This window comes from Biomphalaria glabrata, chromosome 16 (genome assembly GCF_947242115.1).
Source record: "Biomphalaria glabrata chromosome 16, xgBioGlab47.1, whole genome shotgun sequence".
Classification (NCBI taxonomy): Eukaryota; Metazoa; Mollusca; class Gastropoda; family Planorbidae; genus Biomphalaria; species Biomphalaria glabrata.
In genome coordinates, this window is record NC_074726.1 from 2,515,152 (window position 1) to 2,587,240 (window position 72,089).

Consider the following 72,089-nt stretch of genomic DNA (forward strand, 5'->3'; position numbering starts at 1 on the left):
GGAAAAAAATGTAAGTACGAGTACAACTGAAGAACAAATTGAAATAAAAAAATCTGTGGAAATAAAAAAAAACAACACAAATATAATGCCTTTGGTAAAGACTGACTCTCAAACTAAATGGCAGAAGAAGATTATATGTACCCGTAGCAAATATATAGATCAAAAGACTTAAAGCTGGGTGGACTCTTAAAATGAATTCTTTATGATCGCTTTCCTACACATTTGAACTTCAGACACTTCGGTTGAAAAACTAAATGCTTTACAAGTTAACCAGCAGACCAGTGATATGTGGCCAACGGTTACTGGTCACTTCGTCCTCGGTCATTTCGTCATCTGATCTTTTTACCTAACAAATAATAATTGTAAAACATATTCAGTCAGCACAATTTAAAATATTTTGTGTTTATTTAGATGACAAATAGTTACTTTAAACAGATAAAAAGATACTACCTCCTTTGCACAACTTATAGGGCGGTTGTTGTTGTTTTTTTTCTAAGTAACTAATGAATGTGAGATTATAAAATAATGCAACATTTTTACCCCGCCCTATTTCTCCACCCCTGTCCCTGGTAAAGAGAATGTATAGATCTACTACACTTTATAATATTCCAACGATATGCCTTTATATCTATACTTAGATGAGCACAACTTTTCCTAAACGTTAATTATTATTAGATTCCTCGAAAAGAATGAAGAGAGTATGAGGTACACTCTAAAAACTTGTCCGAAATACCAACAAGCATTACAAATAAACATATTTTTTTTTTTATAAATTAGATGAAATCATTGCTTAAAGTTAAAGCCTTAAGATAATAATTGACAAATAGTATTTAAGTTGGGGATAATGACCAAGGATGAAATGGCCGGATGCTCTGTTTCCCCAGATTAAGGTCCCAGAGCAATAACTTGACGAGATAAGTCGTTCTTCGACTTTCTGAATAAGTGGAACACAGCAATAAAAAAATCTACCACATTAATTATTCTACCTTTTTATACTCACCTTATAAATATTTCTAAAATACCTTTAGGAAAAAAACCTAAAATAAGATGAAAATGATATTCATGATTACTCCCATTAAAATTATATTCTCAAACTAAAAGTAATAATTGTGCGTTGATAAAATCTACTTGCCTAATTTTTCCGTCAGCTTTTTTATCTCACTCTCTTTTATTAATAACCTTGCTTGATATTTGGCTATTTTAGAAAATAAGGATGATTTAAAATTTGTTCAGCTTACATTTGTAAAAGATATTTTGGAAAAAGCAAAGTTTATTTAATAATTTTCACTGCCTTTTATCAAAATATCTATTATGACACTCTGTAAAGCAATTATATAATAAAATGTAATTTATTTAATGATGATTAGAATGAATTAGTAAACTTCCCCTTTCAGACATTACGATCAAGTACCAGGTGACCGATCCTCGCTCGGTTGAGGAAAGATATTTACTAATTTTGAAAACATTTTGTAATGGAAAAAATGTGCGATCAGGTAAAGACCCTCAATCCGAAGAGTTGCTTTCATGTTCTTTTAGTTCTAAATGTTGTATAGGGCCTACAGAATACGCGTAGGACATAATCATCATCTGTTTTTAAGTAACTTCTTTATTTCATAAGATAAGATATAGTATAGAATATCGAAGCTGAAGTCGAATAGTTTACATTGCATCTTTTGCCTAAAAGTATTTGGCTATTATTGGTTTGGAAGAAAGTCTTCACATCTCAAATGGTTACGTTCAGACATTAATATTACAATTAGTATATTCATTAAGTCTTTAGTACGAAACATCAATTGATGCGATTTCACTAGGGTAAAACATGAACATTCTAACAAAATAAAAACGGCAGAAATACTTAGAAACATTGCCTTAGTACTCAACATTCTAACAAAATAAAAACGGCAGAAATACTTAGAAACATTGCCTTAGTACTCAACATTCTAACAAAATAAAAACGGCAGAAATACTTAGAAACATTGCCTTAGTACTCAACATTCTAACAAAATAAAAACGGCAGAAATACTTAGAAACATTGCCTTAGTACTCAACATTCTAACAAAATAAAAACGGCAGAAATACTTAGAAACATTGCCTTAGTACTCAACATTCTAACAAAATAAAAACGGCAGAAATACTTAGAAACATTGCCTTAGTACTCTAAAGAATGATTCATCAAATATATTTTTGGACAAAAAAGTCGAAGTTATTCAATTTCTTTCGTTTTATCTATAAACATTAAAAACAACAAAACTCAAGTTCCAGAAATCACCCAATAAAACCCACTCAGACCCAAAGATCTCCGTAAATGGAGTTCTCCTTATCGTGGTATGCCTTTTCACATGTCTAGGAAGCATGCCTACAAAACTCAGTATCTACCAAGCAGTTGTTCTCTCAACCCTTCTTTATGGATCTGAGACATGGGTACTATACAGAAAGCAACTAAGACTTCTTGAGCGCTTTCACCAAAGATGTTTTCGCTCAATCATGTGCATACGGTGGCAAGACCGCACTACAAACAGCGATGTAAAAGCGAACGCGTTAAGGACTGTATAGAGGGACTCCTTATGGTCCAACAGTTACGCTGGAGAAAGCATTATCCCGTATGGAGGACGAACGTTAGCAGCCTTTTTTAAAGCTGAAAGGGGATAGACGTAACCTCGAGTTTTCTCCTTGTGGCCAAGGAGTTAAAAATTGTGTTCTCATCTATATACATATACCTCGGAGGAATTCATTTTCCGTCGCCTCAGCGTGGCACCTCCGTGGAAACGTCCGCCCGAGGAAGTGAGTAGGCCAAGAACGGAAACCAAACACGGCTCCCAGTGATCTACCACAGCTATGCTCTAGCGAGTGTACTTGCACGTGGTGGGGATGTGAAAAAGGTTTGCTAACCAGTCCGAAACCCCCACCGCTTCGTTCCCCAACGGGGGCCATACGGGTCCCCTGACGGGTGCGGTGGCACATTATAGGTATATGGAGGGTCCCCCGTCAGCGCGGCCTCCGGCCTCCGGCTTCGCACGAGTTGGGGGAACCCGTGTCGTTGGCTTAAGGGACCATGATCGTCTAGTCGCTGGGGGACAGAGGGGTTGGTGAAGAGCCAATTTATCCTGGCCAAGGGATAAAAGCCTTTCCCTGGTCATGTGGTTCTTGAAAGGATGTGGGAATCTTGAACCACAAAGGACATCTGTTTCAGATTCAGATATGCATATAACTTGAACTCTTAAATTTTAAAGAAAATCTTTACATACAAGAATTTCTCGCTTAAGAATATAGGATATAATATATAGGGCCTACAAGAATTGCTCGTTTTAGAGTATAGGATATGGCAGATAATGTAGATGTCATCATGTAATTAAATTTGTTATAAGCCTTTAACGACAATTTATAAAAGATACTAATTCAGCTTATACCACCACTTCAGTACTATTTCTTTCTTTTGTTTTAGATACAAAACAAAGTATTTTATTACCAATAGTTAATTAACTTATAGGTAAAATTTTATATTGATTCTTGTGTTGTCGGGAAAAAAGAAATTTTAGTTTGATCAGAGATTGGATGTCTGAGAAATGAGGTGTACAAATGTTTGGCCAGATAGACAGACAGAAAGGCGGAGGGACAGATAGGCAGACAGAAAGACAGAGGCACAGATATGCAGACAGAAAGAGGCACAGATAGAAAGGCAGAGTTAGTTGATATACATTAAATGCATGACGCGTAGGACGTAATCATCTTCTTTTTTGAAGTAAAGTCTGTATTATATAAGATATAACCTTTTTAAAAAACTACTTACCATTTTCTTCTTTTAACCTTACAATACTTTCTTTTGCGTTGTCCAATTGTCGCTTGAGCTTAGCTAAAAGATCGAAGAAACTAAAGTGTTAAATTAAGTTTATGGACGTTATTGATAGTTTTGATTTCATAAAAATTAAAACTGATTTATTGAATAGAATTGAAAAGAATAGGGTTTTGAGCACTTTTATTCAGACCCCCAAAAAGAAAAAGCAATAGCTTGTTTAGTGCAATATGTCTATTACGCTTATAGTTTAGAAACTATTTCAGTCTAAGGCATAGCCTTCAATTCCTAGGATTACGATTCGAACTATATGTTTTGCCACCTTTGATGAAGTAAAAGTAAAAAGTCCCCTTTGAGACCTTGTGATCTATTGGGCAGATTATGTAAAGGGCATCTGCTTTTGTGGCATACGGTTAACAAGACTACCATGTGCCAGCACAACGATCAACCACCTTTTACTTTTCCCCAACTAATGCTACTGGATTCGAGCCTGGGACCCCCGGTTCACGAAGAGAGAATCGCACTTCGCTGGAGGTCAATTTAAGTTGTCTTTTTTTCGTTGTCTGCACCTGTCTTCAGTAAAAGCTTCCGTTTGGGTCTCAATTGTTTGTTCCGTGACATTCTAAGTTTTTCATTTTAGAAGCCATCTGCTGCCAGCTGCTTTCCTCTAGGTCTGTAAGGGCAAAATTATGCCTGAGTTGATCTATATACAGCCTACCCATTCTTCGTTAAGCTTGCTAAAAAATGACCTTTGTTATGTGGTCGTCCTGTCCCATAAAGAGCAGCTGACGAACAGGATGTAGTTGACCAGCTTTAAAATACGTGTTTCCAGCAGACCATGGATATTTATAATACTAAATTAATACAATTTTGTCATGTGAATTCGAACCAATTTGTTTTTCAAAATATAGTTGTTTTTTTTTCATTTCAAACACTATTTTTAAAACAAGTTTTGAAAAGTCGTGTACAGCATGCAACAGAGATTTACCAATTATCAAATACATTCACCCCTTGAATAGGACTAGCAAGAGACATAGAGTAAGCATAACGCATGCGTCAACCATTATCCTGTTATCTAAGTTCTAGGAACATGTTGAGTATCAATAAAGAAGAAGCAGTAATTTCTTGTTGGAAAGTATTTTGATAACAGCTGGTCTAAGTAGTTATAGAATCTGTTTCCGTACCGAAGGGTCTCGAGTTCATTATGATTTTGAGCTTCAAGAAGTAAAGGTGGTTGGTCTTTGTGTTATTCACTAGACACTTTCGCCATCTGTCGGGTATAGAAATAGATGAGCTTTACAGCTTCTACCTCCATAGATTTACACGAGTTTGAATCTTTCCATGATCTACTTTATAAATAGCTTTAAATAATACCCGTGCTACGCTACGGTTTGAATAGTTGGTATGTATGTTTCTTTGGGACACTCTTAACCCCCTTTATAAAACGGCCCGCATTACAACGTTGTGAACCCCAAACACATTTTTCTAGTCCTCAAATTCTCTGTGATCTCTTTTATCCTACAAATGAAGGACTAACATCCTCCCTATTATAGAGTATGCTCAAACACCTCTTGGGCCATCAGATTGGCCATTGTATATTCTAATGAAACGGCTGTTCTTGAATTCTAAAAGCACATAGCCTTATCTTCTGATATTAAATACTTTTTAGAGTGACCTACCAGAGTCGTCAGTAAGTTTTTGGATTTGTTTTCTAAGTTCATCTAAATAGTGTTTGTCTTTGGCTGAAACAAAAATATACAAGATGATTATAAACATTCAAGATGTACTATAATTACTCGAAAGAACCAATTTAATAATTATATATAAGGATCATGTGTTTCAATCAATATGAAAAGTACCCAAAGTTAATGTGTGTGGGTAATATTTATGTATGATATTAGTTCCTTAAATTTATTGCAGTTAATAATTGTAATAACTTTCTCTGTCCATTCCCTCTGCTTTGAGTTGGCTTTGGGTCTTTGCAGTTGCAGTCGTGGTCTGCTTCTCGCTAACATGTATTGATAAAATAAAGATTTAGAAACGACAGCAAAGTTCCTCTTTCAGTCCTTGTGATCTATAGTGCATATGATGTAAAGGTCATGTGTTTATGTGGCTCACGGATAACGAGAGTGTCATGCGCCAGCACAACGGCCATTACTTTTCCCAAACTGATGTCAGGTACCTATTAGAGCTGGGTGGACGCCCAAAGATCCCGAAATTCAAAATGCGAGTCTTCACCAGGATTCGAACCATCAGTTCGGAAGCCAAGCGCTTTACCACTCCTATTAAATATAGATAGTCTATGCATGGAACTATACTAATGGAACGACAGCTTCGACATTTTATTATCCGAGTGCCGTCGCTCATTTTTTTCGCGCATCGTAGCTTTTTGAGAAATCAATGATGATGTCAAAGAAGAAATTTACTTGGCGAGCCACTTGTATCGACCTGCATTGAGTGTAAAACTTCCTCCATTTTCTGACTAACTGATATGATAGATGGTTGTCTTTACAATAAAAGCTTTTGATTTACAGGCTATAAATCGATACTTTAATTTATTTTTAGCCAATAGGTCAAATTGCGTTATAAAGTTCAGTAAAATATTTTTGTTATTAAAACAAAAGAGCCGATGGAGACTTAAGAATTTCAAAATATCTAAATCCCATGTTTTTACAATGCATACAAATATCAAAACCTAGATCTATTTTTAGATACTAAAAATATTAAAATCTATATGTATTAGCTGTCTCCGAAAGAGAAAAAGTCGCTATTAGTTTTGAGTCGTATGATTGTCCGTTCGTCTGTCCGTCCGTAAGTCAGTCCATCCCTTTTAGATCTTATAAACTAGAAAGATATTGAAAATCCAATATCATTTTGTTTTGAAGTTCACAAAGTTCTTATGCATTTTTTTTTAAATTAACCCTTTTTACAACTATTCACAATAAGGAGACTACATTAATAAAGGAGAAATTGTTTCGGAATAAATTTTTTTTTATATATATGCAAAATGTTTTACACGAGAGGACCGCTACGATTTTAGTTTGTAGTTTGTGTTTCTACATACTATTTTTGTAACCTAACTTTACCTAATATTTGGAATTTAATTTAATGACAACAATGTTATATCAAATGCACGCTTAGTTAACACAGGGGCGCCCCAGTGGGCTGTGATATCTCCATTGTGGTTCATTTTGTACACCAATAATTTTCAATCCGATAGTTCTTTTTGCTCCTTCACAAAATTCGCTGATGATGCGTCTCTTCTTGCCTTGCTCTCAGAGAGCTCAGACGTAAATGAGTATTTCATAGAAATAAAACACATTGAAAAATACTGTAAAGATAATTTTTTATTACGTAAAAAAACAACAACAAAGAAATGATAATTGATTTTCGTAGGGAAAAGAAGGAAAATGAAAATTGTTTCTGTCGTTGGAGGGACTATTGAAATAGTGCAAACTTTTAAATACCTTGGTACTATCCTAGACAATAAATTAAATTTTACTGCTAATACTTATTATATCAGCAAAAAAAGGACAGCAAAGATTACGATTACTAAGAAAACTGTCCTCGTTTAATGTTAGCGAAAAGGCCTTGGCTATGCTTTATCACGCTCACATCTGCACTATTTTAAGTTTCAATATCACTGCCTGGTTCCCCTGGCAATCAAATCTTTACATAGCAATAACCTGATATAAAGTTTCCCCTGAAAATTACGAGTGAGTCTGATTTGAATGTACATCTTGGTTTTTATAGTTATAATGCACAAATTGTAAGATAAATTTCCTTACGGACAATAAAGATTATTATGTTAGAAATGAACGAGTAGTCATTCTTTGGCGCTGCCAGGGTCGAGTTTCGCTAACGAGAAACAAAACTCATCGTAGTCCCTTTAACAGTTTCCACTGAGGAATTTTCTGGTGATGTGGCAGGTCTGCAGCAGTACCGCCCTCTGACAGGCAACAAAGATGTTCCTAGGAATGTTAAGGGCCTTGAAGGTGTCTGTGAGGTCAGTTGTTATTATCCCCTCGGTTGATATAACAATGGGGTATATTGTTATTTTGGACAATTTCCATAGAGATTATTATTATTATTATTATTATTATTTAGTTAAGAATGAAGTCATTATAAACAAAAAAGGTACACCAGCGTGCACTGGATTACCCTAATAATTAATTAGTTTAGTTATATATTCTTGATATGCTGTTTTAACTTTTCGTTCTTCTTGTAATGGGGGGGGGGAGGGGAAGGGTGGGGGGTCATTCTTGAAAAATACGAAGGTATATTCTTATTGCAGACATCACCGTTTTTGTTTTGTATTAACGAAGGGAGAAAACAACGCGTCTAATAGTAACGTAGCATTTGTTGAGTTATCCCCTTTTTTCTAACGTGTCAAAAAAAATAAATTTAAAAAGAGTCTTGTTTGGGACTTATCAAATAACGAAACAATGTATTCGTTTATACGACAAATTTAGTTTATACCAAACTCAGAGACTATTCCTTTGCAGACTTTATCCGAGACATCCTCAATCTAAAAAAAAACATAAAAAAACACCATAGAATGATTTTATGAGCCTTTTGGTTATTTCGGTGTTGAATTAAAAAAATCATTCTAATTTACTATCCTGGAAGTTTAGATATTTCAACTTACCTTTTTATTGTGTTCTGCCAATTCTGTGCTTAGTTTTATGTTCTCATCCTTTAAGTTTGACATGAACCTACTAGCTACTGACAATTCTTCCATTATTTCTTTGTAATGTTCTTCACAGATTTGTTCTCTAACTTGGTTTTGTTTCGACAACTTTTTGGTAGCTTTTTCAAGACTCGTTTGTTTTTCTTCCAAGATTGTGGTAATATCGGATTGTTTTTTTACACATACAGTAACCTCTTGTAGTTTCTCATTTGCTAGTAATTCGTTTCTTTCTTGCAAGATATCAATCATTTCTGATTGGGATTCGACACTTGCAGTAATCTCTTTTAGTTTCTCGTCTAATCTTTTGTAATCAAAGCTTCCTGCGTTATAAAAGGAATAGAATGACCCCAAGAAGTTCACAAAGAATATATAGATAATCTTGGCTAACAGTGGCGTAGTTATGAATTAAAGGACCCGGGGGTCTTGACCTCTTAAGGGTCCCCTGCATTTTGACATTCGACATCATGACATGAGATAGTGACGTAATATTGAATATAAAAACAAATTTCGAACAATTTTTGTGTGGAAACCCCTCAAGTGGAGGCCCGGAGGGATTTTAAAATTTGAACCCACCTCCCCTACCCCAACTACCACACGTAGCCAAAACTTATATTAATAGAAGCCAAGTGAGTAACAGTATACAAGAAATGTACTGGTTAATGTATACCATGTGACATATTCCTCTTATGTGACATCCTTTCATAGTTTTAATTTAAAAACATTTACACCTGAAAAATGTTTGATACTTTTATACATTTTTACATATTAAAAAGTTCAATACAACCTTTCATATCGGAGTTAACAGTTTCCATTTGAGAAATTGTTTTCATTTGTTCTTCAGTTATAGCAGATTCAGAAAGCGTATTGTTTCTCTCACCTGTGTATAAAATAAATATATAACCCAATAATTTACATTAATAGTTGTAAGATTATTGAAAGAAAATATTTGCTATAATTTTACAGGAGTTATGCGACAACACATGTACCAGAAGCTCAAAATTGGAACCAGTGAAATCTGCCCATGTGGAGTATCACCAGAGAATGCCGACCACGTCCTCCAAAACTGTTTTCTTTACCAAGAGGCCCGTATAAGACACTGGCCCCAAAACACCTCAATAGAAAGAAAACTATATGGAGAGCTACCTGATTTGGAAACCACTGCGCAGTTCATCTCATGTATTGGTCTAGTCATCTGAACGTTCCAACATAACAATGAGAACGAAGAAGAAGAAGAAGAAACAGGAGTTATTTTTTGCTTTCAATATTTATGAGTTTATTCTAGTAGATCTATATTGTAGATCTATATTGCTAACACATTTACATATTATTTAACTCTTGAGCTGTGTGGTTAGCACTACGATCAATAGCGTTTCCTTATTTTCCCTTACGAAACAAAGACTAGAGGATGTCACGGTAACGTAAGTAGAAGTCACCGCCTCCAAAAGTGATGAAACTCTAGACATTCATATTTCCTTGCGAATATCCAGTTAGTCATCACCAGTGTGTTATCAACAGTCAGTCATCGCCAGTAAGTATTTACCAGTAAATATTTACCAGTAAGTATTTACCAGTAAGTATTTACCAGTAAGTCATGGCCAGTAAGTATTTACCAGTAAGTCATGGCCAGTAAGTATTTACCAGTAAGTATTTACCAGTAAGTATTTCCCAGTAAGTCATGGCCAGTAAGTATTTACCAGTAAGTATTTTCCAATAAGTCATGGCATGTATTTACCAGTAAGTCATGGCCAGTAAGTATTTACCAGTAAGTCATGGCCAGTAAGTATTTACCAGTAAGTAATTACCAATAAGTATTTACCAGTAAGTATTTACCAGTAAGTATTTACCAGTAAGTCATGGCCAGTAAGTATTTACCAGTAAGTATTTACCAGTAAGACATGGCCAGTAAGTATTTACCGGTAAGTATTTACCAGTAAGTATTTACCAGTAAGTCATGGCCTGTAAGTATTTACCGGTAAGTATTTACCAGTAAGTATTTACCAGTAAGTCATGGCCAGTAAGTATTTACCAGTAAGTCATGGCCAGTAAGTATTTACCAGTAAGTATTTACCAGTAAGTCATGGCCAGTAAGTATTTACCAGTAAGTATTTACCAGTCAGTCATCGCCAGTAAGTATTTACCAGTAAGTATTTACCAGTAAGTCATGGCCAGTAAGTATTTACCAGTAAGTCATGGCCAGTAAGTATTTACCAGTAAGTCATTGCCAGTAAGTATTTACCAGTAAGTATTTACCAGTAAGTATTTACCAGTAAGTATTTACTAGTAAGTCATGGCCAGTAAGTATTTACCAGTAAGTATTTACCAGTAAGTATTTACCAGTAAGACATGGCCAGTAAGTATTTACCGGTAAGTATTTACCAGTACGTATTTACCAGTAAGTCATGGCCAGTAAGTATTTACCGGTAAGTATTTACCAGTAAGTATTTACCAGTAAGTCATGGCCAGTAAGTATTTACCAGTAAGTCATGGCCAGTAAGTATTTACCAGTAAGTCATGGCCAGTAAGTATTTACCAGTAAGTATTTACCAGTAAGTATTTACCAGTAAGACATGGCCAGTAAGTATTTACCGGTAAGTATTTACCAGTAAGTATTTACCAGTAAGTATTAATCAGTAAGTCATGGCCAGTAAGTATTTACCAGTAAATATTTACCAGTAGGTCATGGCCATTAAGTATTTACCAGTGAGTATTTACCAGTCAGTCATCGCCAGTAAGTATTTACCAGTAAGTATTTACCAGTAAGTATTTACCAGTAAGTATTTACCAGTAAGTATTTACCAGTAAGTATTTACCAGTAAGTCATGGCCAGTAAGTATTTACCAGTAAGTATTTACCAGTAAGTATTTACCAGTAAGTCATGACCAGTAAGTATTTACCAGTAAGTATTTACCAGTAATTATTTACCAGTAAGACATGGCCAGTAAGTATTTACCGGTAAGTATTTACCAGTAAGTATTTACCAGTAAGTCATGGCCTGTAAGTATTTACCGGTAAGTATTTACCAGTAAGTATTTACCAGTAAGTCATGGCCAGTAAGTATTTACCAGTTAGTCATGGCCAGTAAGTATTTACCAGTAAGTATTTACCAGTAAGTCATGGCCAGTAAGTATTTACCAGTAAGTATTTACCAGCCAGTCATCGCCAGTAAGTATTTACCAGTAAGTATTTACCAGTAAGTCATGGCCAGTAAGTATTTACCAGTAAGTCATGGCCAGTAAGTATTTACCAGTAAGTCATTGCCAGTAAGTATTTACCAGTAAGTATTTACCAGTAAGTATTTACCAGTAAGTATTTACCAGTAAGTCATGGCCAGTAAGTATTTACCAGTAAGTATTTACCAGTAAGTATTTACCAGTAAGACATGGCCAGTAAGTATTTACCGGTAAGTATTTACCAGTACGTATTTACCAGTAAGTCATGGCCAGTAAGTATTTACCAGTAAGTATTTACCAGTAAGTCATGGCCAGTAAGTATTTACCAGTAAGTCATGGCCAGTAAGTATTTACCAGTAAGTATTTACCAGTAAGTCATGGCCAGTAAGTATTTACCGGTAAGTATTTACCAGTAAGTCATGGCCAGTAAGTATTTACCAGTAAGTATTTACCAGTAAGTATTTACCAGTAAGTATTTACCAGTAAGACATGGCCAGTATGTATTTACCGGTAAGTATTTACCAGTAAGTATTTACCAGTAAGTCATGGCCAGTAAGTATTTACCGGTAAGTATTTACCAGTAAGTATTCACCAGTAAGTATTTACCAGTAAGTCATGGCCAGAAAGTCATCTCCAATAGGTCATCACCAGTTAGTCATCATGTTTGATTATCAGTTAACTATGTTTCATCGCCAGAAAGTCATCACCAATTAGTCATCACCACTTAGTCATCACTAATGTTTCATCACTGTGCCACGAAGTAGTTTTCAGAACTGTGTTACTTACAATGTCTGTTAAACTTTGTGTTTCTCAAAATAACGTACTAGTTACAGCCTTGGGGGTGCCGCAAATTTAAAACCCCAAAGGAAAACAGTGCTGAGTAGAAATTTATTGAGTTGATTACAGCTTAACTACAAGAAATAAGTATCCTAATGATGCACAAAATGCACTTCAATCACACCTCACTAGGTAAAACCATTAATTTAGTTGAATAGCTAGACTGATAAATAGGCACAGTGAATAATAGCTGCAATGACTACAGACAAATGGCCACAGTATTTCGCCTAGTTTTACTTTTATAATCCCAAAAGACTTTTCTAGACAGTTACACGATTCTTGACATTTTATTGAAATATTCTTTCTTTCTGTCCTCTCCTACTTTTTATACCAAAACATCTCTACAGGGACTTCCGGAAGAATGAGGTTATCTTCACATTCAAAATAAATTGACCCACATTACTGACCTGTCTGTTTCTAGCTACTATCTGTTGTGCGTTAGAGCGTGACATTGAACCCTTAAGAAATCAGCAGTGGGTCATTTCCATGGAGGCATTACTATTGAGTCATCTGTTCTCGAATATTTTTTTAAGGCATCTGAACTAAAAGCAACATCCTTTAGAAAATATTGTTGGTTAACAAATAATATATTGCATTATTCCGCCAGATGTAATAAAGAAAGTACTGGTAAAATTTCTGCATTTCTGTAAAAAACTATACCCAAACACGGGAAAAGCTTCGGGAGACAACCCTGAGGAAAAATCAGGAGCTGGTGACCCTTACGCAGACTGTGGTACACCGTGCTACAGCCTGGCAGAGTCTGCGGCGCTACTGATCCCAAATTCCGTTCCTTTGGTCACATCAGCTGCCTGGAGAGGGGGGAACTGCTGTGTGGGCGACATCGTTCCGACTATAAACAATGCCCAGGCTTTCATCTCGCTTGCTATTTGTGGACGGGAGTGTCTCTCCAAGATGATGTTAAGGTCATCTGTTTCTTTGGCCAACGGTTAACGAGCAGGACGTCATGTGGCCAGCACAACGACCAACCACCTTTACTTTCTCCAAATTAATTCAGGTACCCATTAGGGTTTGCTTGACTCTGGGTCGCCCTAAAAATCCAGAAAATCAAAAATCCAGTCTTCATCAATATTCGATCCCAGGACCCCAAGCGCTTAACCACTCAGCCACCAAACATGCAAATTATCATCATTTTTTTTTAATTGAAAGGGTTCATGAGTTTCTGACACTATGCTTCTTTTCTAATTCAACTTTTATTCTTTACTTCCATGAATCGAAGCTCTTATATCACTGGCGCTAAATTAGCTCTTATATTGCTGGCGCTAAATTAGTCAGAATTAAAATAGTAATTAAATATCTAAAGAACTTACACGCTATTTGAAAAAGATGCTGAATGTAATGATACATTTTGGAGACCAACATTTGTTTGATGTCTTGGTAGGTTGTATTCTCTGCCTCATCCACCCATGCTGAACATTTCTTTATCACCTTGGAAGAAATGTGTCTAACATGTTTGACTGCGTTCAGTTTAGTTTATCCATAATTAAACATGTATAGTAGTAAAACAATTTGTTGTTTGTTGAAAAATAAGGAAAGAATGGAAGCTACAAAGGACATAACATTTTTTCTCTACTTGTATTTATGTCTCCAGAAATTTTTTTTTAATTTAGAAGAAAAAAAACACATTTTGGGAAAATAAAAGAGAAATGCCTGTCAAATGGAACCTCAATTCTAAAAGTTTATTAAAACCTTCAATTCACTACAAACCCAAAGCTTTCCAGCAATACACAAAGTCAAAGCTCTTGAGATTGTTTTTCAATAAATTTAATAATAATGCTTATTTGCTAAGAAAACTAAAAATGTGGAATATTACTCTAAATACGAATATATTAAATAGCAATTTACTTAATAAAAATTGAAGAAGCATTTTAATATATGACAAGGTTACAAAGACAGTTTGTCTGGAAAATAAAACTCGGGTATCAATATTTTCAGAAAGAAAATCAGAATTAAATTCGATCCACGAAAATTGACACAGAAGAATGGAGATAGAAGGTTGACAGATCTTGTGTGGTGCCCAGCGGTCCAGCAAACCAAAGGATAGGTGAAAGTGAATGTGAAGTTAAATGTGAACCTGGCGTAACTGATGTCTTATAGTGGATATCGAATTTATCTTATTGCTTTGTAAATGATCAATCTCTAATTTCTTACAAATTTTCCTTAGTTATGTGTTCCATAGTTATGCAGCTGCACGGCACATCACGCGAAAATATGAAAAATTACTTATTAATTGTTGTTTTAAATTAAGTTCAACTTATATGCATACAAAATAGATTTTTTTCTCTTATAAAATTAAACATTTTTTTGTGTAAATGTAGTTAGTATGACAGAACTTACATAATTTAGCAATACAAATGTAAAAAAAAAAATTGGACAAATAATCAAAATACGTTTGAATAAATGTGTTAAAAATACGGTATGTATGTTATCTCCCTACTAAAAAGCCTCCAGTGTTTGAGTGTTTAATTGTTAATAGTTGTAAAAGTGGTGTATTTGTATGAAAAAAAACTGCTTGCATAAGTGATTTAAAAAATTAGATTTTTCGCTTTTTTTCGTTGCATAAGGACTTTGAATGGACTAAAATATTATGATGTTGGATTTTCACTATCTATTCTAGTTTAGGAAGTCTAAACGGGACGGACGGACGGACAGTTATTTCACACAAAACTAATAGCGTCTTTTCCCCTTTCGGTGGGGGGGGGGGGGGCACTAAAAATAATAGGAGTATTTTTACCACTTAATAAACAGGACTTATAATTTATCCGAAATATTTATAATGTAGGCCTAATTCAAAATTATAATACATATATATATTAAAAAGGTAATTGCTTAAGACATTGACTGCTCTAAGTCACAAGTAGAGCAATTAATATATATAGAATGTCAATAAGTAAAAAATATATTTAAACTTGTTATGTAATACCTACATTTGTGATGTCCACAATAATATCTTGTAAGTTCTGAACTAAATCTTCTAGAGTTTCAAGCTTGGTGGCTACGTCTACTAATTCTTTTACCGGTTTCATCTGTTTAAAAACATTATGCAATGACAGTATTTAGCTAAACTTTAGCATTGCCTCATCCCGAATTGTACTCAGTTCTCTGCTCCGCACCGAAACCCGACTGGATTCGCTTAACCCGATTGGATCTTGAATGGTGACTTTGACTTTAATAACTAGTGAAATTATAAAGTACCGTCATTCTACACCTTCGAACTTTAGATAGGTTCCACGAAGGCCTTCATGAAACCGACGGAACATCACTCCTCTTTTCTAGGTGATACCATGACCATATCCGATGTGAATGATGTACACAACAGATATTTCTGAAAGCGTCGCTAATCGTCATTCATCACGGTTCACTGATCGTTTAGTGCTGGCCTGCATAAGTTGTGATTAGTAATGGCAGTGTCTTCGATTCCAAAGATTATGGATGAGTGCAGTGTTTCGTATGAAAATTAAAACCAGTTGCGAGCTGCATATTTTCACTCATTTCGTGCAGATAAAGCCATTGTCCACCAGCGGTCTATTTACGTTTTCTTTCCGTCTTCTGCGCCTGTCTTCAATAATGGCTTTTTCTAAGTCTCAAATGTTTTGTCCCGCAGCCTTTGTGTGGGCTCTCCAACTGTCTCTTTCAGAGGCCATCTGCTGCCAGCTATTTTCCTCTATGCCAGTGAGGGTGAAATGGCGCCTGGAATTACTTTCTAAGTATTTCGAACACGCGAGTACTTATTTGATTAAAACAGTTTTCAAACAACGAAAAAAGGTTGGTGGTTGATGTCCAGTTCATAAAAAAACAATATAATTAATGGTGACAATCAACAAGCGTAATCGGTGCGTAATACTAATAGCTTAATAAATAATTAGTAAAGTATAAGAAATAGTAACTTAGTGAATAGCTCCTGATCTTAGACTTTGAATTCATTATTATTTACCATCACAAAAGAGATACAAGACACCGATAGCAAAGACAAACAGACACAAACACTCTTTTGTTCCCATGGCAATCAAATCATTAAATAAGAAAAATCTGGTATAAACTTTGTCACATGTAAATTGTGAGTGAGTCTGGTGTGAATGTACACTTTAGTTTCTTATAGTTATAATGTTTACGGATAATAAAGATTATAATTATTATTATTATTATGTTAGAAATGAACAAGTAGTCATTCTCTGGCACTGCCAGGGTCGAGTTTCGCTAAAGAGAAACAAAATTCATCGTAGTCCCTTTAACAGTTTCCACTAAGGAATTTTCTGGTGATGTGGCTTATTATTATTATTATTATTATACTTTGACTATAACGGTGTAGTCTAACACGCTAGTGATATAAATAAAATTTATAAACAAGGTCTTTTAAATGTATAATATATCTTGCATTGAAGAGTTAAAACAATAATATATTGAACAAGAAACTTACGTTTAGAATGACTGAAAAAAAAAATCAATTTAAAAGTCTAACACTGAAATAGATTTCTGGAAACGCAAAGTGTAGTTGGATTTTTTCACCATTTGTGTTATTATAAGTGCTATAATTAGAAACGGGAAACATATAAACGACTTCTTAAATACGCCTACATTTATCTCATCAGAGCGATCAGTGATCCTCGACATTTTAAAGATGATGAATACATTTCGTTCGCGCAGCACCTCGTCAAGACAAAGAAAGTTAATGACATATAATTGTATCAATATGTTACCGTTTTTCTTTGTAAATATATTAATGATAGATTTAGTATCCACATTTTACGTAATGAATGTGAATTAAAGCTACACTGTCTGAAATAATGATTTGTTGATAATTTTCAAATGATTTTTTTCTAAGATACTATTGAAATGGCATCAAATCCTGCAACAAGCGTTTACCAGTATTCTAAGCCTAAGAAACATTATCTCCTGGCGTCCTCAACGCACATTTTATCATTGTATGGATTGCAGTTAAAATATCTAATCGTCTTCCTGTATTCAGAGAGGAGAAATGCATTCTAGAGCAAGTTTTTTCATCGAAGTTAAACAAATGCATGTCAGATTAAGTCATACAAGAAAAACATTAAAATATTTTTAGAAGACGATAACTCTGTATACAACTTATAGAGCGACTGATGTTCTCTTATATAGTTAGATTAAAAAATACTGGAACATTTATTCCGTCCCATATCCCTATTTTTTCTCTGAGAAAGAATCCTGGTTAAGCAAATGTATTAATCTACTACACTGTATACTATTACAATCATAGGCCTTTAGATCTAGAGACTTAGAAGACGATACACACAATTTCCTGGACATTAATTTATTAAACTCATGAATCAAATATTATGTTGCATTCAGGAATTCCCGAACGCTAAAGTCCTTCCTAAACCGGTATTGGATCTAGATCTAGACCTAGTTCTCTAGCGAAATTATTTTTATTTTTTTACTTTGAAAAAAAAAACTATAACAGTTACACTAGAGTTTTCCAAGTGTGGGCCAACGAGCTAGAAATTATTTTCTCAGTGATATATATTGTTAAGACCTCTGCGCGGTGTTGATTCTTGACAATCTGTCTAGTGTAGATCTAACTGTAGGTAACGCTGAACTCAACACTTCAGTAACACCGGTGAAAGGCCGAAACAATCAAATATGTAGTCGACGCTGATATGTTGTTCTAACAATATGTTTAATACTCAACAGGGAATCGTCCGATGTCAATAATGTCGTACTCAAGTCTACTACTTTACAATAAGCGTCCTCCTTCTAGCGTCGTTTAGAGCGTTCTTCTTTTTAAAAGATCTGTCACGTCACTTGTCGCTAATTAAAACTTTACCCTATTCCCGAAACAAATAACTAATTCCTAACTACTTCCTAATCATGTCATAACAATATCAACTGTTAAATTTCAAGGAAAATCGATAGAGACGTTTTCGAGACTCGAGTCCACGAAGGTACCAGTTGAATAGAGGCACTGGCCAATACTATAATGTATGAGACATTGAAGGTAAGATTATCTTCGTGTTAAGTCCTTAAGTCGTCTAAAGAATTATGTACGACAGTCGCTGACACTGCTAGGATCATCCTTTGTATTTTTGCTGTTAGCATCGAAGATTCGCATATATACAAGAATGTGGCTATGACAAAGGAGCGCGTCAGTCTGACTTTGATTCCGAGGGCCATGACTTTCTCTTTCCACGTTGTCTTCAGCTTCCAAAAGCTGTGGACTGAAAATGTTCACTTCAAAAGAAACGGATAAAATGGTCCTAGGACGTCTTCTTGTTAATGAAACATTCAAAACGATTTCTCTTTATTCAAATACTAGCCGGATATGGCCCGGGGCTGTGGTTGTGACATTGAACATACGCTACGGTCTTCGCTAAGATCTAAGAAACATTGATGCCAAGTTTAATCAAGATTGGTCAAAATGTTTTAATTTCTATGTGGGACTTACATACATACATACGACTTTCTTCGTTCTTTATGTATTACATGAAGTAAAAACGCCAGTATAAATGCAACATATAACCATTTAAAAAAAATGAAGAGAAAAAGCTAATTAATATGCATTATAAGTTAGACCTAATTTAAAACAAATAGTAATCTTGTAAACTGCATTTTCTTGAACATACCTTGCGGCTACACACCTAAAACACTATTCTGAGGATTGCGTACAAGAGATTGAGCCTTTTCAAAACAAATACATAAAGTATAAGACTTCAGTTAGGCCTGGCGAGGCGCGATAGTTGTGCGGTAAAGCGCTTGGCTTCCGAACCGGGGGTCCCGGGTTCGAATCCTGGTGAAGACTGGGATTTTCAACTTCGGAATCCCTGGGCGCCACCCAGCTCTAATGGGTACCTGACATTAGTTGGGGAAAAGTAAAGGCGGTTGGTCGTTGTGCTGGCTACATGACACCCTCGTTAACCGTAAGCCACAAAAACAGATGAACTTTACATCATCTGCTCTATAGACCACAAGGTCTGAAAGGGGAACTAGTTAGGCCAGGTTCACATCTAACTTTGCATTCACTTGCACCTATCCTTTGATCCATCTGCTGGACCATTGGGGCACCACACAAGATCTGTCAACCTTCTTTTTCCATTCTTATCTCTCATCTGTCCTTGATATAATTTCATTCGGATGTTTTTTCTGAAAATATTGAAGCCTGCCTGGTTGGACCACTTCGGGGGCCGATTTTAAGTTTGTGTTTCCACACAAACTGTCTTCGTAACCTTGTTTTTTTTTCCATAATGGTTAGTTTCTAACTACTGTAATAATGATATTTAATTGACAACATTTAAAATATTCATAACACTGGAATACCTACATAATAAAAAAAAAATTGCTATTACTTTTAATTAGAATATGATATCAACATTTACTGTACACTAATTATTTTAACCCTTTAAGTCCTAATTCTTTAAAAGCCATGACAAGAGCCATGACTGATTAGTGACATGCTAAATGTGAATTACGGGATCCCTGCCAGGTTCCGGGCCAAATTCGGAGCAATCGGTTAAATCGTCCTCAGGTAGGCCCTGGTTGTAACAGCACACGGAGTCAAGGACTGCATATTTTTGGACAGCATGAGGGCGTGTTACAGTAATCGTTCACACGTGTACCACTGGGAATCAAGATAAAGGTGTGTTTTCTTTTATCACTCAAATGTGTCAAGTCCTAAATAGCAACTAAAAATATACACGTTTTTAAAAAAAAATCTAGGCCAAGGGTTGTCTTTTTTATTCATTGAATTTCATCATTTATATTTAATCGTGAGTATTTGAAAAAAAAGTATTTGTTGACACAATTCACAAATATAGATTAAATTATATGTGCACGAGATTGTATGTTTGTTAGTACGTAGTAAATTAATCAGGGAGGCTTAATCCTTTGGTTTACATTTCACTAGGCTACAGTGTGTCGAACAAAGTATAGTATCTATTGTGTACATGAAATTTTAAATGGTTGTCAATATTTATCGTAGTTTATTTAGAAAAAAAAACAAACTTAAAAAAGAACGACAAAATGCTGAAATACTTTTATTTAATTTCACTATTATAATTTGCAATTTGTCTTCAATCCGAAGATTAAGGATAAGTGCAGTATTGTACATGGTCACACCACCCTAGTTGTGACCTTTATTTATTTTTTTTTTACCACATGTGATACAGACAAATCCTAAATGCTTGGGGGTCTTTTTAGGGTGTTTTTTACGTTGTCCGCGCCTTGTCTTTGGCAGATGTCATGTTTCCCACTACCTTCTTAAGAGCTCCCAAGCTGCCTCTTTCAGAGATCATCTGCTTTCCTCTATGCCAGTGAGGACAAAATGGCGTTTATCAATTTAGCGATTCCTGGGGGGGGGGGGTACCAAAGTTACGCCGTCAACCATTTAGATCGAACAAAAAACCAACATCACTTTTGTCATGCGTAATAAGTGTCCGTCCCAGAGCATCTACACTGACCACACCAGCCTCTAGCAGAACATTGCAATCTTTGAGGTAGTCATTAGAATAAAAAAAAATTAACAACTAAAAAAAAAAAGAAAAGCATTATTTAGAATATCCTACTTTTCATCTGCTGGATAGTCCGGCAACTTCAACATTTTGCCAGAAAGTTGCTATGAACCTTTTTTTTTTGTTTGGATGCATGAATTTGTTGTGCAACTCATTGATAATTTGCATTGTCAATGCTGGACTTAACAGTAGGATAGAATAAAACTAGTGCCACCACCGACAGGTCTACCTTAAGATTATGTTCGCACTTCGGATAGTCGTCACTTGATTCTAAGTTCAAACCTCTTGTCATCCCCCGACATGATAATTTTCATTACTGAATCAACGTAAAAGAAATGTAAAAGTGAAATAAAAAACTGTTTCCGTAACAAAATTTTGTTTTTTTAATTTCTTTTTGAACAGATGCGACCAGTAAAGGAATTAGCAGATGTTGTTATTAAGCTTGAGGTTCTAGAAGATATAGTGGAGCAGATTCAAGGTATCATTGTGAATATACAAAGTGTAGGTATAGATACTATTAAATATTCAATTACATATTTGATATCGCATGTCACACATAGTTTTATGTGACATTTTTGAATACCTCTACTTGTGACCTAGATCAACCAGTATTGCTTTAATAATATATTTCATTCCCGAATTTTCTCGTTAAGAATTTTACTGTTAGTCATTCGTTCACCAAAAAGTTTCTGACTAAGGAAACTTCTACCCAAATACTAGTTTAATATATACTATTACTATATATACTAGTTAAATCTAAACTAGTCCAATATATACTACCCCAATACATGTGTATCTACGTTGAAAATCTCATCAAGCTATTCTATGTGTAATTGATACTGTAAGTTTTCTTAGGCTGTCTCATATATTTATTTTTTAAAGTAAATTTTCCCTTTCAAACCACATGTTTATAAAGCAGATAATGTTAAGTTCATGTTTCTTTGAACAACCGTCTTTTTCCTTCCCCTACTAAGGTCAAGGTACCCTTTTGCGTTGAATGGACTGAGGGGGCGAAATTCAAAATTCCAGCCTTCACCATGATTCCAACCCAGTTCCCCAGGTTCGGAAGCCAAGCACTTATCCACTCAGCCACCGAACCCCTTATCTTATAAGTAACAGATGTTCATTTAAAAAAATGAGGATAATTAAATCCTACCCATATCCATCCGTTAATCTGGACTGTATGCTAATTAAAGATGTCAATTCTGTCAAGCCATTTTTTTTTTCTGGGCCGATTCAGGCAATTTGTTCTAGTGCTCTAGGAAATTCGCGCTAAAATGTGGAATGTGAAAAATGCGTATACCTTAGTGTTTGTGTTTGTTATTAAGTTTTTCTTTGTACTTTTTTTTTAGTTATGATTCATAGTTTTATTAACTCTTTCTCTCCGTTTTTATTTAACACGTTCTGATAGAATCATTGTTGGTATCGTCAGTTGGGAGAGAAAGAGTTAATATAAAACCAGCTGCTCCCTCATTAGGCATTAAAAGTAGTACCCGATGATTTGTTTCAGGATCGTTAGTTTAGTATTAGGTAAAACAAATGCAGCGAAGAGAAATATTTGAAATCAAACAGTTGAGATTCACTTTTCAAATATTTTTTTTTGTATTGTAAATGCTTTTCTTCTTTTTTTTTTCTCTAATTTCGTTAAAACAATGTACTTGGCTGAGGTGCGGTGGTTGAGCGGTAAAGCGCTTGGCTCCCAAACCGAGTTCAAATCCTTGTAAAGTTTGGGATTTTTTTATTCCGGGATCTAGGCGCTTCTTAGTCCACCAGCTCTAATGGGGGACCTGACATTAGCTGGTCGTTGTGCTGGCCACATGACACACTTATTAAACTGTAGGCCACAGAAACAGATGACCTTTATATCGTCTGCCCTATTGACCACAAGGTCTGAAAGGGGAACTTTACTTTTTACTTTACTATTCACTTGGCTAGAGAAAATGTGCGGAGAAAATCGCATATTAAAGTTTAACTTATTTATCCACATATAGTTATTTAGAAGACTACGAACTTTTATTTAATCAGTGTAGTATCCCAAAACTAAAATAAAATCAACTTTTTATAAATATTTTACACAAGGTGATAAAGAAATGCTCAACATGGGTTGATGAAACAGACAACTCAACATATGAAGACATCAAACAAATGTTGGTCACCAAAACTTGTTATTTTATTCAGACACTCTTTCAAATGGCGTGTAAGTTTATTGAAGATTTAAGTTTTTTGTTGTTTTTAATTTCATTTAAACTTAAGAGAAGTTAGAGTCTGAACTTATCTTAACTATACATATTTTCAACTTGCTGGGACTCACATTTGAGTCAGATAAAGACCACAGTGAAAAGTTTATTGGAAAATTGATAACACTTAGCATGCACATGAACAGTAGAAATATGAAGCTGTACAGGGCGCAATGTGCTAACTCTGTGGTGCAAAGAGGAGAGGACTACTTACAGAAGGACTACAGCTTCAAAAAGTTTCTGGAAGTAGAGCACTAATACAATATTTCTAACTCCAGGTCTAATCACCTAAATAGTTTTCTTCCCCTAACAAAGTTATTAACTAAAGGATGTAGGTTACTATACATTAAATTAAAAGGTGTACTCGTGAGACCTAATGATCTACTGATAATACTTAATCAGAATGAAAGTCATAAGTCTCAACCATTGAATTTGGCAAAAATATGAACAAGTTTGGTTGGATAAACTCTTTAAAATACAACATATTATTAAACACAATCTTTACACAAAACATGTTCAAAAAAAAGAAACATGTATTGAATTTGTTATTATTGTTACATTTTCGAGCGAAAACAAAGTAAATATTAAAATGTGTAGTCTGTTAAATATTTCTTTTAACAAATATAAAGGTTATGTATTTGAATATTTTTCTACAGTGGAAAGAAACAGCAAACTATCTGAGTCAGTAATTACTGAGGAGCAAATGAAAAATGTATCTGAAATTCAAACCATGGAAGATGCTGGCTTGGGCATTAAAGGTTGTATTCAAATATTTTTTTTTAGTGATCTAATATCTCTAACACCTCTTTTTGTATACATTAACATAGTAACGTCCCCCCTTCAGACCTCGTGGTCTATAGGTCAGATTATGTAAAGATCATAGGTTAACGTGGGTGTCATGCCAGCACAATGACTAAACGCGTTTACTTTTCCACCAACTAATGTTTAGAGCTGGGTGGACTCAAAGGCGCCCAGAGAAATAAAAAAAAAACAGTCTTCATCAGAATTCGAACCTGGGACACCCGTTTTGGTAGCCAAGCGCTTTAACGCTCAGCCACTGCGCCTCCATATGCACATATATATTACTAATAAAGATCATATAAGTTCTTTGTTAATCTATTTTAGTCAATTCTTATTAAACTGTGTATGTAATCTGTGATTCAACAAGATTACAAAGACAGTTTGTGTGGAAACACAAACTCAAAATCGGCCCCGAATTGGTACACCCAGGCAGGTAAAAAGGCGGGTATTAATATTTTCAGAAACAACATCAGAATTAAATTCTATCAAAGACAAATGACAGAGAAGAATGGAGAAAGAAATCTGACAGATCTTGTGTGGTTCCCTTAGCGGTGCAGCATACCAAAGGATAGGTGAAAGTGAATGTGAAGTTAAATGCGAACCTGGCCTAACTGTCTTATAATGAATATCTAATTGATCTAATTGTTTTGTAAAGGGTCAATCTCTTAATCAAATCCTCAAAATAAGAAAAAACATTTCGGTAAAAAATATAAGTGCTCCGTATTTGTCATGCAGCATTGCAATTAACGCGATAATATGAAAACCTACTTATTAATTGTTGTTTTAAATTATGTCCAACTTATATGCATGCTAAATAGCCTAGATTTTTTTCTCTTAAAAAAAAGTAAACATTATTTTTGGGTAAATGTAGTAGTTAGGTGGACAGAACTTACAAAACGTAGCAATACAATTGGAAAAAAAAAATTAACAAAAAATGTAAAACCATTTGCATAAATGTGTTGAATATATGGTATAGTGTCATCTCCCCTACTAAAGAGCCTCCCGTGTTTGTTACTATTAATAGTGAATAGTTGTAAAAGTGGTGTATTTTTATGAAAAAACTGCTGCATAAGTGATTTTAAAAATTACATTTTTCGCTTTTATAAAAGAAAAAAGTAGCCCTTGCGTCAGAATTTTCAATGGACTAAAATATTATGATGTCGGATTTTCACTATCCTTTTTAGTTTACGAGATCTAAACGGGATGGACGGACAGACAAAAGGACAGACATTTCGCACAAAACTAATTTCGTCTTTTCCCCTTTCAGAGGCCGCTAAAAACGGCTGTAACGTTGGCACATCGAGCTAAAGTTGCGAGTATAGGAGCTCGATACCCGACTTGAGTGAATTTTTATTTTATTTTATGTTATGGAGGTATTGTCTTATTTTTAAACGTATTTTTAATGCTTTTTTTTTGTTCACTCTTACTTACAGAAACTTTTGATTACCAAAAATTAGAAGAGAAACTAACAGATATGTCTACAAGTGTAGAGTCATACAAAGATATGGTTGAGATCTTGCAAGAAAAGAACAAAGTTCTTGAAAAAAACTTCAAAAGAATATCAAAACAAAACAAAGCGAATGGAAACATCTGTGCTGAACATTATCAAGAGATAATGGAAGAATTGTCAGTAGCTAGTAGGTTCATGTCAAACTTAAAGGACGAGAAAATAAATCTAAGCACAGCATTGACAGAACAGAATAAAAAGGTAAGCTGTTGTTAAAGAATACTGAACATAAAGTTCTACATTAATCCAATGAAAGATTAACAAATGAAAAAACAATGTTTCATTTATATTTTCATTGTTTTTAATTGTTGTTTTTTAGATGGAGAATGTTTCTGAGAAAGTCAACAAATCAATAGAAATAGTCTCTGAGTTTGGTAAATACGTTCTTAGGCCTCATGTCAATAAGATAATAAAATGTAAGGGTGGGGTACGGCTAAAGTATTATGGGAGAAATTGCAAGGTGAAAAAAAATATCATAGAGCCTTAAAAATATTTCGAATAACAACTGAAAACAGAATAGCCATATAGTGTACATAAGACTAGATCCTATTTGTTGTGGTGGAGAGTTGAAGGGGGGGGGGGGTGAGTAATACTAAAATTTACGGGCTGGTCCAATTCAACGTAATAGATACTAGAATTGGCTGTCCAAAGAACTGTATTGGGGGGGGGGGGGCTTTTAACTTTGTGGGCATGGTAAAATAAACAATATATATCCTGGGAAAAAATCAACGGGCAAAGCCGGTAGGTAATGCTAGTAATTTATATTTATTCTTTCCAGTATACAACATTTAATGCTTATAATAACTCTGTCTATATTTTTCAGCCATGAATCTACATCTTCTAGATGAGTTTGAAGAACAAAACCTAAAACTTATCGACGACTGTGGTAATATTTTTCTTCTTCTGTTATATTAACAATGATGTTAGACAAAAGTAGAATATAAACGTTCACTTCAAAAGTTTAATTTAACTTTAGTTTCATTCCGAAAACTGCATTCATTTAGGTTTTTCAGTTCACACAACTTTAAGCAATGGTTTTCATTGTTAGGGGATAGTAGAACAAGTCGCTAACACACGAAGACATCCTTTTCCTGTCCTAGTGTTTCTGAGCATCTTACGAATCAGAAAAAAAATGTCATACCTTTAGATATAGTTTACTGTAAGTAAAAGCGGTTTGAATGTCATGGAATACAAACATTTTATAATTTTGAGAAATGAGACTTAATGACGAAATGATAGAAATTACAAAGACATTTTATTCGTATGTAAACAAACATTCTGGACAAATAGCCTACCAAATCAATTATAACAGAGAGGGCAGTTTGTCCGCGTGGTATTGGACTGTGATTAAAATCATGATGATCCTGCCACTAACACAGGGGCGTAACTAGGGATTTGGGGGCCCGGGGGGATTGACCTCTTTGGGGGCCCCTTGCATTTTGACATTCGACATATGACATGAGATAATGTACGCAAAAATATATAAGCCCCTAATCAAATTGGTTCAGTATATTAGTAAACTTAACAAAAAGTAATCATCAAGACTCTTTTAATGAAAAATACCGTTGTTTATTAGTTAAATAATGCACAAGTGACAAATCTAAATTGATATCGCTTCACGTCGTGCATTCTGTGCAGCAAAGACATCTATAACATCAGCTACATCGATACTTTCTAGTATTTGTGACTTCACTGACATTAAAACCATGATAAGCCTTTCTTGCGTCATTGTGCTCCTAAGATACTTTTTGATGAGCTTGAGCTTTGAGAATGATCTCTCACATGACGTAATGGAAGTGGCCTGAGTTAGCGGTATTCGGAGGAGGTTGGAAAGTCTGAGCACACCTAATTCCCATATGAAGCCTGTTTCCTCAATATGTCTATTGGTGATTGTATTACTGTTTGTTGATGAAAAGTGCTCGTGCATCAATGCCATCATTGAAAAAGCGATTCCCCATTTATTTCATCATACAAACAGGAAAAGTAGCACAGTCTGTCACAAGCGTGTCTTCTAACAGGTGTCTTGGTTCAAGAAGAAACCCAAAGGGTTTCTTTCCAGCCTTTGGAATGTGCCCTTCATCTCCATATGATTCTGTCCAGCAATTCTGTCGCAACACGTTTAAATTGCAGTTCTATTGACAGTCCTACATTAGAACTCAACTTCCCATCAAGTTTTTTCTTTCATATGGTTGTTTTGATTACAGGGAATCCATAGTATTCAGTACCTTCTTTTGCTTTTTCGATGGATTGGGTTTTTGTCAGTTTCTCATTATTTTGCAGAAAGCATGAAAGGGTACTAATTTCTTTAGCAGCTTCCCGTATATGCAGTACAGACTTTTGTAGTTACTTCCGAACTATATTAATTGGGCACAGGAGCTTTGACCAGAATTCAAGATAGGCAAAAAATTCGTAATTTTCCACTGCATGAAGAAGATTCTGTGCTAATATTATATGGCGTTACGTCATTGTTGGTTGTTTATGTTTTGTGCGAAAGAAAAAGGATTCAGAGTATACAAAAGTGGGAAAGATCCATATCTCGTTATGCTCGAGTATAGAAATACTCCGATAAGTGGACTGCCGTAATCACCATCACAACTGCTGACGAGTAGAAGACTCAGGGAATCATTCCAACTGATCACAAACTATTCAAACCATTGGTAGCTGAAAATGCAGAGACATTACTCAACGAACGACAGATGAAAAGCTAAGTGAAATACGATGCAAAAGCAAGACTACCTAAAGATTATTCTGTCGGAGAGTTCGTCTAGGTCAAACATGGCAGTTGTCATAAAAAAAATTCAGCACCTAGATCTTACATCATAAAGACAAACAAGGGAATTACATACAGAAGAAATCAACGCTTTTTAAATAAGAGTTTCGATGAAGACATCTCTGGGTACTATGATACCGATGAAGACAATGAACTGCAAACTGTTGCTACAAACGAAACAGACAGTTGTAGACCAACATCTAGAGAACTTGTTCAGTCAAGACAACCAGAAGTGGACGAATTGTTAAAGTTCCTAGTAGACAGTGCCGGTCGCAGTGGGCGCCGCGCTTTCATAGGCCCCGCGCTAATTCCAAGTGTACATTATTAAATTAAACAATTATTAACGTATATAAAATAACAGGGTTTTCGCGACCTCCTGATTTTTCAGGGCCTCCAGGAAATCTCATGAAAAGGCAAAATATACGATAAAGTCCTGAACTTTTTTTGAATTTATTCAAATCTCCTGAAGAATAGACGAAATTGACGTTTTGGGGTGCCAATAAATAAAAAGTGGCATTGCGAGCTTTCATTTGATAAAAATTTATTGCAAAGACGAAAGTAGGCCTATTTTCTAATTCAAAAAATTATAATTTTGACATTATGCTTATCCCTACCCAGACTAGGCCCCGCGCGATCCGTTTCGCATAGGGCCCCGCAAATGCTAGGGCCGGCCCTGCTAGTAGATATCACTATTAAGAACTTTAAAAGGAAGGGTGTGATAATAAATTCAATAGGAATGATGTATTAATATTATATGATATTACGTCATTATTTTTTGTCTATGTTTTGTGCGAAAGCAAAAGGATTAGATGTAAATAAAAAGAGAAAGTTTCCATTGGATTGAGGAAAGATGAATAAAGGGGTAATAACTCGAGTGTGAAGTTTAATTCTGAAATTATAGACGCCAAACCCGAATAATGGACAATTTTAGCATTGTTAAGAATAACTTTTAGTTATACTCGATTCTGTAGATTTTGCTTCAAGGTTAATTAGTGTAGCCATATAATACTCGCCATTTAGATCTATTTTTAGTAAAGGTAACAAGATACCTGGAATTCGCTGTATATCATGCAGTTTTATTCGTGGCAACAAAGTTTAAAACTGAGAATACATATCCGTTCCAAAAACTGATCTCTGCGGCAAAAATATTTTTAAAATATCTAGGTTTAGTCTTTGTGATAAATTTAATCCATAAATGTTGATTAAAAAAAGACACCCGTTGACACTATTTGTCAATCAAATATAATAATTTATGTATTTACAAATAAATTTCGGACACCCATTTGGGGGCCCCCCCTAGGTGGGGGCCCGGGGGGATTTTAAAATTCTCCCCCCCCCATCCCCCCCCTTAGTTACGCCACTGCACTAACATCTAAAACTCGCGACCAATTTCAGATGATGACAAAATGTAAATATCAGTTAACTAGTTATCTTATCTTATCTTATATAATACAGACGTTACTTCAAAAAAGAAGATGATTACGTCCTACGCGTCATGCATTTAGTCATGCATATTAACCAATGACTTAAATTCTGCCAAGTCACTGGTTTTCCTGGCTAGCTCAGGCAACCCATTCCATGCTCTAATAGCACTAGGGAAGAAGGAGTATTTGTACAAATTTGTCCTAGCATATGGGACGAGGAATGTGCCTTTATCTTTGTGTCTTTCAGAGTATTTTATTAAATTTTGTTTTTGTATTTGAAGATTATGGTTCAGTGTTTTATGTATGATTGCTACTTTACTTTTGAGTTACGTTTCCATTTCTTATTAATGGTACAACAGGAAAGTTACTAATCACTTTTAAGTACTAGCTATTATTAGTATGCTCTAACATGAAAAGTTACATTTGTTTCTAGTCAATAGATCAATAACTAGAATGGTTTTTTCTTTATCTTACCGAAAGAGGTTAAATAAATTAAATAAAGCTAAAGTGACTTTACTCTATACATTTTAGTAACAAATAGTTTTGCAAGGTTTAAAAATCCAATAATCAGAGCAATCCAGTTTATTAGATGTTTGAAACTTTTGTAAGTGTTTACAACAATATTTGAAAGCTATGTTGAAACGAATATGCTAGTTAAAGCTATAATTTTTTTTATGTACGAAAGAATCCTTCATATCTAGGAGAACAGTTAATGAAACAAGCTGGGCTGGGTGTGTAATTGCTAAATTATTAAGTTTGAACAAAAATAATGATTTATGCATTTTCATTTAGTACAAAATTTGTTTTTTAAATGTATTTTTTTTAATACTTGTTACGAATAAGAGGTTAAACACTTTCTGTTCCGTAATGTTTTGTATAGCTAAACTTCAAGTCACTTTAGAAGTAAAGGAGGCTGAAAACAGAAAACTGACGGAGGAAATAGGTCAGTACACTGTGGCAGGACTTAAATTATTTAAGTAATAATTATTAAATTGTCAAGGTATTAACATGTAATTTGAATTTTCAATATGCGTGTTTGTTATAATTTATTTATAATTTCTTATTACTTAATAAATATATCAGTCCCAAGGTTCAGCCTAACAGACACACCCAGTTGTACATAAATTAATAAACGATGTGTATGATGATTTATAATTAAACTATAAATTTAATCCAATGAGATTTATACAATGAAATGTCATATGACTAATGGGAATGATAAATGAATACAATTACATATAAGATAATATATTTCAATTAACTAATTAAATATCATTTCAAAGGCAAAGTCACCTTATAATATGATGTCTAATAGTATTGATCTCAACAATATTTCAAGACAAAGATTCTGTAAGAGGATCTGTTCACTTCAAGAAAAACATGATCATGGTAACACAAGTATTTACTATGCAAGACGAATGTTCACCAACGATGAAGATAACCAAAGTTCAGATTAGCACCAAAGCTTGCAACATCACAATGTAAGACCAAGACTGAACACTGAAAATCTGAAATCTGAAACAGAAAATCGGAAACTTGAAACCCTATAGAAAGACAAATAACAGATTCTTCTAATCTAACTACAAAGTGCTAAATACGACCGAATCCATATTAAAATAACTTTACAATGTGAAATAAAACTCACCCTAAACAGGGGTCCAATAGTCCTTCAAGAATAGAACCAAGGCAAACGCTAAGGCTGTCAACTAACGAAAAGCACGTGGATAGTTCAGGAACTCGAAAGATACAGCTTGGCTCTATAGCGCAAGATGGCGGGAATGTACCAAACGACCAAGAAGAAGAAAAAATGACGTCATATGAAAAAATTACGACGAAACGACAAGGGAAAAAAATACTGCACAAAAAAAAAAAAAACAATAAATGACGTCAATGCCAAATGAAGAAAGCGGCGCTATTAGATTGTGTACACTTTTTATCACAAAGCTAACTAGCTACGACACACTGTTTCCTAACCGTTATCCTTAACGGAACACTTCACACAGTCTGAGTATTTAACGGAACACTTCACACAGTCTGAGTATTTAACGGAACACTTCACACAGTCTGAGTATTTATCGGAACACTTGGCACAGTCTGAGTATTTAGTGGAAAACTTCACACAGTCTGAGTATTTATCGGAACACTTCACGCAGTCTGAGTATTTAGTGAAACACTTCACACATTCTGAGTATTTAGCGGAGCACTTCACACACTCTGGGTATTTAGCGGAGCACTTCACACATTCTGAGTATTTAGTGGAACACTTCACACAGTCTTAGTATTTAGTGGAACACTTCACACATTCTGAGTATTTAGTGGAACACTTCACACATTCTGAGTATTCAGTGGAACACTTCACACAGTCTGAGTATTTGGGCGGAACACTTCACACATTCTGAGTATTTAGCGGAACACTTCACACATTCTGAGTATTTAGCGGAACACTTCACACATTCTGAGTATTTAGCGGAACACTTCACACATTCTGAGTATTTAGCGGAACACTTCACACATTCTGAGTATTTAGCGGAACACTTCACACATTCTGAGTATTTAGTGGAGCACTTCACACATTCTGAGTATTTAGCGGAACACTTCACACATTCTGGGTATTTAACGGAACACTTCACACATTCTGAGTATTTAGCGGAACACTTCACACATTCTGAGTATTTAGCGGAGCACTTCACACATTCTGAGTATTTAGCGGAACACTTCACACATTCTGAGTATTTAACGGAACACTTCACACATTCTGAGTATTTAACGGAACACGTCACACATTCTGAGTATTTAGCGGAACACTTCACACATTCTGGGTATTTAACGGAACACTTCACACATTCTGAGTATTTAGCGGAGCACTTATTTTTTTAGAGAGGTTTATTCACGAGGTGGCCTACTAGTTAATTATTCGAGTATTTCGTGGAACATCTAGTCATACCTCGCGGAACACTAGGGTTAATACATTTAGCCAACTTATCTATAGTACTTTTGCAAATATAGTTTTTAACAAATACATCATTATATAAATATTATCTTGATCTCTTTCTTTTAGGCTTATTACCAAAAGAATTTCTAGAAAAATTCAAAAGGTAAGTATTTTAATGAAGTCTGGCCTTGTGGTATGCGATCTGGACTGTCGTTTGATGGCCTCTATGGTCCAGGGTTTCAGCGTCCTGTAGGAGATTTGGGTCATGATTTTGTTAATATGCAGTTCTTACTTACTCGTAAATGTAAGAAGCAACATTAAACAACAAAGCTGATTTACAAAACACACACGGGCTTTATTCAACCAACTAACCACACTTCCTAATCCGCCAAGGGAAATACCTATCACACAACATAACATCACACATCAACAGATTTAATAATATTCAAATTTTTAAAATACCAAAATTATTTTTTAATGATTGATACATAAATTCTGATTTTGAAGATTTCATCCATAGACATGAATAAATATAGACTGGCCGATTAAAGAGTTTTATGTCTATGGTTTCATCACAATGTGTACATTTTTTGTTTGCTGCGGTCAGAAGTAGAACGACATGGTCGAGAGGCCAAGTGCGCTTGAACTTGGCTTGGCTTGGCTACCTAGAAGGGGGCTCGAGGTTCGACACCCGACTCGGGCAGAGTTGTGTTTACTGAGCGCCTAAAGGCAGCACGGAAAACCAACTCCTAGATACCCCCTCCCCCCCCCCCCACCGATCCACAAATGAGATTGGACCAAAAGCGCTCTGAGAATGCTATAAGCATGAAAGTAGCGCTATATAAAAGCTATAATAATAATCTTACCCAATTTTCTCCTTTTTGCTAGGATGATATTGCCGAGGCGTATCTAGGTGTTTTTTTACATTAACTATGAAATATTACGCAAAATGCAATGGCTCGCCAAAGAGGTCAAGCCCCACCGGACCCCAAGTGATGGCGAATTCTTAGCTACGCCACTGTGATATTGATATTATTATTGGAAAGCATTGTTGGTTATCTATCTAAATTTTGTATAACAAGCAAAAATGACATCTGTCTAATTTTCTACTTGTTCTTTAGTTGTTTGTAGCTCCAACAGCTAGTACAACAAAAGCGATGAAGGTATAGGCCTATGTTATTTTGAATGTAGACCTTTAAAAAAGCTTAAAGAAACTTCATTATAAAACAAAAACTCAATGTAACGTTAAATAACAATATGCACATATTTAACTTGAAAATAGATTTAGATCTATATAAAATACAATTAAAATAGTATTTAAACAAAATATAATTCCCTACAAATACACGTCTTCTAAATAGATTTAGATCTATATAATATACAATTAAAATAGTATTTAAACAAAATATAATTCCCTACAAATACATGTCTTCACTATATGTCTTTTGATAATCTTTCAAACTTTCACCCCAGTAATTTTTATTACTTTATTTACGTCAGACCAACAGGTACCAGCTCTGCTAAGCATAAACACAGCTATGCTAAGCTTCTCCGGCGACTTGTCGCTTTAAAACTTTCGCAATTTAGACTTTGTTTAATAATAATAATGGTCCTGCCCTCGGTTACAAATATTAAGGATGAGTGCAGAGTTTTCAAATGGCTAAGCAAACCCAGTTTTGACATACATATTTTGGCACATCTGTTGCAGACAAAACTGCTATTGTTAAAAGTGGTCTGTTTAAGTTTTCTTTTGGTCTCTGTGACTGTCTTCAACCAGGCCTTCAAGTTTGATATTTCGTTAAATATATAAATTTATCCCCGAAAAATAAAAAAATTGTAATTAACAAATTAAAATTGCTCCAAATACTCAATTACAACACTTTATATTGACTTAATATCTACTAAAGTTTCTATCAGTAAAAAAAAAAAATACAAAATAATAGAGTAATGAAAAGAATGGAAAACACAAACTATACTAAAAAGTTGCATTCTGGCGATACACTTAGTTTTCAAATCGAAGGTCTCAAATTCGAGTGTGTGGGAATGTTAGAATAATAGCTATAAAGTCACGAGTCCACCCAGCTTGGTTGAATGTGAAGTTTATCAGTCGTTATATTTGCCTCGTGTAAGTTTTATGAAAATAAAGAAGTTACTCTCGTCTGTCAAAAGGACACTGAAATTAAGACATACACTCAAAAACTGCTTTATTGATCTTTCTTGGAAAAGTGTTGTGATTATACGTCGATTTTCTCATAAAAACAACACAAGATTCTCAAAAAATAGAACAGACACAACAGATAAAAGCTCATTGAGTGACTACACTCAGACATCATCATCCATTTCACGCTCCATAGTAAACGAGTAGCGCTGATAAGGTCTGACCGAATGAGGAACGAACGAGTATCGTTTGATTCAAGTCTTGATAGACATATTATTGAATATCATTTTCTTCTTCTTGACAATACTATTTGAATTATAACAGATTTTCATTTTAAACTTACTTGACTTTCTTTTTATTCTCGCAAGGTCCTTGAAAGATGCCTACGCGTCAGGTATCAACTTGATATTAGTTGGACCAACTGGACATGGCAAAAGTGCAGTGGGAAACTCCATACTTCAAAAGCAGTGTTTTCAAACCACTTTGTACACGGAGCATGTAACTAAAACAATGCAACGTGCTGTAGGAAAGTACAAAGACCTATCTTTGAGAGTTTTTGATTGGCCAGGTTTTTGTTTGGAAAATAATCAACAGAATAGAGATGCCTCTCTGATTTCTTGCCAATACAATCTACTAGTAAGATATTCCGAAAATGTTTGTGTGATCCTCGTTGTTGTTAAATTTGGTTACGATATAACCCAGGAAGTTATTAATTTCTTTGATAGTATTAAGTCAACAGTCAACCAGAACATTTTTAAAGATTATGGGATATTAATTATGACAAGAGGGGATGTATTGAAACAAAACACAGAGGAAGCCATGTCATTTCAAGATTGGCTGCAACGTCAAGAAGGCTGTTTGAAAGAATTTTTGACCGAATTTAACGGGAGAGCACTCTTGTTTGACAACATTTCAAAGGACGCAGACGTACAAAAGAAACAACTAGATGATCTAAAGAGTATGATTGATAAGATGATACTTTTTAAGACTTTTGTGTCTAATCCATGAACTTTAAAAATGTTATAGGAAATTAGATTATAAATTATTAATTTATTTAAAATCCATGTATTTTCGAAGATACATAGTTTTGCCTTGTACAGTGTAATGCTTGTAAATGACTTTTTAATTGTTATTTTAGTGTACTGGTTAAGCTTATAAAGAATTTGCATATAGAAATTGTACACTTTAGTTACAGACAGAAGAAATAGTGACATAACCGCATATACTTTTTTAACTATAAAATAAACGTCCCTAGTTTTAGAAAACATTCGGATGCCTATTTGTGATTTAAATGTTATGGTGTTGTCGGATGTACAGTTGTGTAGACTTTTGTATTTTGTCATAGGAAAGTTACCTTTTTTATAGTTCCATGAAACTCACAATATGAAAAGGGGAAAATCGTCGGCTTCACATATTCCTCTATGTTTTGTGTTGTTAACACTATCAATGTTTACTTTATGTCTTTTAAAGTAGCGTAACATCGGCAAGTTTTTAGGGGATTCTGTACAAGCACAATAGAGAAACACGATGCTGAATACAATATTATTAAGTTAAATATACTCAAGCTCAATTGAAAAGACTTATTATTTTATCGACGAACAAAATTCGCGTAAACTTTAATCCCTTCTACAAATCAAAGGAATAATACAATAAACTATCAAATAAATTTAATGTGAAATGAGGTTTAATGATCAAAGAAATAATTGATGAACGGCTTAATGGCGATCATAGACAACTGACCAATGACTAATGATCCCCCCTCCCCGATATTTAGCCTTGTTTTACTTTTATAATCTGCCTAAAGACTTTTCTAAACAGTTACATAAATCTTAACCCTTACTTCGAAAATTGTATCTTTCTAAATCAGGTTACTTGTTTGCATACATATATTTTCAAGAAAAAATCTTTGACCCACATCCCGATCCGGTCTCTACACACTGGGACCTCAGCCACACTCCCCGCAAAAGTAAAGCTTAGTTTCTTTGCATTTATCTTAAAGCGTGTCTTATCATTTACAATCATAGTCTACATCAGCGAATCAGTCTGCGGTGTTTCACCAGGTTATTACAAGAGAGGATGCAAGCCTTTTAGGCCCTACACCAAAATAAAGTTTGCTGATAAGAATAAATGCTAATTAATATTTAATTAAGTCTTCTTAAACAATTGATCCATTATGTTTATTTGGGTTAACAGGCCTATATTTTCCATAACAGGACAAATATATTAAAAATTTCTTAGTTAAGTACCGAGACTATTCGTCACAGATCAAGTTTTTCATGTCTAGCGGTCACATTACCATCCCAAAGACCCGTCCGTATGTCTCTGTAAAGCTTTTAATCCATAATAATCTCAGGACCAACACAGCGTGAGCACGCTCTTCTGCCTCAACGTGGCGCTCGTGTGGAAACGATCATTAGAGGAGGTGGTTAGGCTAAAGGAATAGCAAAGCAAAACTATTGTGGGGGGTGACCACGGGTAGGCGAGAGTCTACCCATTGCACAGAGCGGAGTTAAAAGAGAGCCCTCACGGTCCTGTCGATAATCTATGCGCCATTCCTCAAGGGCCCGTTTACACTAATGGCGAGCCCTCCACGGTTAGCTTGGTACAACATAGGAAAATGGCGGAGGTCCCCAGTGCACTCGGCCTTCGGCCATGTCTGGCCCATGCGCCCGGGGTGCCTGATGCATCGGAAATAGCAATGCTTCACATAGGCATTGACTTGGGTCTTTTCCAGACAGAACGGTGGCTCACGCAGATTTTTTTTACTGTTTGACGCTCAAACAGGTTTTTTTTTTAACTTAGAGCTCGAAGGGCCTTCGGCTCAGCTCTTAGACGATCTAACGGACCAGCACAGTCGAGATCACCATAAAAAAAAATCAACGAATACATAAAGGGTCAGAGTAAATGTGTAGTTTCACGCGCTTGTTTCATGTCTTTTCTTTTTATAACGTCTATCGGGTTTGATACCAAATGCCAGTACTTTGTGCAGAGTTTTTTTCTCTATCAGGTACACATAAAATTATATCATAATAATGTCAGTTTAATTAAAAAGAGAAATGAATAATGTAAAAGATATATATTGAAAAAGGTACCTCCGGCCCAATTTACTAATTCTAGTTTTAAACCAAAGAAACGAAACGCATAAGTACAACAAAGCCCATTCAATGTTGTATTACAACCCACAAAGCTAGAGTGTTTAAATGTATTATTATATTACACTTACTGGCCTGTGACTGTCTCTTACACTGTTACAGCTGGCAGGCCTATCTGCGTAGTGCGAAAATAATGTTTATCATAAATTATTTGAAATCAGGTTTAAAAATAAATGTAAAGATCATCATCGATACGACCAGAATTAAAATCTATTTTTAAATAACCATATTTTTACAGAGTGCTGTTCTCTGTTCTTAAGATAGTCAACACTGTCCAGACCGGCCACCAGCTGAACATGTTTATTTGCAAGACAATCTTACCAGTGTTTTTTCAGTTACTGAGCACAAGCACCTTTAAAGGAAGATACTTTCTCCAGAGCGCAACTGGTCAAATTGGCATACAAGAGTGTTATGAATACTTCCGCTGTGTAGAATTGGATTTACCTTATTTCAATGCCTACTAACTTTTTTTTCTAACAGTTATTGTGAATCATTGCTTTAAGAAAATATATCATACTATTATTTCTCGAGTATCTTGTCCAGCAATTTAAGAATAATAAAGATAGAATTTCAATATAAATAGTTCACGTCTTATAATTCATGATTTTAGAAAGTATAAAATACCATTTCTTACCTGATTTAAACTGTCAATATTTTCTGATCTCTTTGTCTTTAGTGGTTTGATTAAAGGCTCTACTTGACAGAGGATGTTTATGTGCTTCACAAGCTAGCTGTTTGATATTTAACATTTCCGAAACTTTGTCTTTTATATCATAGACTATCTCTTCTTCTAATCCTATTGTCCTCAAATCTTCTTCTTCAGTGCTCATTATTTTTTAATGTCCCAGTTTGTCAGGATTAATATTTGTTGATAGTTTGGTTTGATTAGTCAGCTTCTCTTGTAAATAATCTTTCTAAAAAATATTTTCCTAAAATTTGTGAAAGTCCGTCGTTTATATCTAAGACTTTCTGCTCTACATCTTGTAGTCTGTCATCATACTTTGTTTATTTTTACACTCACCGATGCTTGTGAGAATTGATGTAAACGTCTTCTTATTTTCTCTGTCTACACCACTAGATAATGTTTTCAATATATCATCAAAGCCCTTATCAATTTTAACTTTATGCCCCATGAATACATTAAAAGCTTCCGGTGATTTTCTTGTATTACGTCCGATTGATGCAGGCCAGATTTCTATGTTCCATTTCCACAATAGACAATTTTCTTGAATAAGATTTCTTATGACAGACGATTGTACGCTAATTTCAGAAACTTCCAATCGTGAACTAATGTTCATAGGTGAGTTACCCAAATACTCATATTCCGCGGTGTTTTTGTGTGAAAAAAAAATAAAAACAAAATGAAATGTTGTATATTGATTTTATTTTGTGTGTTGAGGATAAAGGTAAAAAAAAAAGAAAGATAAGAGCATTGTTGGATGAGAAAGCCTTACGGTGCCATTGCGATAACTATTAGAAGAGTCCGACACAAAAAAACACAGAGCTTATGAAATACTTAAATATTGAATTACTGAACTGTGGTTCTGGTTGTATGTAAAATTATTTTTATGGGTGCTGACCGGGACGTTATGTGAAACTAGAATTCACAGGCCAGAAGTACGAGTGTGTGTGTGGGGGGTAGGGGTCGATATAAAGCGGGCTGTTGTAATTCAAAGCAGCAAACTATAAATCACATGACACAAATAGGTTATAGAATAGTGAACATGGGGGGGCAGCGGGTTTCCGGGCAAAATATTCTGTGCACGTTCGATGGGCAGGAGACGATATTTTTAAAAAAGACTTATACCGAGAAGCATCAGAGAGCTTTAGAAATAGTTCGATAAAGGCTGAAAAGTCAAAAAATACTCAGAAATTGTAGACTATGTAGGACTATTTCCTAAGGGGTAGCCTAGATGAGAATAAAGTGATTCTAGTAAACAAATTCATGAGTAAAAAGTATAAGATCAGGAGGGGTTATAAAACTGGACGTGACGGTAAGATGTATCAGACTTTCAAATTCAAGTTTTTAATGGGGGTGGGGGAGAGAGAGAAAATTAAGAAGAAAAAAGGGGCGAGTAAAATGGATATCGAATTGACGGAACAAAATCTATTTATGTTTGTATTCATCGGGCGACTTTTCCAAATTACACGTACGACGTATTAGAATATACTGACCAAAATGGGTATTGCTAAAATGCATAAAGTTTTATTGTAAAAGAAAAATAAGGAAAAGGACGAATACATTCAAAGTATTGTGTAAGCAGAACGATTTGCAGGATGTAGAAGGTAAAAAAAAAAAAGGCCCAGGCCCAGGCCAAGAAATATCATACAGCCTTATCGAATATTTCGAAATAAGTCAAAACCAGAAGAAAAGTAAGATATTATTGAGAGAGTTTAGAGGGGAGATGCAAAGTGATAGCCTACTCGAGTTTATGCGCCGGTGCAAGTTATAAATAAGTAAAGAAATAAATAATAAAAAAAAGAAAAATAAAGACAATATCAACGGGCGTAGCCGGTGGGTAATGATAGTTATACACATAAACCTAAAAATGTCAATAATTAGCTGTAGCATTATTGCTATTATTATTATTATTTGTAGTAGTAGTGATAATGTCATTGTCATAATGTCATAAACTAATACTAATACTAATTAAAGGAAACTATAATTGATTAATATTGACTTTTACTTGAGCGATCCCATTAGAACCGGAAACTGGTCACGTCTCCACATGTGACTATTTTACTTTATAGTCAACCAAACAAATTAGTTTGAAGTCTTTTCATATGTATGTGTTTTAAAAGTAATCTAATCTTGATGACTTTTTCTCTTGAAGCTTTCCTGATAAGTTTCGTTAAGATAAATGTCAAATCCGTGAATACCATCCCTATATATAAACGAAATCTTTCGGTCATTCTTTTTTAAACTCTTGAACACTTGAAATAAAAGAAGTTGAAGTTTGCTTGCATATATCAATATTTTCTATTTACTCTAAGAGATGATAGTTTTTTTCTTTCAACCAACCAATTCATGGACATAAAAAAAAAACTTGTGAAATTCAATGAACTCTTTCAATTCAAAGTTTACTTACAATAGTTTCAATTTAAATCGTTTTGTCTACAGTAGTGTGAGGACTGTGTCAATTTAATTTTAGTAAACCATAATCAAAACAGCAACTTTTAGATACAAACAAACATGTTAGATAATGAATACCTAGGCTAGGCACCAATCCATTCGTTCTAAAACAATTTTATAGCGTTTCGAAAGCCTATCCTAACTAAACGAAATTTTATCAAACTACTAAAGAAATGAATTATTTCAACAGTTCATTATTAAATGCTACACTAGCCTATATATTCTCACAACAGTTTTATTTAAACGGAAGCGTATTACATATGGATAGTTTAGCCACAGCGCAAGCCTTTAGCATTAATAGCAGTGGATATAAGAAACCTGGTAGCTTCGATGTTGAAGATAGAGAAATATTTAATTCCAACCTATGGCAACATAATAACACTTTGAAAAGGAAATTCATTGATTTATGGCAAGATAATAATACTTTGAAAAGGAAATCCATTGACTTATGGCAAGATAATAATACTTTGAAAAGGAAATTCATTGATTTATGGCAAGATAATAATACTTTGAAAAGGAAATCCATTGACTTATGGCAAGATAATAATACTTTGAAAAGGAACTTCATTGATTTATGGCAAGAAAATAATACTTTGAAAATGAAATCCATTGACTTAAGGCAAGAAAATAAAACTTCGAAAAGGAAATTCATTGACTTATTCGAGGATTATAAAACTTTTGCAAGGAAACAAATTAACTTTAGTGATATCTTTTTCAACATTTCTAAATTGCTCAAATTCAAGAAAGAAAAGCAATTTCATGCTAATTTGAACTTTTCACTAGAGTTTGATATGCTTCAATCAATCATTATCCTGTGGGAGTTGAAAATGCGAAGTATGTTGCAGAGTTTTAGTTACAACACTTTTGCAGTGTTTAATCTGCGTAGCTCATTGACTAGACTAGTTCAAGATATAATGGCAGGCTACAGCACTAATTTTTCTCAGACGTCATTAGGAAATGAGATAGAAAGAGCAACGTGTGGGACGGACTGGACCATCGATCAGACGTCTACGTTTCCTAGACGTCTTCTGGACATTATGAAATACTATGTGAACCCAACTATGTCTGTAGTAGGCATTGGTCAGAATTTGATGTGCCTGGCCATACTACGAAAAGATGGCTTAAAAAGGACCTTTAACATTTTTCTGATGTCAATGATAGTCGCTGGAATTTTCCAGCAAATTATGTCTCTGAATGTCGCTGAAATAATCGAACACCTGAAAGGCAGCAGGATGTACTATAAATACGACAAATATGTTTGTTTCAGAAAGATTGATCCAGTTTTTGAGATATTTAAAATGATCTTTATTTTTATCGGAACATGGGGGCAGCTCGCTTTTTCGTGCACGTATATGCTAATTACTGTAGACCGGTTATTGATAGTGTATTTGCCTATAAGAGCCAGAGTTATTGTCAGCATAAAGTCTGTGATCACTTGTAGTATATTAGTCTTTTTTGTATGGTTACCTTGGGTAGTGTTCAAAACATTTTGCTATTACAATGCAAACGCTGTGTATCTTGAAGTGAGGCTCAAGCAGACACAGGCTAAGTACCACTACTTCTCGGTCTGTTATTACAACCTAACTGAGACGGGAGCACTTGTTACTATCGCGCTGAGCAAATGCTTCCCGCTATCAATTGTCTTAATTGGCAGTATCGCGATTGCAATTAAAATAAAGGTGATTTTGTCTGAACGGAAACATTTGACGAAGCGAAAAAAAACGTTTCTCTGGTCCAATCAGACGACAAAGACTCTGCTGACGACCTGCTCTGTGTTCAGTGTCACAGAAGTATTGCTGTACTTTTTTTCTTACATCGTTTCGAGGGAGTCAAACGAGGAAAGTGTGTGGCTCAGAATTCACTTACAGCTGATCTACTTCGCCTATCTCATTACCACAAGTAGCACCTTCTTTATATTTATCTTCACAAACAAGAAATTAATGAAACATTTTATCGAAATAACAAAATTATTTTGTTTAAAATAAGATTTTTGTTTTCCCTCAGAAAAAAACTGTTCTTTTAATATTCCTCTCGTAATCTGCGGTGGGACCATAGACATAAATAAATATAGACTGGCCGATTAAAGAGTTTTATGAAACGAAAATTTGTGACCTGCATTTTTTTGTACTTTATTATACAGTATTTATGAGCAGTATAAAAGTTAAATATTCATATGTATTTCAGCCACACACCTATATATATTGTAAATAAGGAGGCAGTGTAGTTTTCTTTAATCTCTAAGAATGAAGATCATGCAATTTTTCATAATTCGGAAATCCGAATACAATAGATATACATGTTTTCAAGTTACATGAAGTTACTTCCTTTGGCCAGTCTATATTTATTTATGTCTATGGGTGGGATTTACTAAGTGAGCAAGTTCTATTTGAAAATATTGTTTTATACAAATTGCTATAGGGGAATAAGAATTGGAAACAATTTTAATCTTAATGTGGAATTTTTAATTTTTTTGATTATTTGTGAACATTTATAGCACAATGAAAATTTAAAATTGAAAAAAAAAAAAACTTTCTCTCTCTTTCTCTCTCTCTCTCTCTCACTTTCACTTACTCTCTTTTTTATGTCTTTATGTCTCTTTCTCTTTATCTCTTTATCTCTTTATCTCTTTCTCTCTCTCTCTCTCTCTCTCTCTCTCTCTCTGTCGCTGCTACATGATACCAACAGCTTTTATAACATACACGTAGCAACCAGTTAATAACAATCGTTTTTAAGTGTCTTCATAAAAAAAAGCTCAATATTTGTCAAGTTTCGCCTCTCTGTCTCTTAGTCTTTCTGTTTGTATCTGTCTCTTAAATAGTCTATCTCTGTTTCTCTGTGTATTTTTGTTATTACTGTCTCATTATCCAAGTCAATTAATAATCCGAAAACAATTTTTAATTATTAAACTAGAGCATTAATTTTAATACGTTTAGGATAAAGGCGATCAAGCCTAGTGTTACTACTTTGTCGTCATTATGTCTCTTTAGGTTGTTCAGTTTGTTTTCAAGCTAAACACAACGCCAAATGTTGTTGAAATTTCATTACTTTAAACACTCAAAACAAGACCATGACATTAATATTTCCTGTCCATAGCGGAACCTGAGGGAGCCTCCTCTGAGTTTGTGTAATCGCGCAAACTCTCTTTGTAATCTAGATTAACTTCTGAATATGGTGAAAGTATTGAAAAAATAGAAAAATTCTGATTTACGTTTCTCCATACTTGGATTATTTCTAGCAGTCTAAAAGCTCTATTTCAGAATGTCTGTTGCACTCATTTCGTTTCCTTGAATTGTTAAAAAATATAACTTAATTTATGTTTACAACACTATCAAAACAAAAATTTAATCTTTTTTTCATTTCCTTAGTGATAATTGTATAGAATTTTTTGTTCGTTAGAAAAACACATAATGATAATGAAATGTCATCTCTGTGGGTGATAGATAGGTATCACGTCTCTCAATATTTATGTTTGTTTTTTTAGAAGTCGTAAAGTGTAACATAAGTAGATCCTAGCAATGCTTTAACTACCAATATACGAGTTTCATCAAACATTGCTGTTTATTTGGTTTTGTGTCAATGTGCTATTTGATACCCTGGAAAATAAGATTAATTTTATTTCAATTCATATTTTTTTTGGTCATAAACTTTCTTTTATTACAAAAAAAAATGATTAGACAATATTAGGTATTTCCGTCTCGAGTTTTGCACCCAAATGATCCAAATCTTTCCTTTTTATAGTGAGTAATGCATGTTTTGTGTGTGTTTCTATAAATATTAAACATTTTTAATTTTAGTTAATTATAATGTTTTTCAGCTGCATTAAATAGTATTGTATCTTATTCTATTTTATCTTATAATTTTCAGACGTTTTCTCAAGAAATTGTTCGTGCTCTTTGTTAGTCTAGTGATTCATGCTACTACATTCGAAACTGCTAACATATCTTATTCCATTTACTAGGATACATTCTTATAAGTGCTCTTTCTTCCCTTATCCCATTAGAGTATGAAACGGGTTGCCTGAATCAGTCAGGAAAAAACAACAATGACTTAGCTGTGTTAAAGTCTCAAAATAACATGCGCGAGTTGATTATACTCATTGGACGTGATTATCTTCTCTTTTACAGGAGATTGTACACATTTATGAAATAAGAGACGATACCTTTTGAAAATATATACACATTCTTATGACATAAACTTTTTTGAGAATTGATCACTGTTCTTCTAATTCTAATTCTTGCCCTTTTTTACATTCATTGTAATTTTTGATTATTTTCTCTAACCATCGTTATCTAATAATTTTTGTTTTTTAAATATCCCTGTCTAGTGGGTGGCTCCCTGGTCGTGAGGTATGCGCGCTGAACTGTCGTTTGGACTTGATGCTCCTGGGCCCATATACTGCCCAGTACTGCTTACTACCATCCCCTACCTCTTGCGGGAGGATTAGACTAGGATGTAGATTATCTTCAACTCTGAAGGAACATCCGAAACATGTGAAGCATTTAACATTTTTAATGTAGTTTATTATAACAATGATATTAAGGAACTACCTATTGATAATGTTACTATGTCAAAAATCTTTCAAGATGTGTAATTTTCTGTTCTGGGGTACCTCACGTGTAAGTTATTTTTACCGATGATATTATTGCTTTAATTAAATGTATGAACCTTGAAAGAAGCATTGCCATTACCTCTGTGGCAAGTGAAACATTGCTGGTTCCTCTACTACCAGAGGGAACACCCCAATCCCTTGAGCTGCATTGGATGTCTCTCCAGAATAGGGCTCAACAGTCAAATGAAAAGGTGTTTTACGACAAGAACTATAGCGCTCTACAGCTGGTGGGTGTTAGCAACCATGTTCCTTTATTAGAGTTTCTTCTAGTACTTACAATGTTTGTTATTGTATCATTCACAGAGGTGGATTTTTTTTTAACTATTGGTTCATGTTAAATCCTATTTAAGTTTATGTTATTTACAAGTGTAGAAATAATTGTTCTAAAAATGTATTTTTTGGTATCTCTATTGCTTTTCCTTGATATTTTTTTGTTCGATATAAAATCAAGATATTTATAAAATGTATTTAATTTTTGATTAAAGGTTAAAAGTAACACATTTTTTTTTCCTTTTTTTATACATTATAAATTTTTATACATACCCTTAGCAAGAAGAGGCTAGCTGGTGTGCCAGTACATGGCCGTGCGTTCAATTTGAGATTTTAGTTGGGGGGTGTTAAAAAATGCTTTCTTTCTTAAGTCTATACATATATTAAACATAAATGAATAACAGAACCAAGGGACCAAGTTTTTAAGAGAGAAAGTAGTGAATTAAAATGCAACGAAAATAAGGGCATGCGCCGACCGAGGCCCGAACCTGTGACACTGGATTCGACACCACCGCCTAGCGATAACTCACCAAGCGAAACTAGCCTCTAGACCATAGGAATGTCCAATAAAACATTCTTCTGATCCAGAGTCATTTCGCCCGTATGCAAATTACCACCCCAGTGGTCAAAGGTCACAAGCCCCAGATAGCCCCTCCCCCACCCTCGCAGCATCCGTTCACCAACAACTTCGATAGAGCCGACACAGACAGCCGTTAGGCATGTATTAGACCAACGATGGCTCTATCTAATTGTGTATCTCTCACAAAGACAAGTGGACAACATAAACACATTGCAGATAGAAGCTTCAGTGGGTACAAGCAATAATGCTGTAAACGTAAACATAGAGTTGAAGCTAGATGCTATGTTTACGTTTTCTTAAGTCTAATCTAAATATTCCAGCAACAATAGGATTAGATCTATTTACCCAAAATGCGTGGTGGAAACAGGGCAAGATTGGACAGCATGATACAGATTGGGCGTGCGGGTACGAGCCTCGCCGAAACTAAGTGGAGTGATGGGGCTATAGACAATAAAAGAAGAAAGAAAGAAGTCCTTTTAGGTAGCCATAAAACATTCACATACAAGAACTGTAGCAAACTTTTGCCGCTCCAGAATCGGTTTGTTTACTCACTTTAAAAAAAAAGCCAAAAGTAGTGAACTAAGTGGAATGATCTGCGAAAGACAATGGAAACATTCTGCGCCAAACAACGGTCAGTTATTAGGCTTGGTTGAAATGCTTGTCAAATTCGACCCAAACTATGTTACATGATGTAAGAACATTCTCGGCGTATTAACTCTTTCTCTCCGTAATTATTTACCACATTCTGGTGAAATCAACGCTGGTATCGTCAGTTCGGAGGAGAAAGAGTTAAGAACTCCTAGGCCCAAGGACCAGTAGGTCTACCTCGGATATAGGATTCAAAAGGAGCTTATGGATCTGATGGCATAATTCTACCGTCATCCTTAACTGCACTTATGATGTTAGCCACAAAGAATACATGTTTTTTAGAGAGCGTTTTGTGGACGTATGAGATGCAGAAGTTGAGGTGGCGAACACTTCGATTTTATGTAGTTAATAGGCCAATAGTACAGTACTTCTGCGTTAGAGGCGGACGATCCAGTTAGCGTGACGTGATAGATAGTCTTCCCTTACAGCTAAGCGCCCCGCGCAATGCTAAGGCCGCCTTTGATATATATATATATATATATATATATATATATATATATATATAGACTTGGGTCTCTTCCAGACAGAACGGTGGTTCACGCAGGTTTGTTTCTTTTTACTGTTTGAAGCTCAAACAGGTTTTTTTTCAAACTTAGAGCTCGAAAGGCCTTCGGCTCAGCTCTTAGACGATCTAACGGACCAGCACAGTCGAGATCACCATAAAAAAATCAACGAATACATAAAGGGTCAGAGTAAATGTGTAGTTTCACGCGCTTGTTTCGTGTCATTCCTTTCTATAGCCTCTATCGGGTTTGATCCCAACTGCCCGTATTTTGTTTTTTTCTCTATCAGGTAGACTTAAAATTAAATCATAATAATGTCAGTTTAATTAAAAAAGAGAAGTGAAATATGTAAAAGATATATATGTAAAAAGGTACCTCCGGCCCAATTTACTAATTCTAGTTTTAACTAAAGAAACGAAACGCATAAGCGCAACATAGCCAATTCAATGTTATATTACAACCCACAAAGCTAGAGTGTTTAAATGTAAAATTATATATTACTCTTACTGGCTTGTGACTGGGAATCATTGCTTTAAGAAAAAATGTCCAATTGTGAACTGGTGTTCATAGGTGAATTACCCATATACTCATATTCCTCTGTGTTTTTGTGTGTCAGAGTTTATAAAAACAACATGAAATGTTGTTTATTTATAATATTTTGTGCGTTGAGGATAAAGGTTAAAAAAAGAAAGATAAGAGCATTGTTGGATGAGAGAGCCTTACGGTGCCATTGTGATAGCAAGTAAAAGGGTCTGACATAAACAACACAGAGCTTATGAAATGCTTAAATATTGAATTATTAAACTGAAGAAACGTCAGTGGTTGTATGTAAAACTATTTTGTATGGGTGCTGACCGGGACGTTATGTGAAACTAGAATTCACAGGCCAGAAGTACGAGTGTGTGTGGGGGGGGGTAGGGGTCGATATAAAGCGGGCTGTTGTAATTCAAAGTAGCAAACTATAAATCACATGACACAAATAAGTCACATGATAGTTAAAATGGGGGGAGCGGGTTTCCGGGCAAAATATTCTGTGCGCAGGAGAATATTAAAAAAAAAGACATATCGAAAAGTATCAGAGAGCTTTAGAAATATTTCGATAAAGGCTGAAAAGTCAATAAATACTCAGAAATTGTTGGCTATGTAGGACTATATTCTAAGGGGTAGCGTGGAGGAGATAAAGTGATTCTAGTAATCGAATTCATGGGTAAAAAGTATATGGTTGGTAGAGGTAGAATTATAATACATGCCGTGCCGGTTAGATGTATCAGATTTTAAAATTCAAGTTTTTAAAAAGAGGGGGTGCGAGAAAAATTGAAATCGAATTGACAGGTCAAAAATTATCTCCTGTTTGTATTTCCAAGCGGGCTTTTCCAATTACACGTGTGACGTATTGGAATATCCTGACCAAAATGGGTATTGCTAAAATGCATAAAGATTTATTGTAAAAGAAAAATAAGGAAAAGTACGAATACATTCAAAGTATTATGTGAGCAGAACGATTTTCAGGATGTAGAAAGTAAAAAAAAAAAGGCCCAGGCCAAGAAATATCATACAGCCTTATCGAATATTTCGAAATAAGTCAAAAGCAGAAGAATAGTAAGATCGTGTTAATAGGACTATTTGATCAGGCGGAGAGTTTAGGGGGGAGATGAAAAGTGATAGCCTACTCAAGTTTATGCGCCGGTGCATGTTATAAACAAGAACAAAAAAAAAAGGAAAATAAACACAATATCAACGGGCGTAGCCGGTGGGTAATGATAGTTATACACATAAAACTAATAATTAGCTATATCACTATTATTATTATTGGTAGTAGTAGTAGTTGTGGTAATCGCATTGTAGTCATGAACTAATATTCGCTCAAGAAGGAGTTTAATTAAAGTAAACTATAATTAATTAATATTGACTTTTGCTTGAGCGATCCCATTAGAACCGGAAACTGGTCACGTCTCCACATGTGATTATTTTATTTTATAGTCAACTAAACAACTTAGTTTGAAGTCTTTACATATATATGTTTTAAAAAGTAATCTTACCTTAATGTCTTTTTCTCTTGAAGCTTTCCTGATAGGTTTCGTTAAGATAAATGTCAAATTCGTGTATACTAGTTCGTATATAAATGAAATCTTTCGGTAATTCTTTTTTAAAGTCTTGAACACTTGAAATAAAAGAAGTTGAAGTTTTCTTGCATATATCAATATTTTCTATTTACGCTAAGAGATGATAGATTTTTTCTTTCAACCAACCAATTCATGGACAAAAAAAAACTTGTGAAATTCAATGAACTCTTTCTATTCAAAGTTTACTTACAATAGTTTCAATTTAAATCGTTTTAAAAAAACTTGTGAAATTCGACGAACTCTTTCACTTCAAAGTTTACTTCCATTACTTTTGATTTAAATCATATAACTTCATTTTGTCTACAATAGTGTGAAGACTGTGTCAATTTAATTTTAGTCAACTATAATCAAAACAGCAACTTTTAGACACAAACAAGCATGTTAGAAAATGAATACCTAAGATAGAAAAGAATCCATTCGTTCTAAAACAATTTTATAGCGTTTCGAAAACCTATCCAAACTAACAGAACTTTATCAAACTACTAAAGAAATGAATTATTTCAACAGTTCATTATTAAATGCTACACTAGCCTACATATTCTCACAAAACTTTTATTTCAACGGAAGCGTATTACATATGGATAGTTTAGCCACAGCGCAAGCCTTTAGTATTAATAGTAGTAGATATGAGAAAACTGGTAGCTTCGATGTTGAAGATAGAGAAATATTTAATTCCAACTTATGGCAATATAATAACACTTTGAAAAGGAAATTCATTGATTTATGGCACGATAATAGTACTTTGAAAAGGAACTTCATTGATTTATGGCAAGAAAATAATACTTTGAAAAGGAAATCCATTCACGTATGGCAAGAAAATAATACTTTGAAAATGAAATCCATTGACTTAAGGCAAGAAAATAATACTTCGAAAAGGAACTTCATTGACTTATTGGAGGATTATAAAACTTTTGCAAGGAAAAAAATTAACTTTAGTGAAATCTTTTTCAACATTTCTAAATTGCTCGAGTTCAAGGACGAAAAAAAAATTCTTGCTAATTTGAACTTTTCACTAGAGTTTGATATGCTTCACTCAATCTTTGCCCTGTGGGAGTTGAAAATACGAAGGATGTTGCAGAGCTTTAGTTACAACACCTTTGCAGTGTTTAATGTGCGTAGCTCATTGACTAGACTAGCTCGAGATCTAGTGGCAGGCTACAGCACTAATTTTTCTCAGACGTCATTAGGAAATGAGATAGAAAGAGCAACGTGTGGAATGGACTGGATTATTGACCAGACGTCTACGTTTCCTAGACGTCTTCTGGACATTATGAAATGCTATGTGAACCCAACTATGTCTGTAGTAGGCATTGGTCAGAATTTAATGTGTCTGGCCATACTACGAAAAGATGGCTTAAAAAGGACCTGTAACATTTTCCTGATGTCAATGATAGTCGCTGGAATTTTCCAGCAAATCATGTCGCTGAATGTCGCTGAAATAATCGAACACCTGAAAGGCAGCAGGATGTACTATAAATACGACAAATATGTTTGTTTCAGAAAGATTGATCCAGTTTTTGAGATATTTAAAATGATCTTTATTTTTATCGGAACATGGGGGCAGCTCGTTTTTTCGTCCACGTATATGCTAGTTACTGTAGACAGGTTATTGGTAGTGTATTTGCCTTTAAGAGCCAGATCTATCTTGAGCATAAAGACCGTAATTGTCTGTAATATATTAGTCTTTTTTATATGGTTACCTTGGGTAGTGTTCAAAACATTTTGCTATTACAATGCAAACGCTGTGTATCTTGAAGTTAAGCTCAGGCAACAGACACAGGCTAAGTACCACTACTTCTCGGTCTGTTACCACAACCTAACTGAGACGGGAGCTCTTGTTCCTATCGCGCTGAGCAAATGCTTCCCGCTATCAATTGTCTTAATTGGCAGTCTCGCGATTGCAATTAAAATAAAGGTGATTTTGTCTGAACGGAAACATCTGACGAAGAGAAACAGAACGTTCCTCTGGTCCAATCAGACGACAAAGACTCTGCTGACGACCTGCTCTGTGTTCAGTGTCACAGAAGTTTTACTGTACTTTTTTTCTTACATCGTATCGAGGGAGTCGAACGAGGAAAGTGTCTGGCTCAGAATTCACTTACAGCTGATCTACTTCGCCTATCTCATTACCACAAGTAGCACCTTCTTTATATTTATCTTCACAAACAAGAAATTAATGAAACATTTTATGGAAATAACAAAATTATTTAGTTTGAAATAAGAGTTTTGTTTTCCCTCAGAAAAAAAGACTGTTTTTTTAATATTCCTCTCGTAATTTGCGGTGGGACCATAGACATAAATAAATATAGACTGGCCGATTAAAGAGTTTTATGAAACGAAAATTTGTGACCTGCATTTTTTTGTACTTTATTATACAGTATTTATGAGCAGTATAAAAGTTAAATATTCATATGTATTTCAGCCACACACCTATATATATTGTAAATAAGGAGGCAGTGTAGTTTTCTTTAATCTCTAAGAATGAAGATCATGCAATTTTTCATAATTCGGAAATCCGAATACAATAGATATACATGTTTTCAAGTTACATGAAGTTACTTCCTTTGGCCAGTCTATATTTATTTATGTCTATGGGTGGGACTTACAAAGTGAGCATGTTCTATTTGAAAATATTGTTTTATACACATTGCTATAGGGGAATAAGAATTGGAAACAATTTTAATCTTAATGTGGAATTTTTAATTTTTTTGATTATTTGTGAACATTTATAGCACAATGAAAATTTAAAATTGAAAAAAAAATAACTTTCTCTCTCTTTCTCTCTCTCTCTCTCACTTTCACTTACTCTCTTTTTTATGTCTTTATGTCTCTTTCTCTTTATCTCTTTATCTCTTTCTCTCTCTCTCTCTCTCTCTCTCTGTCGCTGCTACATGATACCAACAGCTTTTATAACATACACGTAGCAACCAGTTAATAACAATCGCTTTTGAGTGTCTTCATAAAAAAAAGCTAAATATTGGTCAAGTTTCGCCTCTCTGTCTCTTAGTCTTTCTCTTTGTATCTGTCTCTTAAATAGTCTATCTCTGTTTCTCTGTGTATTTTTGTAATTACTGTCTCATTATCCAAGTCAATTAATAATCCGAAAACAATTTTAATTATCAAACCAAAGTCAATTAATAATCCGAAAATTTTTAATTATCAAACCAGAGCATTAATTTTAATACGTTTATACTTGAGGCTATCAAGCCTAGTGTTACTATTTTATCATCATTATGTCCCTTTAGGTTGCTCAGTTTCTTTTCAAGCTAAAAACAACGCCAAATGTTGTTGAAATTATATTACTTTAAACACTCAAAACAAGACCATGACATTAATATTTCCTGTCCATAGCGGAACCTGAGGGAGCCTCCTCTGAGTTTGTGTAATCGCGCAAACTCTCTTTGTAATCTAGATTAACTTCTGAATATGGTTAAAGTATTGAAAAAATAGAAAAATTCTGATTTACGTTTCTCCATACTTGGATTATTTCTAGCAGTCTAAAAGTTCTATTTCAGAATGTCTGTTGCACTCATTTTGTTTCGTTGAATTTTTAAAAAATATAACCTAATTTATGTTTACAACACTATCAAAACAAAAATTTAATCTTTTTTCATTTCCTTAGTGATAATTGTATAGAATTATTTGTTCGTTAGAAAAACACATAATGATAATGAAATGTCATCTCTGTGGGTGATAGATAGGTATCACGTCTCTCAATATTTATGTTTGTTTTTTTAGAAGTCGTAAAGTGTAACATAAGTAGATCCTAGCAATGCTTTAACTACCAATATACGAGTTTCATCAAACATTGCTGTTTTATTGGTTTTTGTGTCAATGTGCTATTTGATACCCTGGAAAATAAGATTAATTTTATTTCAATTCATATTTTTTTTGGTCATAAACTTTCTTTTATTACAAAAAAAAATGATTAGACAATATTAGGTATTTCCGTCTCGAGTTTTGCACCCAAATGATCCAAATCTTTCCTTTTTATAGTGAGTAATGCATGTTTTGTGTGTGTTTCTATAAATATTAAACATTTTTAATTTTAGTTAATTATAATGTTTTTCAGCTGCATTAAATAGTATTGTATCTTATTCTATTTTATCTTATAATTTTCAGACGTTTTCTCAAGAAATTGTTCGTGCTCTTTGTTAGTCTAGTGATTCATGCTACTACATTCGAAACTGCTAACATATCTTATTCCATTTACTAGGATACATTCTTATAAGTGCTCTTTCTTCCCTTATCCCATTAGAGTATGAAACGGGTTGCCTGAATCAGTCAGGAAAAAACAACAATGACTTAGCTGTGTTAAAGTCTCAAAATAACATGCGCGAGTTGATTATACTCATTGGACGTGATTATCTTCTCTTTTACAGGAGATTGTACACATTTATGAAATAAGAGACGATACCTTTTGAAAATATATACACATTCTTATGACATAAACTTTTTTGAGAATTGATCACTGTTCTTCTAATTCTAATTCTTGCCCTTTTTTACATTCATTGTAATTTTTGATTATTTTCTCTAACCATCGTTATCTAATAATTTTTGTTTTTTAAATATCCCTGTCTAGTGGGTGGCTCCCTGGTCGTGAGGTATGCGCGCTGAACTGTCGTTTGGACTTGATGCTCCTGGGCCCATATACTGCCCAGTACTGCTTACTACCATCCCCTACCTCTTGCGGGAGGATTAGACTAGGATGTAGATTATCTTCAACTCTGAAGGAACATCCGAAACATGTGAAGCATTTAACATTTTTAATGTAGTTTATTATAACAATGATATTAAGGAACTACCTATTGATAATGTTACTATGTCAAAAATCTTTCAAGATGTGTAATTTTCTGTTCTGGGGTACCTCACGTGTAAGTTATTTTTACCGATGATATTATTGCTTTAATTAAATGTATGAACCTTGAAAGAAGCATTGCCATTACCTCTGTGGCAAGTGAAACATTGCTGGTTCCTCTACTACCAGAGGGAACACTCCAATCCCTTGAGCTGCGTTGGATGTCTCTCCAGAATAGGGCTCAACAGTCCAATGAAAAGGTGTTTTACGACAAGAACTATAGCGCTCTACAGCTGGTGGGTGTTAGCAACCATGTTCCTTTATTAGAGTTTCTTCTAGTACTTACAATGTTTGTTATTGTATCATTCACAGAGGTGGATTTTTTTTTAACTATTGGTTCATGTTAAATCCTATTTAAGTTTATGTTATTTTCAAGTGTAGAAATAATTGTTCTAAAAATGTATTTTTTTGTATCTCTATTGCTTTTCCTTTGTTCGATATAAAATCAAGATATTTATAAAATGTATTTAATTTTTGATTAAAGGTTAAAAGTAACACCTTTTTTTTCCCTTTTTTATACATTATACATTTTTATACATACCCTTAGCAAGAAGAGGCTAGCTGGTGTGCCAGTACATGGCCGTGTGTTCAATTTGAGATTTTAGTTGGGGGGTGTTAAAAAATGCTTTCTTTCTTAAGTCTATACATATATTAAACATAAATGAATAACAGAACCAAGGGACCAAGTTTTTAAGAGAGAAAGTAGTGAATTAAAATGCTACGAAAATAAGGGCATGCGCCGACCGAGGCCCGAACCTGTGACACTGGATTCGACACCACCGCCTAGCGATAACTCACCAAGCGAAACTAGCCTCTAGACCATAGGAATGTCCAAAAAAACATTCTTCTGATCCAGAGTCATTTCGCCCGTATGCAAATTACCACCCCAGTGGTCAAAGGTCACAAGCCCCAGATAGCCCCTCCCCCACCCTCGCAGCATCCGTTCACCAACAACTTCGATAGAGCCGACACAGACAGCCGTTAGGCATGCTTTAGACAAACGATAGCTCTATCTAATTGTGTATCTCTCACAAAGACAAGTGGACAACATAAATACATTACATATAGTAGAAGCTTCAGTGGGTACAAGCAATAATGCTGTAAACGTAAACATAGAGTTGAAGCTAGATGCTATGTTTACGTTTTCTTAAGTCTAATCTAAATATTCCAGCAACAATAGGATTAGATCTATTTACCCAAAATGCGTGGTGGAAACAGCGCAAGATTGGACAACATGATACAGACTGGGCGTGCGGGTACGAGCCTCGCAGAAACTAAGTCGAGTGATCTGCGAAAGACAATGGAAACATTCTGCGCCAAACAACGGTCAGTTATTAGGCTTGGTTGAAATGCTTGTCAAATTCGACCCAAACTATGTTACATGATGTAAGAACATTCTCGGCGTATTAACTCTTTCTCTCCGTAATTATTTACCACATTCTGGTGAAATCAACGCTGGTATCGTCAGTTCGGAGGAGAAAGAGTTAAGAACTCCTAGGCCCAAGGACCAGTAGGTCTACCTCGGATATAGGATTCAAAAGGAGCTTATGGATCTGATGGCATAATTCTACCGTCATCCTTAACTGCTCTTATGATGTTAGCCACAAAGAATACATGTTTTTTAGAGAGCGTTTTGTGGACGTATGAAATCCAGAAGTTAAGGTGGCGAACACTTCGATTTTATGTAGTTAAAAGGCCAATAGTACAGTACTTCTGCGTTAGAGGCGGACGATCCAGTTAGCGTGACGTGATACGATATTTGTAGAGTTCCCTTACAGCTAAGCGCCCCGCGCAATGCTAAGGCCGCCTCTGATTATATATATATATATATATATATATATATATATATATATATATATATATATATATATATATATATATATATATATATATATATATAGACTTGGGTCTCTTCCAGACAGAAAGGTGGTTCACGCAGGTTTGTTTCTTTTTACTGTTTGAAGCTCAAACAGGTTTTTTTTCAAACTTAGAGCTCGAAAAGCCTTCGGCTCAGCTCTTGGACGATCTAACGGACCAGCACAGTCGAGATCACCATAAAAAAATCAACGAATACATAAAGGGTCAGAGTAAATCTGTAGGTTCAAGCTCTTGTTTCATGTCTTTCCTTTCTATAGCCTCTATCGGGTTTGATCCCAACTGCCCGTATTTTGTTTTTTTCTCTATCAGGTAGACTTAAAATTATATCATAATAATGTCAGTTTAATTAAAAAAGAGAAGTGAAATATGTAAAAGATATATATGTAAAAAGGTACCTCCGGCCCAATTTACTAATTCTAGTTTTAACTAAAGAAACGAAACGCATAAGCGCAACATAGCCCATTCAATGTTATATTACAACCCACAAAGCTAGAGTGTTTAAATGTAAAATTATATATTACTCTTACTGGCTTGTGACTGGGAATCATTGCTTTAAGAAAAAATGTCCAATTGTGAACTGGTGTTCATAGGTGAATTACCCATATACTCATATTCCTCTGTGTTTTTGTGTGTCAGAGTTTATAAAAACAACATGAAATGTTGTTTATTTATAATATTTTGTGCGTTGAGGATAAAGGTTAAAAAAAGAAAGATAAGAGCATTGTTGGATGAGAGAGCCTTACGGTGCCATTGTGATAGCAAGTAAAAGGGTCTGACATAAACAACACAGAGCTTATGAAATGCTTAAATATTGAATTATTAAACTGAAGAAACGTCAGTGGTTGTATGTAAAACTATTTTGTATGGGTGCTGACCGGGACGTTATGTGAAACTAGAATTCACAGGCCAGAAGTACGAGTGTGTGTGGGGGGGGGGGGGTAGGGGTCGATATAAAGCGGGCTGTTGTAATTCAAAGTAGCAAACTATAAATCACATGACACAAATAAGTCACATGATAGTTAAAATGGGGGGAGCGGGTTTCCGGGCAAAATATTCTGTGCGCAGGAGAATATTAAAAAAAAAGACATATCGAAAAGTATCAGAGAGCTTTAGAAATATTTCGATAAAGGCTGAAAAGTCAATAAATACTCAGAAATTGTTGGCTATGTAGGACTATATTCTAAGGGGTAGCGTGGAGGAGATAAAGTGATTCTAGTAATCGAATTCATGGGTAAAAAGTATATGGTTGGTAGAGGTAGAATTATAATACATGCCGTGCCGGTTAGATGTACCAGATTTTAAAATTCAAGTTTTTAAAAAAAGGGGGGGGGGTGCGAGAAAAATTGATATCGAATTGACAGGTCAAAAATTATCTCCCATTTGTATTTCCAAGCGGGCTTTTCCAATTACACGTGTGACGTACTGGAATATCCTGACCAAAATGGGTATTGCTAAAATGCATAAAGATTTATTGTAAAAGAAAAATAAGGAAAAGGACGAATACATTCAAAGTATTATGTGAGCAGAACGATTTTCAGGATGTAGAAAGTAAAAAAAAAGGCCCAGGTCAAGAAATATCATACAGCCTTATCCAATATTTCGAAATAAGTTAAAAGCAGAAGAATAGTAAGATCGTGTTGATAGGACTATTTGATCAGGAGGAGAGTTTAGGGGGGAGATGAAAAGTGATAGCCTACTCAAGTTTATGCGCCGGTGCATGTTATAAACAAGAATAAAAAAAGGAAAATAAACACAATATCAACGGGCGTAGCTGGTGGGTAATGATAGTTAAACAAATAGACCTAATAATTAGCTATATCACTATTATTATTATTGGTAGTAGTAAGTAGTTGTGATAATCGCATTGTAGTCATGAACTAATATTCGCTCAAGAAGGAGTTTAATTAAAGTAAACTAAAATTAATTAATATTGTCTTTTGCTTGAGCGATCCCATTAGAACCGGAAACTGGTCACGTCTCCACATGTGACTATTTTATTTTATAGTCAACTAAACATCTTAGTTTGAAGTCTTTACATATATATATGTGTTTTAAAAAGTAATCTTACCTTAATGACTTTTTCTCTTAAAGCTTTCCTGATAAGTTTCGTTAAGATAAATGTCAAATTCGTGTATACTAGTTTGTATATAAATGAAATCTTTCGGTAATTCTTTTTAAACGCTTGAACACTTGAAATAAAAGAAGTTGAAGTTTGCTTGCATATATCAATATTTTCTATTTACGCTAAGAGATGATAGTTTTTTTTCTTTCAACCAACCAATTCATGGACATAAGAAAAAACTTGTGAAATTCGACGAACTCTTTCAATTCAAAGTTTACTTTCATTACTTTTGATTTAAATCATATAACTTCATTTTGTCTACAATAGTGTGAAGACTGTGTCAATTTAATTTTAGTCAACTATAATCAAAACAGCAACTTTTAGACACAAACAAGCATGTTAGAAAATGAATACCTAAGATAGAAAAGAATCCATTCGTTCTAAAACAATTTTATAGAGTTTCGAAAACATATCCAAACTAACAGAACTTTATCAAACTACTAAAGAAATGAATTATTTCAACAGTTCATTATTAAATGCTACACTAGCCTACATATTCTCACAAAACTTTTATTTCAACGGAAGCGTATTACATATGGATAGTTTAGCCACAGCGCAAGCCTTAAGTATTAATAGTAGTAGATATGAGAAAACTGGTAGCTTCGATGTTGAAGATAGAGAAATATTTAATTCCAACTTATGGCAATATAATAACACTTTGAAAAGGAAATTCATTGATTTATGGCAAGAAAATAATACTTTGAAAAGGAAATTCATTGATTTATGGCAAGAAAATAATACTTTGAAAAGGAAATCCATTGACTTATGGCAAGAAAATAATACTTCGAAAAGGAAATTCATTGACTTATTGGAGGATAATAAAACTTTTGCAAGGAAAAAAAATAACTTTAGTGATATCTTTTTCAACATTTCTAAATTGCTCGAGTTCAAGGAAGAAAAACAAATTCTTGCTAATTTGAACTTTTCACTAGAGTTTGATATGCTTCACTCAATCTTTGCGCTGTGGGAGTTGAAAATACGAAAGATGTTGCAGAGCTTTAGTTACAACACTTTTGCAGTGTTTAATGTGCGTAGCTCATTGACTAGACTAGCTCGAGATCTAGTGGCAGGCTACAGCACTAATTTTTCTCAGACGTCATTAGGAAATGAGATAGAAAGAGCAACGTGTGGAATGGACTGGACCATTGACCAGACGTCTACGTTTCCTAGACGTCTTCTGGACATTATGAAATGCTATGTGAACCCAACTATGTCTGTAGTAGGCATTGGTCAGAATTTAATGTGCCTGGCCATACTAAGAAAAGATGGCTTAAAAAGGACCTGTAACATTTTCCTGATGTCAATGATTGTCGCTGGAATTTTCCAGCAAATTATGTCGCTGAATGTCGCTGAAATAATCGAACACCTGAAAGGCAGCAGGATGTACTATAAATACGACAAATATGTTTGTTTCAGAAAGATTGATCCAGTTTTTGAGATATTTAAAATGATCTTTATTTTTATCGGAACATGGGGGCAGCTCGTTTTTTCGTCCACGTATATGCTAGTTACTGTAGACAGGTTATTGGTAGTGTATTTGCCTTTAAAAGCCAGATCTATCTTCAGCATAAAGTCTGTGATCACTTGTAATATATTAGTCTTTTTTGTATGGTTACCTTGGGTAGTGTTCAAAACATTTTGCTATTACAATGCAAACGCTGTGTATCTTGAAGTTAAGCTCAGGCAACAGACACAGGCTAAGTACCACTACTTCTCGGTCTGTTACCACAACCTAACTGAGACGGGAGCGCTAGTTACTATCGCGCTGAGCAAATGCTTTCCGCTATCAATTGTCTTAATTGGCAGTCTCGCGATTGCAATTAAAATAAAGGTGATTTTGTCTGAACGGAAACATCTGACGAAGAGAAACAGAACGTTCCTCTGGTCCAATCAGACGACAAAGACTCTGCTGACGACCTGCTCTGTGTTCAGTGTCACAGAAGTTTTACTGTACTTTTTTTCTTACATCATTTCGAGGGAGTCAAACGAGGAAAGTGTCTGGCTGAGTATACACTTACAGCTGATCTACTTCGCCTATCTCATTACCACCAGTAGCACCTTCTTTATATTTATCTTCACAAACAAGAAATTAATGAAACATTTTATGGAAATAACAAAATTATTTAGTTTGAAATAAGATTTTTATTTTCCTTCAGAAAAAAAGACTGTTTTTTTTAATATTCCTCTCGTAATTTGCGGTGGGACCATAGACATAAATAAATATAGACTGCCGATTAAAGAGTTTTATGAAACGAAAATTTGTGACATTCAATTTTGTGTACTTTATTATACAGCATTTATGAGCAGTATAAAAGTTAAGTATTCATATCTATTTCAGCCACATACCTATATATATTGTAAATAAGGAGGCAGTGTAGTTTTGTTTAATCTCTAAGAAGGAAGATCATGCAATTTTTAATAATTCGGAAATCCGAATACAATAGATATACATGTTTTCAAGTAACATGAAGTTACTTCCTTCAGCCAGTCTATATTTATTTATGTACATGTTCTATTTGAAAATATTGTTCTATACAAATTGCCATATTGGAATAAGAATTCGAAATAATCTTAATCTTAATGTGGAATATTTAAAGCTTTTGGATTATTTGTGAACATTTATAGCACAATGAAAGAACAAACCCATGTTTTTCTAAATTATCTAAATTTTAAATTAAAAACAAAATAACTTTCTCTCTCTTTCTCTCTCTCTCACTTTGACTCACTCTATTTTTTATGTCTTTATGTCTCTCTTTCTTTTTATATCTCTCTGTCTCTCTCTCTCTCTCTCTCTCTCTCTCTCTGTTGCTGCTACATGATATCAACAGCTTTTATAACATCAAATGTAGCAACTAGTTAATAAAAGTTGCTTCTAAGTGTTTATAAAAAAGCTCAATATTTGTCAAGTTTCGCCTCCCTGTCTCTTAGATAGTCTTTCTCTTTGTATCTGTCTCTTACATATTTCTATCTCTGTTTCTCTATGTATTTTTGTAATTACTGTCTCATTATCTAAGTCAATTAATAATCCGAAAATTTTTAATTATCAAACCAGAGCATTAATTTTAATACGTTTATACTTGAGGCTATCAAGCCTAGTGTTACTACTTGATCGTCATTATGTCCCTTTAGGTTGCTCAGTTTCTTTTCAAGCTAAGCACAACGCCAAATGTTGTTGAAATTATATTACTTTAAACACTCAAAACAAGACCATGGCATTAATATTTCCTGTCCATAGTGGATCCTGAGGGAGCCACCTCTGAGTTTGTGTAATCATGCACACTCTCTTTGTAATCTAGATTAATTTCTGATTATAGTTAAAGTATTTTAAAAAAATAGAAAAATTCTGATTAACGTTTTGCCATGCTTGGATCATCTCTAGCAGTCTAAAAGCTCTATTTCAGAATGTCTGTTGCACTCATTTCGTTTCGTTGAATTGTAAAAAATTATAACTTAATTTATGTTTACTGCACTATCAAAACAAAAATTTAATCTTTTTTCATTTCCCTAGCGGGTTTTCGGGCAAAATATTCTGTTCGCAGAAGACAATATTTTTAAAAAAGACTTATACCGAGAAGCATAAGAGAGCTTTAGAAATATTTCGATAAAAAGTAAAAAATACTCAGAAATTGTAGGCTATGTAGGACTATTTCCTAAGGGGCAGCGTGGAGGAGAATTAAGTGATTGTAGTAATCAAATTCATGAGTAAAAAGTATATGGTCAGGAGGGGTAGAGTTATAAAACTGGACGTGACGGTCAGATGTATCAGACTTTAAAATTCAAGTTTTTCATGGGGGTGGGGGAGAGAGAGAAAATAAGAAGAAAAAAAAAGGGGCGAGAAAAATGGATATCGAATTAACAGGTCAAAAATCATTTTGAGGTTTTATCATCAAGAGGGCTTTTCCAATTACGCCTATGACGTATTAGAATATACTGACCAAAATGGGTATTGCTAAAATGCATAAAGTTTTATTGTAAAAGAAAAATATGATAACGGATGCTTACATTCAAAGTATTGTGTGAGTAAAACGATTTGCAGGATGTAGAACGTAAAAAAAAAGACCCAGGCCAAGAAATATCATACAGCCTTATCGAATATTTCGAAATAAGTCAAAAGCAGAAGAAAAGTGATATAGTGTTGATAGGACTATTTGATCAGGCGGAGAGTTTAGGGGGGAGATGCAAAGTGATAGCCTACTCGAGTTTATGCGCCGGTGCAAGTTATAAATAAGAATTTAAAAAAGGAAAATAAACACAATATCAACGGGCGTAGCCGGTGGGTAATGATAGTTATACACATAAACCTAAAAATGTCAATAATTAGCTATAGCATTATTGCAATTATTATTATTAGTAGTAGTAGTAGTGATAATGGCATTTGTCAGGACTGAGTTCTGGTCAGCCTGGGTCTCCTGTTTACTGTAGAGGAGAAGGGGGGCAATTCAGGTGGTTGATTTCAAAACTGTTATTGTTTTGGGTTGTTTTTGTTTGGTGAGATGTTTTGTTGAACAATGTAACTCATGATAAAGCAGTGTGTTTTTGTTCCTAGTCCAGGACAGTTGGACTTTTTGGATATATATAGTCTAAGTGTAGACTCTAACTATTTTTCCATTATAGTGAAAATAATGTAATTAAACATGTTATATGTCGGTAAAGTGGCATTCTGAATCTTATTTTGTCATTGTACGTGTCATTATGGTATTATCCAGGACTTGGGTACATTTAGCATGACACATACAATGACAAAATAAGATTCAGAATGTCAGAATGCAAGACAACATGAAATGGATAAGAAAGACATGACATTTAATAGTTATTCATTTCAAAGTTATTTGTTTGCTAGGATTGGGGATATGTAATTAACCGCCTTTTACAAAAGGTAGAATATATGTTTGCACACTATTTTTTGTTTACATGTTGATATATATATATAATTATAATTGCTTAGTATGTTGTATATAACATTTACATTTCGGAAAATATGCTTGTTTACTGACTATTTTTTTTGTTTACATGTTGATATATATGTATATATATATATATATTTATACATATAATTATTATTGCCTAGCAGGTTGTGTATAGTATTGACATTTCATGTGGATACATCGGTTTTTTTTTGTGTTTTTTTTTTTACAAACTGTAGGCTATGTTTTAGTACCAAGATTACTTTTGTTTGCATGTTGATATATGTACGTTTGGAAAATCTCTTTATTGGAAGTTTGTCTGTTTTAAATGAACCCAGAAACAGACAAAAATTAAAGGGGGGAGAAATGTCAGGACTGAGTTCTGGTCAGCCTGGGTCTCCTGTTTACTGTAGAGGAGAAGGGGGGCAATTCAGGTGGTTGATTTCAAAACTGTTATTGTTTTTGGTTGTTTTTGTTTGGTGAGATGTTTTGTTGAACAATGTAACTCATGATAAAGCAGTGTGTTTTTGTTCCTAGTCCAGGACAGTTGGACTTTTTGGATATATATAGTCTAAGTGTAGACTCTAACTATTTTTCCATTATAGTGAAAATAATGTAATTAAACATGTTATATGTCGGTAAAGTGGCATTCTGAATCTTATTTTGTCATTGTACGTGTCATTATGGTATTATCCAGGACTTGGGTACATTTAGCATGACACATACAATGACAAAATAAGATTCAGAATGTCAGAATGCAAGACAACATGAAATGGATAAGAAAGACATGACATTTAATAGTTATTCATTTCAAAGTTATTTGTTTGCTAGGATTGGGGATATGTAATTAACCGCCTTTTACAAAAGGTAGAATATATGTTTGCACACTATTTTTTGTTTACATGTTGATATATATATATAATTATAATTGCTTAGTATGTTGTATATAACATTTACATTTCGGAAAATATGCTTGTTTACTGACTATTTTTTTTGTTTACATGTTGATATATATGTATATATATATATATTTATACATATAATTATTATTGCCTAGCAGGTTGTGTATAGTATTGACATTTCATGTGGATACATCGGTTTTTTTTTGTGTTTTTTTTTTTACAAACTGTAGGCTATGTTTTAGTACCAAGATTACTTTTGTTTGCATGTTGATATATGTACGTTTGGAAAATCTCTTTATTGGAAGTTTGTCTGTTTTAAATGAACCCAGAAACAGACAAAAATTAAAGGGGGGAGAAATGTCAGGACTGAGTTCTGGTCAGCCTGGGTCTCCTGTTTACTGTAGAGGAGAAGGGGGGCAATTCAGGTGGTTGATTTCAAAACTGTTATTGTTTTTGGTTGTTTTTGTTTGGTGAGATGTTTTGTTGAACAATGTAACTCATGATAAAGCAGTGTGTTTTTGTTCCTAGTCCAGGACAGTTGGACTTTTTGGATATATATAGTCTAAGTGTAGACTCTAACTATTTTTCCATTATAGTGAAAATAATGTAATTAAACATGTTATATGTCGGTAAAGTGGCATTCTGAATCTTATTTTGTCATTGTACGTGTCATTATGGTATTATCCAGGACTTGGGTACATTTAGCATGACACATACAGATATTAGTGGAAGTAGGCCTTGACAGCATTGCAGTCATGAACTAATACTAATACTAATTAAAGGAAACTATAATTAATTAATATTGACTTTTACTTGAGCGATCCCATTAAAAACGGAAACTGGTCACGTCTGCACATGTGACTTTTTTTACTTTATAGTCAACCAAACTAATTAGTTTGAAGTCTTTTCATATATAAGTATTTTAAAAGTAATCTAATCTTGATGACTTTTTCTCTTGAAGCTTTCCTGATAATTTTCGTTAAGATAAATGTCAAATTCGTGAATACTTCTCTATTATATAAACGAAATCTTTCGGTCATTCTTTTTTAAAGTCTTGAACACTTGAAATAAAAGAAGTTGAAGTTTTCTTGCATATATCAATATTTTTTATTTACTCTAAGAGATGATAGTTTTTTTCTTTCAACCAACCAATTCATGGACATAAAAAAAAAACTTGTGAAATTCGACGAACTCTTTCACTTCAAAGTTTACTTCAGTTACTTTTGATTTAAATCATATAACTACTAAAGAAATGAATTATTTCAACAGTTCATTATTAAATGCTACACTAGCCTATATATTCTTACAACACTTTTATTTAAACGGAAGCGTATTACATATGGATAGTTTAGCCACAGCGCAAGCCTTTAGCATTAATAGCAGTGGATATAAGAAACCTGGTAGCTTCGATGTTGAACATAGAGAAATATTTAATTCCAACCTATGGCAAGATAATAACACTTTTAAAAGGAAATTCATTGATTTATGGCAAGATAATAATACTTTGAAAAGAAAATCCATTGAATTATGGCAAGATAATAATACTTTGAAAAGGAAATCCATTGACTTAAGGCAAGAAAATAATACTTCGAAAAGGAAATTCATTGACTTATTGGAGGATTATAAAACTTTTGCAACGAAACAAATTAACTTTAGTGATATCTTTTTCAACATTTCTAAATTGCTCAAATTCAAGGAAGAAAAACAATTTCATGATAATTTGAACTTTTCACTAAAGTTTGATATGCTTCACTCAATCATTGCCCTGTGGGAGTTGAAAATGCGAAGTATGTTGCAGAGTTTTAGTTACAACACTTTTGCAGTGTTTAATCTGCGTAGCTCATTGACTAGACTAGTTCGAGATCTAGTGGCAGGCTCCAGCACTAATTTTTCTCAGACGTCATTAGGAAAAGAGATAGAAAGAGCAACGTGTGGGACGGACTGGACCATCGATCAGACGTCTACGTTTCCTAGACGTCTTCTGGACATTATGAAATGCTATGTGAATCCAACTATATCTGTAGTAGGCATTGGTCAGAATTTGATGTGCCTGGCCATACTACGAAAAGATGGCATAAGAAGGACCTTTAACATTTTTCTGATGTCAATGATAGTCGCTGGAATTTTCCAGCAAATGATGTCGCTGAATGTCGCTGAAATAATCGAACACCTGAAAGGCAGCAGGATGTACTATAAATACGACAAATATGTTTGTTTCAGAAAGATTGATCCAGTTTTTGAGATATTTAAAATGATCTTTATTTTTATCGGAACATGGGGGCAACTCGTTTTTTCGTCCACGTATATGCTAATTACTGTAGACCGGTTATTGATAGTGTATTTGCCTTTAAGAGCCAGATCTATTATCAGCATAAAGTCTGTGATCACCTGTAATATATTAGTCTTTTTTGTATGGTTGCCTTGGGTGGTGTTCAAAACATTTTGTTATTACACTGCAAACGCTGTGTATCTTGAAGTTAAGCTCAGGCTACAGACACAGGCTAAGTACCATTACTTCTCGGTCTGTTACCACAACCTAACTGAGACGGGAGCTCTTGTTCCTATCGCGCTGAGCAAATGCTTCCCGCTATCAATTGTCTTAATTGGCAGTCTCGCGATTGCCATTAAAATAAAGGTGATTTTGTCTGAACGGAAACATCTGACGAAGCGAAAAAGAACGTTCCTCTGGTCCAATCAGACGACAAAGACTCTGCTGACGACCTGCTCTGTGTTCAGTGTCACAGAAGTATTGCTGTACTTTTTTTCTTACATCGTATCGAGAGAGTCGAACGATGAAAGTGTCTGGCTCAGTATACACTTACAGCTGACCTACTTCGCCTATCTCATTACCACAAGTAGCACCTTCTTTATATTTATCTTCACAAACAAGAAATTAATGAAACATTTTATCGAAATAACAAAATTATTTTGTTTGAAATAAGATTTTTATTTTCCCTCAGAAAAAAAGACTGTTTTTTTAATATTTTTTAATATTCCTCTCGTAATTTGCGTAATTAGACATAAATAAATATAGACTAGCCGATTAAAGAGTTTTATGAAACGAAAATTTGTGACATGCAATCTAACTCTAATCTCACTCTCTTTGTTTATGTCTTAATTTCTCTTTTTCTCTTTCTCTCTCTCTCTCTCTCTCTCTGTCACTTGCTACATGATATCAACAGCTTTTATAATATCACACGTTGCAACTAGTTAACAAAAATTGTTTTGAAGTGTCTTCAAAAAAAAAAGATCTATATTTGTCACGTTTCGCCTCTCTGTCTCTTTCACAGTCTTTCTGTTTGTCTCTGTCTCTTAGATAGTCTTTCTCTGTTTCTCTGTGTCTGTGTATTTTTGTAATTACTCTTTCATTCTCTAAGTCAATTAATAATCCGGAATCGTGGTTGAGAGGCCAAGTGCGCTTGAACTTGGCTTGGCTAGGCTACCTAGAAGGGGGCTCGAGGTTCAACACCCGACTCGGGCAGAGTTGTGTTTACCAACTCCTAGATACCTCTCCCCCCCCCCCACCGTTCCACAAATGAAATGAGATTGGACCAAAGCGCTCTGAGCATGCTATAAGCATGAAAGTAGCGCTATATAAAAGCTATAATATATATGATAAAAGCGATAAAGCCTAGTGTTATTACTTTACCGTCATTATATCCCTGTGGGAGCCTCCTCTGAGTTTGTGTAATCACGCAAACTCTCTTTGAAATCTAGATTAATTTTTAATTATGATTAGTTTGTAATTTTAGCTCTCGTGTTTGTGTTTGTAATGTTATCACAGCGCATTGAGACTACATTTTTGTTTGCTAACAGTGCTTTATAAATAAAATTATTATTATTATTAAAGTATTGAAAAATTGGAAAATTCTGATTCACTTTTTTCCATTCTTGGATCATTTCTAGCAGTCTAAGAGCTCTATTTCAGAATGTCTGTTGCAGTAATTTCGTTTCGTTGAATCGTAAAAAATATAACTTAATTTATATTTACTGCACAATTAAAATAAAAAATATAATTTTTTTATTTTATTAGTGATAATTGGATAAAAAAAAACAATGGTAATGAAATTTCATCTATAAGCACGATAGATATTGATCACTATCTTTCAATATTTATGTTTGTTTTAAAAGTCGTGAATTGTGGGATAAGTCATAAGTAGATCCTAACAATGCATTAAGACTACCAATAAGCGAGTTTCAACAAACATTTCTGTTTAATTGGTTTTGTGTTCATGTGCTATTTGACACCCTTGACAATATTGGCAATTAGTATTTATCTCAATTCATATTTTTTTTGGTCGTAAACTTTCATTTATTACAAAAAAAAATGGTAAGACAATTTTAAGTATTTCCGTCTCGAGTTTTGCACCCTAACGATCCAAATCTGTCCTTTTTATAGTGAGTGTGTTGGTTTGTGTGTGTTTCGTTAAATTTAAATATTAAACATTTTAAATTTTAAATTAAAAATTGATAAATGAGTCTAGATACCTGTTTTTCAGCTGCATTAAATAGTAATGTATCTTATTCTATTTTATCTTACAATTTACAGACGTTTTGTCCACAAATAGTTCGTGCTCTTTATTAGTCTAGTGATTCATGCTACTACATTTGAAGTCTATTAAAACTGCTAACATTTCTTATCCCATTTACTAGGATACATTCTTATAAGTGCTCTTTCTTCCCTTATCCCATTAGGGTATGAAACGGGTTGCTTGAATCAGTCAGGAAAACAACAATGACTTAACTGTGTTTTAAGTCTCAAACTAACCTGCGCGAGTTGATAAAAACATGAATACTCATTGGACATGATGATCTTCTGTTTTACAGGAAACTTTACAAATTTATAAAATAAGAAACGAAATCTTTTGAAAATATATACACATATTCTTATGACAAACTTTTTTGAGAATTGATCGTGGTTAGTCTCAATTATGTCATTATCTAATTCTTGCCCCTTTTTTTGACATTCATTGTAATTTTTGCTTTTTTTCCCTAAAACATAAATATGTCTGTCTAATAAGTGGCTGCCTGGGCGTGAGGTATGCTCGCTGGACTGTCGATCGGACTTAATGGTCCTGGGCTCATATACTGACCACTCGCATTCCCCGTCCTCGTGCGGGAGGCTTGGACTGGGATGTAGATTATCTTCAACTCTGAAGGAACATCAGAAACATGTGAAATATTTGTGATGTTGTTTATTATAACAATAATATTAAAAAACTATTTATGAATAATGTTACTATGTCAAAAATCTACTAAGATGTGTAATTTTCTGCTCTGGGGTACCTCACGTGTAAGTTATTTTTACCGATATATTATTGTTTTAATTAAATGTATGAACCTTGAAAGAAGCATTGCCATTACCCTCTGTGGCAAGTGAAACATTGCTGGTTCCTCTACTACCAGAGGGAACACTCCAATCCCTTGAGCTGCGTTGGATGTCTCTCCAGAATAGGGCTCAACAGTCAAATGAAAAGGTGTTTTACGACAAGAACTATAGCGCTCTACAGCTGGTGGGTGTTAGCAACCATGTTCCTTTATTAGAGTTTCTTCTAGTACTTACAATGTTTGTTATTGTATCATTCACAGAGGTGGATTTTTTTTTAACTATTGGTTCATGTTAAATCCTATTTAAGTTTATGTTATTTTCAAGTGTAGAAATAATTGTTCTAAAAATGTATTTTCTTTGTATCTCTATTGCTTTTCCTTTATATTTTTTGTTCGATATTAAATCAAGATATTTTGAGATTTAGAAGTAGTCTATGTCAGAGGCTTCAATTTTATATATATATATACTGCTGCTGCTTGACTCTTGTTCTTGTTTCTTGACTTGGCTCACTAGGGGTTTCTTAAATATTAAATAATACTTGCTTGGTACTTTCTTGGTTTCTCAATCATAATTCAATACTTGCTTAACCCAAATACAAACACTTAATATACATCAACTCTAACTCCTTATATTCACGAATATCGATAATACTTTAATACTTAATAAAGCACACAATTATATCACTCTTATGAAATACACAAACACCAGTCCATCAACTTATGAATATATAAATGCATAAATACCAGTGCAGGAAGTAAACGTCCAACCTTCCTGGACCGGGAGCAAGACCTTACTGACTAACACATTCTCTCGCACATTCAACGAAGACTTAATCACTCAGTTCACAACACGTGCAACACTTCGCATTCATAACAAGGGGATATAACAATCATACCAAAATATCAAACTAACATTCATTCTCGCCATACCTCTCCCTGACAGTCTAAGGAAGATGTTGTTGCCGTTATAAAATGTATTTCTGTGTTATTTAATTTTGGATTAAAGATTAAAAGTATTTTTTTTTCCTTTTTTATACACATATAGTTCTTCTATACCATACCCTTAGCAAGAAGAGGCTAGCTGGTGTGTCAATACAGGGCCCTGCTTTCAATTTGAGATTTTAGTTGGGCGGGGGGGGGGTTGTTAAAAAAATGCTTTCTTTCTTAAGTCTAATCTAAATATTCCAGCAACAATAGGACTAGATCTATTTACCCAAAATGCGTGGTGGAAACAGGGCAAGGTTGGACAGCATGATACAGACTGGGCGTGCTGGTACGAGCCTCGCCGAAACTAAATGGAGTGATGGGGCTATAGACAATAAAAGAAGAAAGAAAAATGTCCTTTCAGGTAGCCATAAAACATTGACATACAAGAACTGTGGCAAACTTTTGCCGCTCCAGAATCGGTTTGATTACTCACTTTAAAAAAAAAAGCCAAAAGTAGTGATTCGTCTAGGCGCTTAATGCGCAGCCATTATCTTATCTTATTTCATATAATACAGAAGTTACTTCAAAAAAAGAAGAGGATTACTTCCTACGCGTCATGCATTTAGTCATGCATGTTAACCAATGACTTAAATTCTGCCAAGACACTGGTTTTCCTGGCTAGCTCAGGCAACCCATTCCATGCTCTAATAGCACTAGGGTAGAAGGAGTATTTGTACAAATTTGTCCTAGCATATGGAACGAGGAATGTGCCTTTATCTTTGTGTCTTTCTGAGTATATCTTTAGAGACAGAAGGAGCCATAGTCCGGTTATCAACTTTGTCGTGGTCAGGAAGTGTCTGTTTGTTGCGTGCTTCATATATATGAATGCATTTTTTTTACGGTAGTGGGTTGACCCAAGGCTTCACGCCCACAAACTCAAATATATACTTTTTAAAACTAAAATATACATATTAAATATTTTATTAAGAGGAAAGGTTTGATTTAATTTACAAGTACTCTCTTTCTTCTATTATCTCGAATGTTTTTAGCTATTAGTAGTATTATTAAAAGGTGGATTTTATTAAAGCTTTCAAAACAAGTGTAGGGGCCTCATAAAAATTTTGCTCGGGGCCTCTACATATCTAAATCCGGCCCTGCAAACTGCCAGTGTTTGAACTCTAAAAGAATATGAAATATGAGAAGGATCATTTACTAAAATGAAACTTACCAATCAAGCTCGTTGGTTTGTATCTCCAAACCGCTATGAGTACGAAAAAGTGTGTGGGGGGGGCGAAATAACTTAAGATAATGGTAGCATACTACAAAGCAATTATTAATTAC

General features: G+C 34.3%; 2 protein-coding genes across 3 annotated transcripts in view; one reads left to right on the top strand and one right to left on the bottom strand.

The window, feature by feature from the left end:
• Positions 1-15,798, bottom strand: part of LOC106053182 (GTPase IMAP family member 8-like) — a 17,916-nt gene extending 2,118 nt beyond the window's left edge. The window contains exons 1-8 of the mRNA XM_056013610.1: positions 15,433-15,798; positions 13,816-13,933; positions 9,265-9,357; positions 8,439-8,800; positions 8,270-8,318; positions 5,470-5,532; positions 3,788-3,850; positions 1,001-1,037 (exon numbers count right to left, since the gene is read on the bottom strand). Coding sequence (XP_055869585.1) covers positions 1,001-1,037; positions 3,788-3,850; positions 5,470-5,532; positions 8,270-8,318; positions 8,439-8,800; positions 9,265-9,357; positions 13,816-13,933; positions 15,433-15,531 — 884 coding nt within the window. The 5' untranslated portion in view covers positions 15,532-15,798. The remainder of the gene's footprint in view (positions 1-1,000; positions 1,038-3,787; positions 3,851-5,469; positions 5,533-8,269; positions 8,319-8,438; positions 8,801-9,264; positions 9,358-13,815; positions 13,934-15,432) is intronic.
• Positions 15,799-19,976: 4,178 nt separating this feature from the next.
• LOC106058609 (uncharacterized) lies at positions 19,977-36,382 on the top strand. 2 transcript variants are annotated; one of them, XM_056013611.1, is made up of 10 exons: positions 19,977-20,111; positions 21,385-21,483; positions 23,062-23,179; positions 23,876-23,977; positions 25,454-25,728; positions 25,847-25,901; positions 26,351-26,413; positions 30,602-30,664; positions 32,780-32,816; positions 35,180-36,382. In XM_056013611.1, the coding sequence occupies exons 2-10, from the start codon at positions 21,385-21,387 to the stop codon at positions 35,817-35,819; spliced, it is 1,452 nt and encodes a 483-aa protein (XP_055869586.1). In that variant the 5' UTR covers positions 19,977-20,111; the 3' UTR covers positions 35,820-36,382. The 2 variants fall into 2 exon arrangements, with proteins under 2 accessions (XP_055869586.1, XP_013071521.2); XM_013216067.2 differs by lacking the exon at positions 19,977-20,111 and adding an exon at positions 20,118-20,241.
• Positions 36,383-72,089: the final 35,707 nt, after the last annotated feature.

What these genes read in the sequence shown, in the direction of transcription:
- LOC106058609 (XM_056013611.1), top strand. Translation starts at nt 21,385, where the DNA reads ATGCGACCAGTAAAGGAATTAGCAGATGTTGTTATTAAGCTTGAGGTT. An exon ending in AGAAATAGTCTCTGAGTTTG is followed by an intron (nt 25,902 to 26,350) that starts GTAAATACGTTC and finishes TATATTTTTCAG; the next exon opens with CCATGAATCTACATCTTCTA. An exon ending in AAAACTGACGGAGGAAATAG is followed by an intron (nt 30,665 to 32,779) that starts GTCAGTACACTG and finishes TCTTTCTTTTAG; the next exon opens with GCTTATTACCAAAAGAATTT.